Source organism: Pongo pygmaeus, chromosome 10 (genome assembly GCF_028885625.2).
Source record: "Pongo pygmaeus isolate AG05252 chromosome 10, NHGRI_mPonPyg2-v2.0_pri, whole genome shotgun sequence".
NCBI classification, from domain to species: domain Eukaryota; kingdom Metazoa; phylum Chordata; class Mammalia; order Primates; family Hominidae; genus Pongo; species Pongo pygmaeus.
Genome location: NC_072383.2, coordinates 82,197,612 through 82,269,700, shown reverse-complemented (window position 1 = coordinate 82,269,700; position 72,089 = coordinate 82,197,612).

The following is a 72,089-nucleotide window of genomic DNA, read 5'->3' as shown; positions in this document are numbered from 1 at the left end:
GAATAAGTCTCACAAGATCTGATGGTTTTATAAAGGGGAGTTTCCTTGCACGAGCTCTCTTTTTGCCTGCTGCCATCCATTTAAGACGTGACTTGCTCCTCCTTGTCTCTGCCATTGTTGTGAGGCCTCCCCAGCCATGTGGAACTGTGAGTCCATTAAATCTCTTTCCTGTATAAATTACCCAGTCTTTGGATGTCTTTGTTAGCAGCATGAAAATGGAGTAATACAGCATATATATATATATATATATATATATATATGTATATCCTGAAAACGTTTATAGAATTTATAGAATTTCTTCCTAATTAATACAGTCTCTGCTATAGGCCCTATTTACTAGATAATCATAATCTAGCCAATTCAATGTTATTCAGAGCAACATCTTTTTGGAAATTTAATTTTTATTGTTAACTGCTCAATCAAAATTTTCCTGCCATTCCATCCTTTTTATCTTCTTTCGAAATGATATTTCAACATAGGGGTTGCCTACATAATACCAGAATAAATAGGATATGTGCGGTTTTATTTCTGCTCATTGGCCTCCAGTGATCCTATTGGATCTTCCTCCCACCACCCTTCCCCTCGTTGACTCTAGCCATATTGGCCTCATTGCTAAAGTTAGTACACCCCAGGCATACTTCTCCTATGGGGCCTTTGCACTTGCTGTTTTCATGCTTCCTACGCCAGATATAATGTAAGGTGCTCTCTCACTACCCTTAGGTTTTTTCTCATTTGGCATTGTATTAGAGAGTCCTTCCCTGGACAGACTATAGGATACAGGAGCAAATGCTCCCTCCCTCAGCCATTTTTGCCAATAAGTACTTAACAATATCTGGCAATTTATCTATTTACTTCTTTGTTTATTGTAAGTCTCCCCCCAAAGGGATAATTTCCATGAAGGCCAAGAATTTCATTCTATATTTTGCTGTATCCATAGCATCTAGAATAGCGTGCAGCACATAGTATATGTTCAGTAAATGCTCATTGAACAAATTGATAAAAAGAAAGACATAAAAAATTAAAAGGATTTGAGACAATTTTGTTTCCACTTCATCTGCTGTTTATGTCCACAGTCACACTATGTTCTGTTTATATCCTGTTCCATAACACTTGCTCTCAGCTGTGCTTCTGGCCCTTTCAGTTGCTCTTGACCTATTTCTGATGTGCTTCCATGATGTCCTAGGGAGGCAAAACTCTCCCCTGCAAATGTACAGGTTCTTGCCGGGCCAGGACTTCCATAAGGGTCTTGCAAGAATCTTTGTAAAATAAATCTTGGAAATGGATGTAAAGTAAATCTTGGAAATGGATGTAAAGTAAATCTTGGAAATGGATGTAAAATTTTCTCTGCTCTGAGGTCTTCCCTGACATATCTGCATCTTCTATCACAAATCTCATCTCACAGATACCAGCCCTGCCAATATCACCTTGACTCTTTTTGCCAGAGTTTCCAAAAAGTAGGTCAGAAAGAATTCATATCTCGTCTCTGAGTGGTAATAAAATGTAATTTGTTAGCAACCATTTTCTACTCTGTGCTTTTAATTATTTGAGTCTTTCTGTTTCTATTTGAAGCTCTGCACTTCAGACTCTGTTTCTAGTCTATTTCTACGGCTTGAGTTGCATGAGATACCTCCTGTGCCACTGTTATAAACATTTTATGTAGCTCCAAGTGATGTTTGTCACTTATAGCTGAGATAATACAGAAGTATAAGTTATTAGGAGGTAGTGTCTGTTGATTACATTAAACATAAAAATTATTTAAGCAAATTATTCTTTCTCATAGTTTAAAACATGGTAGTTTATAAAGCAAACACCAGGGTCCATTAATTACTAATTATAATTTCTATGCATGTATAATTTTGGGTAAACTATTTGTGCTTTGATTTACTCATTTGTAAAATGAGTTTTTAATGTTATTAACTTTTCAGAGTTTCTTCAAAAATTAATTAAGATATATATATAAAGCTCTTAGCCTGGTGCCTGGAGCATAATAAGCATGCAATAAATTTTTGTTACTATTTGCTAAATATACATATACACATATATGTGTGTATATAGATCATATATATGAAAAAGTTCAGATTAAAAATTCTCATGACTCTTTCCATTGTACCACTCATCACTGGGGCAATCTTTAGGGGAACACTGAGTCACAGCCCAATTTTTTCTGGCTTTCTTTTCCCACAGTAAAAACAAGCACACAGTAGTATGCATCTAAAGTCAACTTTAATAAATAGGAATTATAAGAGGCATAGTTAAACAAAACTTCTAGAGACATACATGTAATGAAAATGAAAAGTTAAAAGATAGCGATGTGTGTAAAGGTCCATATGCTTCTTTAGTTCCCCATTTTGGAGTTACCATCTTTCCACCAAACTTCGTGCTTCTCCAAATATTGGGGAATAAATTGATCATCCAGTTTAACTGTAGCTCCAGATATCTCTCTGTCTGTCTGACTGTCTCTATCTCTCTTTGTATATATATATACACATATTATATATATATATGTATGTGTACATTTTTATTGTAAGACTAAGTGGTTGGTAAAAACATAAAATATGATAACTAAAATATGTGAGGTCTCTTAAGTGGAGCAAGGTTGATTTCTTTTTTTTTCCTTATTAGACATTTTGAACATTTGGGAGATGTGTTGAGAAAGTTAATTACCCCATCCTCCTCCCACTGCACCAAGGAATCCTCTGTTAACAGCCTGTGCACATCTTTTCTTTCTTTTGTTACAATTTTGAAAAGCAATTTTCTCTTTATGTTTCTTTTTTTTAATACTTTAAGTTTTAGGGTACATGTTCACAACGTGCAGGTTAGTTACATATGTATACATGTTAAATGACGAGTTGATGGGTGCAGCACACCAACAGGGCAAGGTTGATTTCTCATCTTACCATGGTTCAGGTTTTAGAGCAGCGCATCTACAATATTATTAAGTTATCTTAATAATATAGAAATATAAATATATAGATTAGAAATATAAATATGTTAACTACTATAGAACGCCATGTATAAAAATCATTTTTGTTTATGTATTTTGGGCATAAGTGCCACTGTAGATTATCAAGAGAAAGCCTTAGTCATAATATGTTTTTAATTGGCCCTTTGTAAAGTAGAAAAGTAAGACTTCAATAAGAAACAAGTCTCAGGAAAAAAGCCCTTCAGAAATTCTTCTAATATTTCCATTTAGTGAAACATGATTGAAATCAGTTAATGGTGATGCCATCACTATGCTACAGACCTGTTTCAGAATTGCAACAGATGTGTGTATACCAGAAAGAAAGAGAGGGCATCTGTGCTGTGCAGAAATGTATATTTTCCTTTGAAATTCTGAGTGTGGTCTAATTCAAACTCTGTTATGTTTTTGTGTTGTGGCACGATGTCGACACTAGAGTACAATATTTGGAAAGCTATTGTTTCCACAGCTTGCACTGATTTATGTTTCATTCTGTTTGAAGGCCTTTGTGGTGGCTCAAACCAGAATGTCATATGTACCAATGTACTGGAGGATTGTTTCTCACTATTTTAAGCCACATGGTGTTATATCATCTAAGTTTGTTTTTTTAACTGGACTTGAATTATGATTTACAAAAGAAGTTGCAGGAGGCTCAAATAAATGAAGGGAATTCCATGTAAAGCTGCAGGCATGAATGCATCTAACCTTCCGAAGACTGTCAAAGTAATAAAGTGTGAAAAAGACCAGGAAACTTCTCTTAATAACACATTATTTGGGGCTGCCTTTAATGAGTTGCATGATTTCAAAAATTATTTTCATCCTAAAAATAAATGAACATTTCCACAATATTAGTTAATTTTCTTTTCTGTTGAAATGGAAAAGTCTTTTTTTTTTCCATACTTACAATATAAATTATGAGCAATTCTTTTGGGAAGCAAAGACAACTCATTTACTAAAAAATTTAAAGCGTCATTTTGAAGCTAAGAGGGAGGTAAGAAACCATCTAGATAGAGTTCTCAATTTCCAAAGGTCATATTTTACATAATTTACTAGTGGGAAATTCACACACTCTTGATAATCTCATGGATTCAAGTAGTTAGATCAATTAGTCATTTTACTGTGGCTATTGACTTTGCTGAAGAATCATTTCCATGAACCAGGAGTGTCAATTCATAGTTACCAATGCCTTTTACCTAAAGATGTTTATTTGACCAAGCCCTATAGTTCTACTCAGAGGATTTTGCATGCACAAAGCGAGCTTTCCATGCGATAAACCAGATAATTGCTTTTTAATTCGGCTGAATAATTAGTTGTCAGTTTTAGGTTTTAAAATATTTCCCTTATATGTCTGATTTATTTTTTCAATACCAAAATCTATGATTGCTTCATGATCACACATCTTTAAGTATGTACTAGGCATAAAGCATGATATTAATAAATATATGCTCTTTTAATAAAGGCGGATGAGTGTGTGGCCAGTGAATTAAGATGAAATGTTGCATTGCACACAACTTGTTACGGTTTCATGATATATCTCACAATAGTGTTACACTCAAAGTGCTACATTGAAACCAAACTGCCTTTCAATTTATTTTTATTGAATTGGAATCAATACTAATCATGAAAATAGTTGGACAAATTGTATGGATTTAAGAGAGTCGGAGGAGAATTATATGTCAATAAAAATTATATGTCAATAAACATCAGTATGTGAAATTTATTCCATGCTCTAACTTCAATTTATCAAGATATTATAAATTCAGCTTTGTTGTTATCCAGAAACTGAGCATGTTAGCATTTTAATTCATTAAAATTTTTTAAAAATGAATTGTTAACATATTCATGAGTGTATTAATATGTATGAAATAATCATATAAAAATAATCACTACAAAATATTGAAAAGTATACTAAACAATGTTAAAATTTCTAAAATTAAATGTTTAAAATGATATATCTTCATAATCATGATTCATCAGTATTAACATTTCAAAATGCTTTAAAAAATCTATAATATATATTGAACACCTCAAAACCTCAATTATTTAATATGTGCCATGTCTTTGTTCCTTCTTCCTAAACAAAGTCAGAGAGAAAAAATTGTGATTTGTGTATTAAAATGGTGAATCATAAGTCTGGGGGATTTGAACTTGGAGATTTATTGAACTAAAACAGAGGAAAGCAGCAGCCATAATACATCAGTCTTAAAACAACAATTAAAACATAATGTTTATAAGTCCCCACAAGCCTTACAAATAAATCTGTGTTAAAACATTCCTACCATAAAAGGCACTAAAGTCTTTTATGAAATGCAATGCTCAGTGAATGGGGGATCAGAAACAATAAAAGAAGTTTAAAATTGCTCTTACTTTATAACCCGTTGGTCTTAAACTTTTGTTAACGAGTTTCACCGTCCCTATAAGTTGAGTGGAGCTTGTGCCTATACTTTGGAACAACAAAACTTAATTTTTATGTTTTCTAATTTAGAGATATTAAGCCTCTATTTTTTCTGATAAATGAATCTCCCTGCGCTGTACTTTGACTGATGAATGAATTTATTTTGTATGAAATGTTTCCCCAGTGCATTATACAGAAATTTTTTTTGCAAATTATAATATATAAATAAGGGTTTGATGCATTTGAAAAAAACCAAAATGGTTTAATTATGAACTTTTAAATTTTTCTCCTCAATATTTTTGAGAGTTTTCAGATTTTCTACAATAAATGTGTATTGCTTTAATAATTAAAAGTCAACCCAATTTTAAACTGAAACTAAAAAAAAATTCTAATAGAATATGCTCTGGCTGCAATAAATGCTTCTGTGTGACTCAAGAGGAGAAGTTTACTTCTTGCCCTGACAATGATTAAACTCTCAGCTTCTGAATCCCAATTGCTTTGACTGAAAAATGTGTGGATTGTCCTAGGTGATGATCCCTTCCATTTGTAATTCTTTTTTGTAGATTATAATTCAACTGAATACTAATTATAGAACACATTTCCTGGCTGACGATTCTAATGTGAAGGTACTTAAAAAATAGTTTTTTAAAAAAATTTTCAGCCAAGTATGAATGGTAGTCCATTAGCCCAAACTGAAAATGTCCATGAATCTTATATTTTGTAGATGACTAACATTGCTATGATAATGAGGAATTTGAAAAGTGGAAAACATTAATGTCTTGAAGAATAATCCTCATGTTATTTATCATTTTTTATGTATATGTTTTTTTCACCATCTAATAATTTTTTCATTCTATTTGGTCACGTTAATACCACTGTATGTACAGACATGTAAGAATACAATTACATAAAGAAAATATATTTTATAAATTATGGATGAGACGGCAGTACGTACCACAACTTTCTAAACATGCGGTATTAAGAAGAACACAACTAGCTAACCCATGATCCTAGGAACATGATAAGAGACATATAAAACAAAGATGTCCCAAATAAGCGGCCTTGGCTTAGCCTAGCTTATATCAGGGGGCATTCAGGTGTCCAAAAATGTATTTATATTTTTAAAAATTCTAATAAGAAATTATAAAAGAAACCTATACTGTGTTGTTAAATAATAAAAGCACAGTTAATATAACCTTCTTTAGGAAAACCCCAAAAAGTTAACACCTGATTTTCCAAAGTGATATATTTAGAGATAATTATTCTATAAAAGAAATCATATAATTCATTTCTTCTACTGTATTTTATAATGCACATCAATTCATCAATTTTGTCTAAAGAGGAGATTCAATAGGACAAAATATAATCAAGTATACTTGTTTGTATATTGCAAAGTACGGCATAATCGGCTCCATAGTAAAAATGTAAACAGATCAAAGAGTGATATATATACATATTTCTCTTTGTATAGAAATATACATATTTCTCTTTGTATAGAAATATACATATTTCTCTTTGTATAGAAATATACATATTTCTCTTTGTATAGAAATATACATATTTCTCTTTGTATAGAAATATACATATTTCTCTTTGTATAGAAATATACATATTTCTCTTTGTATAGAAATATACATATTTCTCTTTGTATAGAAATATACATATTTCTCTTTGTATAGAAATATACATATTTCTCTTTGTATAGAAATATACATATTTCTCTTTGTATAGAAATATACATATTTCTTTGCTATTGTGAATAATGCTGCAATAAACATACCTGTGCATGTGTCTTTATAGCAGCATGATTTATAGTCCTTTGGGTATATACCCAGTAATGGGATGGCTGGGTCAAATGGAATTTCTAGTTCTAGATCCCTGAGGAATCGCCACACTGACTTCCACAAGGGTTGAACTAGTTTACAGTCCCACCAACAGTGTCAAAGTGTTCCTATTTCTCCACATCCTCTCCAGCACCTGTTGTTTCCTGACTTTTTAATGATTGCCATTCTAACTGGTGTGAGATGGTATCTCATTGTGGTTTTGATTTGCATTTCTCTGATGGCCAGTGATGGTGAGCATTTTTTCATGTGTTTTTTGGCTGCATAAATGTCTTCTTTTGAGAAGTGTCTGTTCATGTCCTTCGCCCCCTTTTTGATGGGGTTGTTTGTTTTTTTCTTGTAAATTTGTTGGAGTTCATTGTAGATTCTGGATATTAGCCCTTTGTCAGATGAGTAGGTTGCGAAAATTTTCTCCCATTTTGTAGGTTGCCTGTTCACTATGATGGTAGTTTCCTTTGCTGTGCAGAAGCTCTTGAGTTTAATTAGATCCCATTTGTCAATTTTGGCTTTTGTTGCCATTGCTTTTGGTGTTTTAGACATGAAGTCCTTGCCCATGCCTATCCAACAATGATAGACTGGATTAAGAAAATGTGGCACATATACACCATGGAATACTATGCAGCCATAAAAAATGATGAGTTCATGTCCTTTGTAGGGACATGGATGAAATTGGAAATCATCATTCTCAGTAAACTATCGCAAGAACAAAAAACCAAACACCGCATATTCTCACTCATAGGTGGGAATTGAACAATGAGAACACATGGACACAGGAAGGGGAACATCACACTTCGGGGACTGTTGTGGGGTGGGGGGAGGGGGGAGGGATAGCATTGGGAGATATACCTAATGCTAGATGACGAGTTGGTGGGTGCAGCGCACCAGCATGGCACATGTTTACATATGTAACTTACCTGCACGTTGCGCACATGTACCATAGAGCCTAAAGTATAATAATAATAATATTAATAATAATAAAAAATAAATAAATAAATAAAATAAAATAAGAAATATACATATTTCTATTTGTATAGAAATACACACATTATTTCTATTTGTATAGAAATACACACCTTATTTCTATTTGTATAGAAATACACACATTATTTCTATTTGTGTAGAAATACACACATTATTTCTATTTGTGTAGAAATACACACATTATTTCTATTTGTGTAGAAATACACACACTATTTCTATTTGTGTAGAAATACACACACTATTTCTATTTGTGTAGAAATACACACACTATTTCTATTTGTGTAGAAATACACACACTATTTCTATTTGTGTAGAAATACACACACTATTTCTATTTGTGTAGAAATACACACACTATTTCTATTTGTGTAGAAATACACACACTATTTCTATTTGTGTAGAAATACACACACTATTTCTATTTGTGTAGAAATACACACACTATTTCTATTTGTGTAGAAATACACACACTATTTCTATTTGTGTAGAAATACACACACTATTTCTATTTGTGTAGAAATACACACACTATTTCTATTTGTGTAGAAATACACACATTATTTCTATTTGTGTAGAAATACACACATTATTTCTATTTGTGTAGAAATACACACATTATTTCTATTTGTGTAGAAATACACACATTATTTCTATTTGTGTAGAAATACACACATTATTTCTATTTGTGTAGAAATACACACATTATTTCTATTTGTGTAGAAATACACACATTATTTCTATTTGTGTAGAAATACACACATTATTTCTATTTGTGTAGAAATACACACATTATTTCTATTTGTGTAGAAATACACACATTATTTCTATTTGTGTAGAAATACACACATTATTTCTATTTGTGTAGAAATACACACATTATTTCTATTTGTGTAGAAATACACACATTATTTCTATTTGTGTAGAAATACACACATTATTTCTATTTGTGTAGAAATACACACATTATTTCTATTTGTGTAGAAATACACACATTATTTCTATTTGTGTAGAAATACACACATTATTTCTATTTGTGTAGAAATACACACATTATTTCTATTTGTGTAGAAATACACACATTATTTCTATTTGTGTAGAAATACACACATTATTTCTATTTGTGTAGAAATACACACATTATTTCTATTTGTGTAGAAATACACACATTATTTCTATTTGTGTAGAAATACACACATTATTTCTATTTGTGTAGAAATACACACATTATTTCTATTTGTGTAGAAATACACACATTATTTCTATTTGTGTAGAAATACACACATTATTTCTATTTGTGTAGAAATACACACATTATTTCTATTTGTGTAGAAATACACACATTATTTCTATTTGTATGGAAATATACACATTATTTCTATTTGTATGGAAATATACACATTATTTCTATTTGTATGGAAATATACACATTATTTCTATTTGTATGGAAATATACACATTATTTCTATTTGTATGGAAATATACACATTTCTAATTGTATAGAAATATACACATTTCTATTTGTATAGAAATATATATATATTTCTTCATATACACTCTGTAAAATAATAGAGGTGTAAAAATAGCATAAAATGAAGCTGTAATATCCTTTGGGACTTTCATGTTAAACGCGGTGAGTTAAACACGTAAAATTATCTCTATTTCTCCTGAATCTAAATGGCATTAAAATAAATCTTTAAAGGATAAACTTACAAGAAAAATAGAATAGAAGAACGGACAAAAGTGGCTGAAATACATAACAAAGGGAAGCCAACCAGGCACAGGAAATAACCAGATAGGAATCTACTTAAATGCTTTTTAGTTCTTTTCACTTAAGTATGAAGGGCCTGGAAATCATCACTAGACGTTCAAAGGAAGCTACTCACACAAAACTGGGACAAGGCAACCAAACCAAAACTCCAAAAATAAAAAGTAAAAAAAAAAGAAAAATGTATGGAGCAGATAAAAACTTTGTGTGTGTCTCTGTGTGTGTGCGTGTGTGTGTGTGTGTGCGTGCGTGCATGGGTGCATGTATCAGGCCAGAAGATTTAATATCCAAATTCTAAGATTTTTTAAAAAAGAGAGAAAGAAAGGGGAAATTATAAAATAATAATATTTTAAAAACTATTGTCAACTGAGAAACAAGATACTCTAGACTGGGGGCCAAGAGAGATTCTTACAAAACTAATGAAAATGCAAACACTCACATATTCCAAGTACAAACATATGATTGCAAAATTTCAGAACTTCAAATGAGATGGGTGGGAAATAGATGCAAATATAATAAGTTTTCCTCATTGTAATAGAAAGTCAAATAGGTATTTTTTAGAATTAATAAATGTTGTAGTAGAAGCCAATTATTAAGATAAATGGAGATAACTAAAAGAAAGTACGAAAATCACTAAAATCGGAACTCAGGATGAGGAAATAGCAAGGTGTTGTAGAGATTGCTTATTCTTACGTACCTTTTGCGCTAAAGTCGTGCATTGCTTGACAGTGGGAATATATTCTCAGAAATGCATCCTTAGGCAATTTCATCACTGTGTGACCCTTACAGAGTAAATTTACACTAACCTAGATGTTATAACTTATTGTTCCGCGGCTACAACCTGTACAGCATGTTACTCTACTGAATAGTGTAGGCAATTATAACATAATAATAAGTAAGTGTATCTAAATATATCTAAACATTGAAAAGATACGATGACAATATAGTATAAAAATTTTTTAAAAAACACTATTCCTGTTATAGGGCACTTAACATGAATGGAGATTGCAGGACTGGAAGTTGCTCTGAGTGAGTCAGTGGGTGAGAGATTAATGTGAAGGCTTAGGGCATTTCCATACACTACTGTAGACTGTACACTTACACTTAGGCTATACTAAAGTGTAAACACTGTACACTTAGGGTATACTAAATTTGTTTTTTAAATGTTTCCTTCTTCAATAATAAGTAGATATTAGTTTACTGTAAATTTTACTTTACAAAATTTTAATTTTTTAATATTTTGACTCTTATGTAATAACATATAGTTCAAAACACAACATTGTTCAGTCATACAAAAGTAATTTATTCTTTATATACTTATTCTATAAGCAATTTTTGTTAAAAACAAAGACACTAATATGCTCATCAGCCTAAGCCTACAGAAGTTCAGGATTACCAATATCACTGTCTTTCACCTCCACATCTTGTTCTGCTGGAAGATTTTCAGGGGCAATAACAAGCATGGAGTTGTCATCTCCTATAGTAATAATGCCTTCTTCTGGAATACCCCTGGAGGATATACCTGAAGCTGTTATACAATTAATTTTTTATACGTAGGAATATAATATAACAATAAAAAGTATGCTACAGTAAATGCACAAACCCATAACATACTTATTATTATATTTGAGTATTAAGTACTGTACATAATTGTTGTATACAATGGTTTTATAGGACCGGCAGTGCTGTAGGGTTGTTTACACCAGCATAACCACAAACATGTGAGTAATGCTTTGCACTATGACCTTATGACAGCTACAATGTCATAATATCACTAGGCAATAGGAATTTTTTAGTTCCATTCTAATTTTATGAAACCACTGTAGTATATGAGATCCTTTGTAGTATATGTTGACGGAAACATCATTAGGTGGTACATGAATTTATTTGACATTAAGATTAATAAATATATCCCTTCGTTTAAAATAAAATAAAATATTTAAAACAAATATAATAAGTAGGTTGGAGCTGTTTCTCAAAAGAGCTTTAAACTCAGGGTTGCTAGTTCAGAATTGAAACTAAGGAAGGTTTTATTGTCAGTTAGGCATCAGCACCACTGGTGGAGCCATTTAATTTTTCCCCACTCTCCCCCTTTTTTATTCCAGTCATATGGACTTTATTAATATTATAATTATTTAACACAGGGTTTCACTCTGCCACCCAGCCTGGAGTGCAGTGGCACAATCTTGGCTCACTGCTACTTCTGCCTCCCAGGTTCAAGCAATTCTCATGCCTCAGCCTCCTGAGTAGCTAGGACTACAGGCATGCGCCACCACACCCAGCTTATTTTTTTATAGAGATGGGGTTTAGCCATGTTGGCCATACTGGTTTCGAACTCCTGACCTCAAGTGATTCACCCACCTCGGTCTCCCAAACTGCTGGGTAGGCATGAGCCACCCAGCCTTGGACTTCATTATTTTTAAAAAGAAAATTCAATTTTTATTTTAGATTTGGGGCTACATATGGAGGTTTGTTATATAAGTTTATTACATGAGGTTTGGACTATGATTGATCCCATCACCCAAGTAGTTTTCAGCCCTTCTCTATCTCACTCCTCTTGTTAGTAGTCCCCAGTGTCTATTGTTCGCATCTTTATGTCCATGTGTATCCAATATTAGACTCCCACTTATACATCAGAACATGCAGTATTTGGTTTTCAGTTTCTGTCTTGCTTATGATAATGGCCTCCGGCTGCATCTGTGCTGCTGCAAAGAACAGAGTTTTTTATGGCTGCATAGTATTCCATGTTGTAAATGCGCCATGTTTTCTTTTTCATGGCTGCATATATATTCCCTGTGTGTACATACCATATTTTCTTTATACAATCCACTGTTAATGGGGAGCTGGGTTAATTCCAAGTCATTGATATTGTGAACAGCACTGCAATGAACACAGAAATGCATTTGTCCTTTTCGTAAAACAATTTCTATTTTTTGAGTATATACCCAGTAATAAGATTGCTGGGTCAAATGGTAGTTCTGTTTCTGGTCCTTTGAGAAATCTCCAAACTACTTCCCACAGTGGCTGAACTAATTTACATTCTCACCAACAGTGTAAGCATTCCCTTGTCTCCACAAGCTTGATAACATCTGTTGTTTTCAACTTTTTAATAATAGCCATTCTGACTGGTATGACATCTCAGATATCTTATTGTAGTTTTTATTTTTGCATTTCTCTGATGATTAGTGATGTGGAGCATTTTTTCATTTGTTTGTTGGCCACAGGTATGTCTTCCTTAGAAAAGTGTCTGTTCATGTCCTTTACCTACATTTGAATGGAGTTATTTGTTTTTTGCTTGTTGATGCATAGTTTGCGAATATTTTCTCCCATTCTTTAGGTTGTCTGTTTACTCTGTTGAGTTCCTTTTGCTGTGCAGAAACTCTTCATTTTAATTGGGTCCCACTTGTCAATTTTTGTTTTTGTTGCAATTCCTTTTGAGGTCTTAGTAGTAAATTATTTCCCAAGGCCTATGTCCAGGATGATATTTCATAGGTTTTCTTCAAGGATTTTTATAGTTTAGGTCTTATATTTAAAGTATTTAATCCATCCTAAGTTAATTTTTGCTTATGGTGAAATGTAGTGGCTTAGTTTCATTCTTCCACATGTGGTTAGGTAGTATTTTCAGCACCATTTATTGAAAAGGGAATCTTGTTGCATATGTTTGTCGATTTTGTCATATATCAGATGGATGTAGGTGTGTGGCTTTATTTCTGGGTTCTTTATTCTGCTCCATTGAACTGTATGTCTGCTTTTGTACCATTATCATGAAGTTTTGCTTACTGTAGCCTTGTAGTATTGTTTGAAATCAAGTGATGGGATGCTTCTAGCTTTGTTCTTTTTGCTTAGGATTGCTTTGGTAATTCGGGCTCTTTGTTTGGCTCAATATGAATTTTAAAATATTTTTTTCTAATTCTGTGAAGAATGGCATTGGTAGTTTGATAGGAAGTGTGTGGAATAAGAATTGCTTTGGGTATCATGGTCATTTTAACAGAATTGATTCTTACTGCCCATGAGCATGGAATGTTTTCCATTTGTTGTGTCATCTCTGATTTCATTTACTAGTGTTTTATAGTTCTCCTTAGAGAGATTTTTTTCACCTCCTGGGTTAGACATATTCCTAGGTATTTTATTTATGTGTGTGTGGTTATTATAAATGGAATTGCATTCTTAATTTGGCTTTCAGCTTGAACGTTATTGGTGTGTAGAAATGTTGCTGCTTTTTGTGCATGGATTTTGTATCCTGAAACTTTACTGAAGTCATTTATCAGTTCTAGGAGCCTTTTGATGAAGTTTTTAGGGTTTTCTGGTTATAGAATTATATCATCAGCAAAGAGAGATAATTTGAATTATTTTCCTGTTTAGATGCTTTTGCTTTCTTTCTCTTGTCTGATTGTTATCATTAGGACTTCTAGTACTAAGTTGAATAAGAGTGGTGAGACTAGGCATTCTTAACTTTTTCCAGTTTTCAATAGAAATGCTTTAAGTTTGTGCCCACTCGTGATCTTGGATGGCAGTTTGTCATAGATTACTCTTACTATTTTGAGGTATGTTCCTTCCGTGCCTAGTTTGTTGAGAGTTTTTATCATGAAGAAATGTTGGATTTTATTGAAAGCTTTTTCTGCATCTGAGCTGGTACCAATCCTGTTGAAACTATTCTAAAAAATTGAGGAAGAGGGACTCCTGTCTAACTCATTTTATGAAGCAAGCCTTATCCTGATACCAAAATCTGCTAATGACATCACAAAAGATGAAAACTGCAGGCTGATATCCCTGATGTGTAGTGCAAACATCCTCAACAAAATACTAGCAACTCAAATCCAGGAGCACATTGGAAAGTTAATTCACCATGACCGAGTAGGCTTTATTCCTGGGATGCAAGGTTGGTTCAACACACATAAATGAATAAATGTAATTCATCAAATAAAGAGAATTATGTGCACTTTAAATTTATACTGTTGGTAAAAAGATAGAGAGGAATTAGATGAATCCAACTGAAAGAAATAATTTAAATGTATAGGCTAATACAATTCTTCTGGGACAATATTTCTTTATCCTTTACTCACATGCTTTTCAATGTTTTTGCTGAATAAAATATTCCTCTGCAATCTATTCAAAGCACATATTTAGATGGCTCACTTTTAATATGTTATAACCTCTTGTGATAAAGAGAAATAGATTAATTACTTCAAACTATAATTTACTATATATACTAGAATTTTTATACACAATAAAATTAATCTATAAAATCGTCCTTAATTCTAATCATCAGCAAGCTTCTCTTAGAAACCAGTCTAAGGTAGTTTTTTTCTCTTGTGCTAATTTTGAGTTTCATTTTTGACAAGTCAGCTCTTTAATACTGATATGAAAACACCTAATTAGACAAAAAAAGTATGAACTATCCATCCACAGCTAAGATAATATGCTGACATCTTAGAACTATGGGGCTGCTTGTACAATAATAAAAAGGAAGGAGGCAGTGGGTTTTTAAAAAATTATGAACTTTCTCATAGTTTGCATTTAAAAAATCTGATTTCATACTATTGAATAGTTGAAAGAGCAATACTAAAGTTTATAAAATCAAGAGCCAGATTCAGTGGCTCATGCCTGTAATCTTAGCACTTTAGCAGGCCAAGGTGGGAGGATCACTTTAGCCCAGGAGTTTGAGACAAGTCTGAACAACATAGCAGAATCCTGTCTGTACAAAAAAAAAAAAAAGATAGTAAATTAAAAAATTAGCTGGGCATGGTGATGCATGCCTGTAGTCACAGCTACTCAGAAGGCTGAGCTAAGAGGATCACTTGAGCCTGGGAGTTTCCAGAGGCAGCGAGCTATAATGGCACTACTGCACTCCAGCCTGGGCAACAAAGCAAGATAGGTAGGTAGATAGATAGATGGGTAGATAGGTAGGTAGGTAGGTAGGTAGATAGATAGATAGATAGATAGAGGTAGATGGCTTTCAAAATAAATAAATATAATAAAGACTGCATAACTGAATCATACAAAATGATACTTCTATGTAGATGACCATACTTTGGCATTATAACAAGATCTTAAAACATGCAGAGATAAGTCCACATCTCCTAAATGTTTATCTAAAACCTATAAAATTAGATGCTGGTATAGAAAGGAGGCATATCTCACATGGTTGGAGAAGGAGAGCGAGAGAGCACAGAGGGAGGTGCTTGCTGCACCTTTTTTTTTTTTTTTTTTTGAGAGGGAGTCTCACTCTGTCGCCCAGGCTGGAGTGCAGTGGTGCGATCTCGGCTCACTGCAAGCTCTGCCTCCTGGGTTCACATCATTCTCCTGCCTCAGTCTCCTGAGTAGCTGGGACTACAGGTGCCTGCCACAACACCCAGCTAATTTTTTTTTGTATTTTTGTAGAGACAGGATTTCACTGTGTTAACCAGGATGGTCTCAATCTCCTGACCTTGTGATCCATCCACCTCGGCCTCCCAAACTGCTGGGATTACAGGCATGAGCCACTGCCCCTGGCCTGCTGCACACTTTTAAACAACCAGACCTCATGAAAACTTACTCACTATCATAGGAACAGAGAGGGGGAATCTACCCCCATGATTCAATCATCGCCCACCAGGCCACTCCTTCAACATTGGGGATTACAATTTGATATGAGATTAGGGTGGAGACACAAATCTAAACTATATCATTCTGCCCCAGCCCCTCCCAAATCTCATGTCCTTCTCATATTACAAAATAAAATAATCCCTTCTCAACAATACCCCAAGTCTCAACTCATTTCAGCATTAACTTAAAAGTCCACAGTCCAAAGTCTCATCTGCGATAAGGCAAGTCCCTTCACTTATGAGCCTGTAAAATCAAAAACAAGTTAGTTTCTTCCAAGATACGATGGGGATACAGGCATTGCATAAATACACCTGTTTCAGAAGGGAGAAATCAGCCAAAACCAAAGAGCTACAGGCCCCATGCAAGTCTGAAACCCAGCAGGGCAGTCAATAATTCTTAAAGCTCTGAAAAGCATCTCCTTTTACTCCATGTCTCACATCCAGGCCACATTGATGAGAGGAGGGGCCTCCTAGGGCCTTGGGCCTCTCAGCTTCTGTGGCTCTGGACGAAAATCTCTCTTGACTGCTTTCACTGGCTGGCATTGAGTTCCTGTGGCTTTTCAAGGTGCACGGTGCAAGCTGTTGGTCAATCTACCATTCTGGGGTGTGGAGGATGGTGGCCCTTTTCTCAAAGCTCCACAAGGCAGTGCCCTATTGGGCACTCTGTGTTGGTGCCAACCCCACATTTCTTCTCCATAGTTCACTAGTAGAGGTTCTCCATGAGAACTGTGCTCCTGCAATAGAAATCTGCCTGGACATCTAGGCATTTCCATACATCCTCTGAAATCTAGGCAGAGGCTTCCAAGCCCCAACTCTATCCCTCTGTGCACGCACAGGCTTACTACCACTATGTGGAAGCCACCAAGGCTTACAGCTTGCATCCTCTGGGGCAGCAGCCTGAAACTTATCTGGGGTCCTTTTAGCCACAGCTGGAGCTGGAGTGGCTAGAATGCCAGGAGCAGTGTTCTAAGGTTGCACAGGGCAGCAGGGCCTTGGGCCCAGCCCACTAAACCATTCTTTCCTCCTAGTCCTCTGGGCCTGTTGTGGAAGTAGCAACCACAAAGTTCTCTGAAATACATTTGTCATGTCCCGCCTTGTCTTGGCTATGCACATTTGGTTCCTCCTATGCAAATTTCTGCAGCAAGCTTTAATTTCTCACCAGAAAGTGGGCTTTTCTTTTCTACCACATGGTCAGGCTACAAATTTTCTAAATGTTTATGCTCTGCTTCCCTTTAAACATAAGTTCCAGTTTCAAATAATCTCTTTGCTCATATATATGAGCATACATTGTTAGAAGCAGAAAGTCCACCGCTTGAACACTTTACTGCTTAGAAATTTCTTCCACCAGATACCCTAAATCATCACTCTCAAGTACAAAGTTTTGTAGATCCTAGAGCAGGGGAACAATGCTGCAAGTCTCTTTGCTAAAACACAGAAAGAATGACCTTCACTACAGTTCCCAATAAGTTTCCTATTTCCATCTGAGACCACCACAGCCTGAACTTCATTATCCATATACTTATCAGCACTTTGATCACAACAATTTAACAAATCTCTAGGAAGTTCCAAACTTTCCCATATCTTCCTGGTCTCTGGGACCTCCAAACTCTCCCAACCTCTCTGCCTATTACCCAGTTCCAAAGTCACTTCCATATTTCCAGCAATGCCCCACTTCTTGGTACCAATTTTGTGTATTAGTCCATTCTTGCATTGCTATAAAGAACTACCTGAGACTGGGTAATTTGTAAAAAAAAAAAAAAGAGGTTTAATTGACTCATCATTCCACAGGCTGAACAGAAAGCATGGCTTTTAGGCCTCAGGAAACACAATCATGGTGCAAGGTGAAGAAGAAGGCGGCACATCTTACATCGCCAAAGGAAGAGGAAGAGAGAGCAAAGAGGGAGGTGCTACACACTTTTAAACAATCAGATCTTGTGAGAGCTCACTCACTGTCATGAGAACAGCAAAGGGGAAATCTATCTCCATGATTGAATCGCCTCCAAGCAGGCCCCTCTGTTTAACACTGGAGATTACAATTCGACCTTAGATTTAGGTGGGGACACAAATCCAAACCATATTAAATATCATGGAGCAAGTTAGTCTAGATGATATCACATTTGCATAAAGCCATGATATAGTGGCTTTATTTTCATTTTTTTATTAAAAAACAAAAGTATAATTTCAGCAAATGTTTGAATTTATTTAAGAGGTATATTAAAAGTATATGCCAAAATAAAAACATGCTCAAAAGGTTGAAATAGCTTTTGTAAAATATATTTACTATGGCAAAGAGATTTATACAAATTTTAGTAAAAGGAAAAACATATTTCATTCCTAGAAGACTTCTCAAAATTTTTAGTATGGGAGACAGTATTGTGAGTCTGCATGTGGAAATACAATATACACCATTTCCCAAGATTAGTTAAACATGAAATCGTATCTGTGTGTGTGTGTGTCCATGTGTGAAATGGTGCACACACTCCATTTCAAAGGACATTGGATGTGCAAAAGCTTTTAAGAACCTCTAGGGGACTGTTTTTAATATTTTTTTGTTTCAATAGCTTTGGAGGCACAAGTGTTTTTTGGTAGTGTGGTTGAATCGAACAGTGGTGAAATCAGATTTTATTGTACCTGTCACTTGAGTAGTGTACATTCTGTCTGATGCATAATTTTTTAAAAAAATTCTTCACCCTCCTCTCATTCATTCTCCTGCCTTCTGGGTCTCCAATGTTCAGTATACCACTCTGTGCCTTTGCATACCCATAGCTTAACTCCCACTTACAAGTGAGAACATGTGGGATTTGGCTTTGCATTCCTGAGCTAGTTCACTTAGGATTATGACCTTCAATTCCATCCAAGTCTTTGCAAAAGACATTATTTCATTCTTTTTTATGGCTGAGTAGTATTCCATGGCAAGTATCTATATATAGAAATATAAAAAATATGTATGTATATTTTTCTTTATCCATTCATTTGTTGATGGGCACTAGGTTGGTTAAAGGAATATAAATCATTCTGTTATAAAGACACATGCACACGTATGTCTATTGCAGAAGTATTTACAATAGTAAAGACATGGAACCAACCCAAATGCCCATTAATGGTGGACTGGATAAAGAAAATGCAGTACATATACACCATGGAATACTATGCAGCCATGAGATAATGTCCTTGGCAGGGACATGGATGAAACTGGAAGCCATCATCCTCAGCAAACTAACACAGGAACAGAAAACCAAACACCACATGTTCTCACTCATAAGTGGGAGTGGAACAATGAAAACACATGGAAACAGGGAATGGAAAAACACACACCAGAGCCTGTTGGGGGGTGGGAGGCAAGGGGTGGGAACCTAGATGACGGGTTAATAGGTGCAGCAAATCAGCATGTCACATGTATACCTATGTAACAAACCTGCACCGTTCTGCACATGTATTCTGGAACTTGAAGTAAATTTTTTTAAAAAAGAAAGTACTCTAAAGGTATAAATTATGTACCTTCCAAGCTTTAACTATAGTATGAACAGTGGTAGTTTGTATTAAATGTAATACAAAATACATATTTAGTGTAGAAATATATAATTTAGTGTAGAAATTATCTAGATGACAGTGGAAAATGTAAGATAGAGTTCAAAACTTATCATTTTAACTTTAAGATATGTAAGGTAGACAACACAGCAAGACTCTTTTCAGGCCCTAAATTGTTTAATTCTAGGAAAAATATGTAGATAAAGCAATTTAATGCTGTTATTTTAAATAAATCAGTGATAGTGTGATTTATTTTGTTTTCTACTTTATTGATTCTTAAAAAAACAAATAAATACTGTAACAGAGAATGCTGTAATACATTAAAATGAGAAAATTCTTTTAAAAATGAATCATTTTTCTTCTTATCCTCCCATTTCCATTTCTACTACTCAACCAAGTAATCCCTGTTTATTCCTTAATATATATCTTTGAAACCATTTTTCTCTGCTCAAGCAAACACACACATACACACATGCCTACATATTACATAAAAATAGAAACACTCTATACATATTACACTTTTCTTTTAATTTTACTGACAGGAATACATAATACATTCCTCCCAAGTGACAGATAAACACAGAGATAGATGATGATGATTTAGATTGGTGCAAAAGTTTTCCAGGTTTGGCAATTAAAAGTAATGGCGAAAACCACAATTACTTTTGCACCAACTTGTAGATATATAGATCTTATTTTTTAAATAGTTGGACAATATACTCGGGATTTTTAGTATGCAGCACAGTATAATGGTTAAGAGCTCCATATTTAGAGATATGTTTCTTGCGATTTCATCTATATTCTACCATTTCCTATAGCTGTACATACAGGAAGAAATCACAAAATTAGGCAAAAATTCTATTAAAAATAAAATGAAGACACATAAGTTAAAAATGTAAATATAACTCTTTAATCACCATATGATAAATCTAGAAATTAATAAAAAATTTAAAGCCCTTTCATTGGAAATTTTAAAATATTTATTTAAAGCTTTAAAGTAAACATTCAAAAAAAAATACAGACTTTTTAATATAGGAACCTCACATGTTATACAAAAATCAACTCAAAATGGATCATGGATTTAAATATAAAGCATAAAACTACAAAACTTCTAGACAATAACATAGAAGGAAATCATCAGGATCCAGGACTAGGAGAAGAGTTTTTAGATTTGACACCCAAAGCATAAAACATAAACACAGATATTAATAAATTGGATCTTACTGAAATTAAAAAAAACCTTTGTCTCTGAAAAAGATTTTAAGAGGATTGAAAGACAAGCTACAGAGTGAGCAGCAATATTTTCAAACCACATATTAGACAAAGAAATAGAAGATATGTTACAAAAATACTTCTCCAAATCAATGATTTTTTAAAAAAGCAAGCAATTCAATTAAAAATTGGGGGAAAAAACCGTAAAGCAAATTTCACCAAAGAGCTTATATTGGTCACAAATAAGCCCATGAAAATATATTTACTGTCATTATCTATCGGGGAAAGGTAAATTAAAGCCACGAAGAGATATCACTATACACTTACCAGAATGACTACAATTTTTAAATGGCAAAAGCATGAAATGTTGATAATAATTTGGAGATATTGAATCATTCATCTTTTTCTGATGGAAAGGTAAATTTGTACAGCTACTCTGAAAAAGAACATTATAATTTCTTACAAAAGTAAATATGTACTTACCTTAAGCCCCAGCAACTACACTCTTGGAAATATATCCCAGGTTAATGGTAACTCACATTCAAACAAAAACCTGTACATGTATGTTCAGAGCAGCTTTATTCATAATAGCCAAAAACTGGAAACAACTGAAATGTCCTTCAGCAGATTAATGATTAAACAAACTGTAGTACATCCATACCATGGAAAAAATTACTAAGACACACAACCTGGATTGATTACAAATGAGCTAAGCTATAATGATTATAAAAAAGAACAATTTCAAAAGTCTACATATTTTATAATTCCATTTATATAGCAATCTAGAAATGACAAAATTATAGAGATGGAGAAAAGATTAGTGGTTGACAAGGTTTGGGGAAGAACAGGGAGAAGGTGATTATGGCTATGAAACAGTAGCATAAGGGCTTTTGTGAGAGAACTTTCTGTATCTTAACTGTAGAGGTGGATAGAAGACACTACACATGGAATAAAATGCATGCAACTAAGTTATACGCACATAATAAAATAAGTGCATATTAAACTAGTGAAATCTGAATAAGTTTGGTAGATTTTATCAATGTCAATTTCCTGACTTTTTATTATTGTGCAAGTTATTACAGGTACCACTAGGGAAATTGAGCATATGGCATATGGGTACTATGTGTATTATTTATTATAATTACATTTGAATCTACAATTATCTCAATGTAACTTTTTAAAGAAATGTAAAAAAAAAACACTACATATCTTCAAAATTCACATAACCTAAGGAAAGGAGGCGTGTTGATTTAATTACATTTTCATTCTGTCTTATATTGATGTCCTCTTGTGGCACACTGTATTTCTCAGGTATCAAGCTTACTCCTAACTCATGTTATTAAACTATTTTATGGCATTAAAAAATAGAAAATCCAGAAATATCGATAACATTTTTTATTATACACTAAGCTAAAATGATTGAATAAACACTTGCTAAGAAAAAATACACACACACACAGAAACGCACACACATTATATATGTATATATATAAAATTTGAATTTTGTTAATCAAGATTTAGTGAACTCATAGCCAAGTCTACCAAATTTTATTAAGAAAAACTAATTATGTTTAAACCCAATGTAAAAGTTATTGACGGTCTTTGCTCTTCTTTTTAATATTCTTCTAAAATCAATCCTAAGTTTCAAATGAAAAACTTCATAAAGTTTAACTAGCTATATCTAATCTCTTTTTTCTATATCTAATCTCTTTTTTCTATTATTTGCCATCAGTTGGGATATTTTCTATGCTATAAATCTAGTTCACTGCTACTAACTAAATGCTAATATTTTATAAATGAACACTGAAGTGGTATAATATCCCCCAAAAAGATTAAATTACAAGCTTTGAATAAATCACACAGATTGAAATAGTGTCATGAACCATGCTGGAATGATTTTAATATACCTGAAATAGTCTTTATGCTTTTCTCATTATGCTGTGTCATAAACCCTAATATAAAATTTCCTAGAGCTATGACACAGTCATGCTCCCTGAAACTCAAGGTTCTTTTAAGGCAGAGCAAGTCTAAGGTATGGCTTAGAAAATAAAATTTGATCCTTTATTGATTGTACATGTTATGATAAAAATAACAAAGTTATTTTGTTATATTAATATTGTCCTATGTGTCTTAAAGGAGTTAATAGTGTTAAAACTATATCTGTGCTCTCAAAATAATATGAGTCCATTTTCTCTATTTTACAGAAATAACTCAAGATTAATGCTTAGTTTTATACTCATGGCCATACAATTTAATATGTATGATATCCCCTGGGGTTTAGGCACAAGTTCATAGTTTTAAGAGGAAGGTATGAGAATTCATAAGACAAAGAGAGGACAAAGTGAAAAGAATGACCAAAAATGGTAAACATATATCTGGAATAAGACTCATATACATTTCTTAGGCAAGTGAGGCCAATTTTTATAGGGACGTCTAGTCACAATGTATACTATGGAGGCTTCAGAACTAAGACATTACATTCTCTGCAATGATTAGGACAAGGAGAATAATCAAAGTATGAGGCTTCCCAGATTTTGCTGATCTCTTATCCATGCAGCAGGGAAAAGTGCTTTTTCAGTTCAAGCTTTTTGATGTGTGGGTTTTTCTTTTAAGTAGCTGTTCTGGACCAGAGGTAGCCTAACAGGGAGGATATACAACCACAAAATTTACTGTTTATATTGACCTAACAAAAATGAAGGAGAAGTAGTATGTGGGAGCCCCTAGTATCTCAGACACAAGTAAGCTCAGGTGATATTTTAATACTGCATTTTGGTGGCATACACATGACAGGGCAAAGGAAAAAAAATCACTATTTTCTCTCAGGTCTCTTAGTTTAGGTTATCAAGAATACAAGAGGTTAAGGCAAAAACTTAAATAGTATCACTTGTGGAGATGGGTAGCAAAACTGAAGAGATGTGAAGGGAACAAGGAATGGAGATTCCAAAAAATGGAGAGCAAGTACAAAGGACTGCACTTCTTGGCTGGCCACCGCATCACAAAGAACATACTTATTAGTCCTGTCAGAGCTACAACTATAGCTCAAATAGCCTGCGGTATGGAGAAGGAGAAAAGTTACGAAATTTAAACTACCAACTCTTCCCCATCTCTGTCTTTCCTTGAGCAAAATCTTCCCTTATGTGGCATCAATTCCTATGCATTTCAAGTTTGTATGCAGTCTTTCCTGACAAGCCATGTGGAAGACACAGTTCTACAGGTCCAATGCCCATATGCCAGCAGGGAAGTTTCTTATTAATTGGGGCTTTGTGTGGGGACTTTTTCTGTTTTGTTTTGGTGGCAATGGAAGCAGCCTAGATTGTTCATAGGAGACTTCCTGTTCTAGGATTTAGTTTCATTCCTGTTCATAGGAGGATTCCTGTCCTAGGATTAGGCTGTCCCATTCAGCTAGAAAAATAAGCTGTCTTGGACAGACAAGTAGGGAGTTTGTGGAGAAAGGAGAGAATGTGGCATTGCTGAGCAGATCTGGGTTGGGGCCAAAAACCGAATTCAATACATTAGATTGGCTCCAAAGTGGATAGAAATAAGCCACACATGCCTATGTATCTAATTATCATTTATTTAATTTGATGTTTATTCTTATGTGTGTTTGGATAACAGTATCTTAAATGGGAGGATCCATTTCCAGATAAACCTAAAGTGGATATGTGCATTTGCCTCCATTGATATTCATTTTTTTCTTAATAATTCCTTAACTTTGCTTTTGGTATTATATTTTCATATAGATTTCTTCCTTAACTTCTTCCCATTCTTAGCATCCTTTGATGGATTCATTTCTTCTGTCTGATCTTAATAAATCATGTATTGTTCTAGGGCTCAAAACTAAGATCTATCATCTTCCCTGGGCTTACTTATTTCCTATCCTTCTTTTTAAATCTGGTTTCAAATACCACTGGGGATCAATCCCAACCCCAACTTCTTTTCTGAACTCTAAACTCATATATTAACTGATGATGCTACGTTTTCACCCTGATGTCTACAATTAAATGCTTGCAGTGTTTTTGTTTTGTTTTGTTATTGTTAAATACCTTCCAAACTTTCTTCTTTCCTAATGATTTGCATCTCAGAAAATAGTAGTGCCATTCACTCAGTTGCTCAGTCCAAGAGACGTTGATATCATTAGTGACCTGTATTTTCATACACTGCATTTTATTGACCAAAAATCTTATTGCCTTTATTACAAGAAGATATGCTAACATTACACTTGTTACAACATCAACTATTTCTTGCTAAGTCCAGATTCATTTTAACTCTGTGATAGTCTTATAAATCTGGCCTGATCTCAGAATATACTCCCTATACTGCAGCCAGATTTCAGTTTCAAACATAAATTTGATCATGCCACTTCCTTGCTCTCACCTCTTCAGTGGTTTGCTAATCATTAGAGAATGAACCGTAACGTCTTCATTAGGCTTGTTGAAATGACCATGTGTCCTGATTTTCTCTCACCTGATTTTCCAACACTCTGTCTCAATGTCAGAGCTGTTCTGGCCAGATTGGATTCTGTTTTCCTTCAAATATCCCAAGTTATTTCATAACTTAATACCATTGATTGGCTTTTCTCTCTGACTGGAATGCTCTCCAAGTCAAAATTCCAGAATAATTCCTTATTTTCATCTGAGCTGTGCCTTAACTCTCACCCCCTCAGTAAGTTATCCATATACTCCAGCTGGGGTTATTCCTACTTTGTGGATATTGTATCAGAATCTTGGAAAAAGCAATATTGGATGGATTTTAAAAATAGATTTTGTGAGGTACAGTTGACACGTGAACACATAAAATCAATGTTTCTATTTATTTCACTTAGCACTATTACTTTGAGATTCATCCTTGATGTTGTATATGGAAATAGTTTATTCACTTTTATTCCTGGATAATGTTCCACGTATGGAATTGCCAAAGATTTTGTTCATCCCACTGCCGACAGAAATTTTAAATGGCCCCAATTTTGCCTGTTAAACAGATCAAAATGTTTTGAATATTCATGTACAACTTTTGTATGAACGGATGTTTACATTTCTCTTCCAATATTTCTACGCTTCTCTGAGAGCTGGACAGGTGGGTCATATAATGGGTCTGCATTTAAATTTCTAAGAAACTGACAAACTGTTTTCCAACATAGTTGTACCATTTCACATTTTCGCCAACAGTCTATGAGAGTTTCATTGCTCTACTTTTGACAATGTTTAGTATAATCAATCAGTTTAATTTTCGTTATTTCAATAAGTATATAGTGATAACTTATTTTGGTTTAAAGTTTTATTTACCTAATAAGTAATGATGTTGAACATGTTTTCATTTGCTATATATGTATGTGATACATATGTTCAAAAATAATTTGATATATATGTTCAAAAATAATTTGAGTATCTGTTCAAATGATTTGCTAAAATGTTTCAAATGTGTCATTTCCTAATTTTTGAGGTTTTAGTTTTAGAGTTCTTTATATATGCTCAGTATAATCTTTTTCCAAATATTTGGCTTGTAAATATTTTCTTTCAATTTATGCCTTGTCTTTTTTTTCTCTTAAGAGTTACTTTGGGAGAGTAGAAAATTTTAATTTTGGAGTAGCCTAAGATTAATTATTTTTGATAATATGATATAATCTTGTTATTATGTCTAAGAAGTCTTTGCCTAACTCAATTTCACAAAAAAATTATTATATGCTTTCTTCTAGGAGTTTCATAGATGTAGGTTTTCCATTAAATTATTAATTTTGATTTGATTTTTATGTGGTATAAAGTATAAATAGATTTTATATTGAATATGAGTAAGCGATTTTCCTAGCAACAGTTTTTGAAGACTACTATTTCTTTAATGAATTGCCTTTACACTGTTTAGAAAACCATTTGGGACTATTTTTAAACTCCTTATTCTGTCCCATTCATCTGTCTGTTTTTCTTGATGCCAATACCACATAGACTGGGTTACTGCAGCTTTATAATGAGTCTTGAAATGAAGTAGTATATGGCCTCCAACTTTATCCTTCTTTTTTAACAACTGAGTTTATGGGTACTTTGAATTTCCATGTGCATTTTACATCAGTTTAAATTTCAGAAAAAAAATGCCTTCAGGGATTTTGATTGTTTTTGTCTTGAATCTAGAGATCAAATTTGAGAGAAACGGTATCCTAACAATATTGCATCTTCTAGTTCATGATCACAGTATATTTTTCCATTACTTAGGCTTTAAAAAACCCCTTTCAACAATGTTTCTTATTTTTCAGTGTATAGGTTTTGCATGTCTTATTCAGATTTATCGCTAAGTAATTAATACTATGATGCTTTGGAAAATAGTATGGAATTTTACTTTTTTTCAGACAGGGTCTCACTCTGTTGCCCATGTTGAAGTTCAATGGCACAATCATGGCTCACAGGAGCCTTGACCTCCTGAGCTCAAGTGATTCTTCTGCCTCAGCTTCCTGAGTAGCTGGAACTACAGGCATTCACCACACTTGGCTAATTTTTAAAAATTTTTGTAGGGACAGGATCTTGTTATATTGCCCTGGCTGACCTTGAACTCCTGCACTCAAACTCCTGGCCTCAAGCAACCCTCCCATCTTGACCTCTCAAAGTGTAGAATTTTAATTTCAATTTCCAAGGGTTTATTGCAAATATAAAGAAATTTAATTGATTTTTTGTGAATTAATATTTATAGCCTGTATCCTTAATCAATGGTCCGTTTAGCCCATAAAAGTTTTCAGCAGATTCCATATGATTTTCTATATAGATGTCCATGTCTTCCATAAATAAAGATGGTTTTACACTTCCTTTTCAGTATGAAGGTTTTTATTTTTTATTTTTTATTTTTTGCCTTATTGCATTAAGTGGAATCTCTGAAGAATGTTGAATAGAAGTGATGACAATAGACCTCCCTATATTGTTCCTGATCTTAGAGAAAAAGATCTCAATATTCTGTCAATAATATGATGTTATTTCTAGGTTTCTTTTCAGATGCTATTTTTTAGGTTTGAGGAAGAACCTCTATTCTAGTATGCTGAAATTTATTAGCCTGAACAAATGTTGCATTTATCAAGTGATTTTCTGCCACAGACTGTATAAAATATTTTAAGGCACAGGTCATACAAAGTACTTTTATTCAAATATATAAAGAACCCTCAAAATTCAATAACAAGAAAACAACCCAGAAAAAATGCTAAACATTTGAAGTCACTTAAAGGACAAAAGGAGGTATATGAATATACACAAGAAGAGATGTTTGATATCATTTGTCATTAGAAAAATGTCAACTCAAATTGCATGACATGCCATTACACATCTATTTGAATGACTAAAATTGAAAATATTGAACTTAAATTTAATTGTGTATATAGAGGAATTTGAACTGCTGATTGAAATATTCACTTTTGCATATGGTTTGGCAGCTTCTTAAAAAGTTCAAACATGCAGTTACCATTTGATCCACCCATTGTATTCTTAGGTATTCACCCAAACAAAAGGAATACATATGTTCATACAAAGATCTGTAGACAATTGCTCATAGAAGATTTATTTGCAATAGTAAAAAGTAAAAGCAAGCTGTATGCTCATCAATGGGTGAATCATCAGCAAACTATGATATAGCCATGCAATGGAATACTACTTGGCTATAATAAGGAATGATATATGCTACAACAAGATTTAATCTCAAAATAATTATGTTGAGTGAAAGAAGCCAGTCACAAAAGAGAGTACATTATCTGTTCAAACCTCCACAGACGTAAACGAATATTTACTGACAGAAAACAGATCAGTGTCTGCTAGGAAAGGGGAAGGGTGTGGCTGGTGAGATAAAGAGAGTGCAAGGGAAGCATTACTAAAGGGCTAAAGAAACTCTGGAGTTTTGCATATGCTTTTTGTCTTGGTTGTGCTAATTGCATTTCAGATGCACAGTCATACCAATATCCTCATCATCACTCTTTGGATACCTGATAATGATGACTCAGACAAGTGTTACCTCTTTAAAATGGCTAGAACTTTTGAGCAGCTGATGACTTTCAAGAATATATATGGCTAAACATTTTATAGCTGAGGCTCCAAATGTAATGTATCTAAAAGTGTAATATATTAAATTATGTCATGAAAAAAATCTGTGGAAGGTGTCACAGGAGATGCATATAAGATGAAAAAAATTATTGTCTTAAAAAATCAGAATTAAATAAATTATTGAAATTATTTTAAAACTTCAAAATCCAGTACTAACAGAAATTAATCATTTTTCTAATCAAACTTAAATTCGTTAAATTATTTTAATCCATTTAGAAGCTGCAAGCTAGACTTAATAGTTGTATGTGTAAATAATAACAGTGGGGACATAATCTCTCAGAAAACAATTTCATTTTAGGTCACACTTATTGTAAATAACTAATTAATAAATCGAGGAAATATCTGATACTGAAAAAAATCTGTAGAATAAGAAAGTGGAGAAAGGCTAGAAGGAACTGGCAGATGTGAAAAAAGATATAGCTTTATAGCACATTTATGACAAATAACCTATTCTTTATCACATGTGTACCATCTTTTTAAAATGTATTGTTGTCCTCAAAGGCCTATATATTTCTAGCCTCTACAAATCTAGGTAGCTGTTGTAAACTGCTCTAGTTTATGGGTTTACACGAAACAACACTTTATTTACAGCAGGCAAATAGGTGGTTTTCATTTTCTTCAATTCATTTATTCTCATAGTAAGTTCACTGATATAACCATGCCTAAAGCATAATTTTCTTTTAGTGAGTATAAATATAAAATTATCTAATCAGCTTTTTAAAAAGTATTCCTTTTACCAAACTAGAAAATAATGCCTATACATTTTAATACGTATACTTATGCATTAACAGCCCTTAAATCATGTGTATTTCTTTCTTCTGTCTTACATTTAATACTAAACTCCAGACTGTAGATAATAGTAAAATAATAGTACAAATGCAAACCTTAAATGTTAAAGAATAGTCATTGAGATTTCATGACATGTGAGTTAATCTTAAACAGTTGCAATTGAGTTGTTATAGAGGAGAGAATTCTAACTCAATATGGGCTACTAGGTGGTTTTAAATGGAATGTTTAAGTAATTCCAAAAATGCTTTACAATCTAAAATTAAAGCTTATGTTTGTCACATGTGCAATCTTTGAAAGGATTTCTGAACCTCCTGTGCCCAGAATTAAAGGATTAAGGACACTTAAAAATCATTTTATAAAATATAAAAATAAAAGTGGAGAATATTAATAGGATAAATCACAAACTGGAATAGCAACTGAACTCTTCCTACTCACCTACAATGTCCTCAATGAATCATTGCAAAGTCGACTGGTCTATTAATTTATGTTTAAATAAGGAAATGTTATGGTTTAAAAATTATGTAGCATAATATCAAACAAGTTTCTCTACTTTTAACACCTAATTTCCAGATATAAAAAACAAAAACTGTAGTGTATAAATTGCTGAATCAAGATTACTTTAAATGCCTGGATTTTCAGAAAATTATTCAAGGACTTTCAAAAAATAGTGCCTATTTAGCCAATTCCAAAGGGTTAATTAAAATGCAAGGTTGCAAAGTATAACAGAAGAAATGATGAGAGCTCTGTTTTATTTACACTTGGCGTGATATCTTTCCATTATGCTATATTATGTAGTGTTTGCCTTGATATTTCTAGAGATGTGTATGCAGGTTATTTCTATTAGTAGTTTGAAGTATGACACAGAGGTTAAGCATATGCACTCTGACTCACACAGCCTGGGTTCAGTTCTTTTTGTTCCACATTCTGTATCTATGATGTTAAGTTAAATTAACCTAATACTTCCCACTTTCTCACATGAAAATAAGGCAAAATAATGGTACTTACCCCATTGCTTAGTTTCGATTATTAAATTATGTAATCTAAGTAATGTCCTTGATATGCTTCATGAAACAATTTTAACATATAATAAATAATACTGTAGTTTAAATAATGTAAATAAAAAGAAAGACATAGATTTTTGGTAAATATCTTTATGTTTAGCTGGAGAAAAAAATAGTTGAAATAGAAATAGTTGCAAGTAGAATAAACTAACCAAATCCCATAAACTGGCTCAATAATAATCTAGTAAAATTAACATTGTTAGTGTACTATATTATAGACAGAGTACATGAAATCTCACACAGTGAAAAAAGGTATCAGGTACTTAACACACAAATAATTAATTAATTTTATATTGAACTAGTTGATAGGTCAACTCACAATTTTTCTTCTGCAGGTTTCCCTTCTATCTTACTTGAGATCACCAACTATCACTCCCTGTCTGAGCTAAAAAAAATTAAAAAATAGCATATGTTTTACTTCTCTTTTTTCTTTTCATTTATATACATCATTTCTTCTTTCTTTCTTCCCCTGCACCTATAATGTCTAAAAAATCAAGAAACGTGACCTAGATTGTTAACTCTCCCGCAAAGATCACCAGAAAATATTTTTATCGAGTTGAGTTTTATTAAACTTATTGCAACAAGGAAGAATGCCATCTTAAAAGAATTTCCATAATGTCTCAGAAGTTAGGGAAAGACAGGTATAGAGTCTGGGGTCTAGGCTCAAGTGGGGTTAGGTGGCTTCTTCAGATGCTCCCTGATGTATGATGGGGTTATACATCAATAAACCCATTGTAAGTTGAAAATATTGTCAAAGCCGGTTACCATATTTTAAATATATGATAGGTACATCCTCATGTAATTTGATTGTATATTAAGGAGCCTACTGAATATGTATTCCTTTTGCACCAGCATAAGGAAAAAAGATTGTAAGTAAATGCATCTTAAGTCAGGGGCCGACTGAATTGTGAAAGGGCAAAATGCACGTAGTAGGAAAGGTGTGACCTAAAGTGTAGAAATTTAATGTGGTTATAATATAATCCTTTATAAAATGAGGGATTTTGTGTGTGTGTGTCTGTGGTGTGCCTTGAACTTTTCTCCCTGCCATCTCGCATTTAGCATATAGCACCTGTAACATATAGCATAGTGGAAAGATATTATGCCAAGTGTAAATAAAACAGAACTCTCATCTTTTCTACTGTTATACTTTGCAAACTTGCATTTTAATTAATCCTTCTGGAACCGGCTAAATATGCACTATTTTTTGAAAGTTCTTAAACTGGTTGAAATTGGGCAAAATTCAGTTTATATTTTAAGATCAGGGGACTTCATGGGGCAATAATAAAGCAAGATGTTTGCCAATGTAAGAAAGATGTTATCTAAATGGAAGAGGGGTTTGCCCACATTAGAAAACTGATCAAATACATTTGTTTGTAAGGATTTCCTGATGCAAAGAGGCAAATGGTTAAAGTAATTATTGGTTTAGAGCATTACTTTCCTTGTAAAGAATTTCCTGGAATAAATGGTTAAGTCATGCTGGTACAGGTGGTCTCAATTCTCAGTAAATTGTACCTCCTTCTTTGAAATCTTCCTTTTCTGCTTTCTAGTTATCATTTATATTATTTCTCCCTTTCACCTGGATGCTTAAAATTATTTTTACATATGGTTTTCTAACCTTCCATTAAAACCTACCTTTATAGTATTTTCTCTAATTTGCTAGAAAAAAATTTAAAATGGCACCTTGTTCTGCAATTTTCATAGTCAAATCTTGGAATGTCTCCAGTTTTCAAGTTACCAACAAGGATAAAATCCAGGCTATGACAATAGTCCTCATTATTTGGCCTTGGTTTGTTTCTCCAATATCTTCCTTAGTCAAATATCTACATATAATTTTTGCCCTAGTCATACCAAACTTAGAACTTCCTCAAACTCCATATTAATTTCAGGAAGCTCTGCTTTTTGGATATTGCTAGTTTTCCCTAAGATAATGACTTTTTCCCCAACTGTTAACTACAAACCTTTCAATCCTGAATAACTGCTAATCTTTCATAATTAGCAGGTCTCTAAAACACATTTGGCAGTAGTTACAAGATACTGAGATATCTTTAAATGCATTCTAAATTCTGGAGATTAAAGTGATAAAATCTATCCCTTATATTCACTCCTCAAGTCTATATTGGTATATTTAAATATTAATTTTGTATTAAAATAAACTGCAAAATGGGTGTTTCAATGTTACATAACACATCAACCTGTTCAAAAAATAAAAATAAAAATTTGCCCTGGTGAAAGGAAGTTCTAGCCTTTTTAGTGGCTGCATAGTATTCAATGGTTTATAAGTACCATATTTTCTTTATTCAGTCTACCGTTGATAAACATTAGGTTCATCCCATGTTTTTACTATTGTGAATAGTGCTGAAATGAACATATGGATGCATGTGTCTTTATGGTAGAACAATTTATATTACTTTGAGTGCATATCCAAGAATGGGATTGCTGTGTCAAATGGTAGTTCTGTTTTAAGTTCTTTGAGAAATTGACAAACTGCTTTCCACAGTGGCTAAACTAATTTACATTTCTACCAGCAGTGTATAAGTATTCCCTTTTCTCTGCAACCTTTCCAGCATCTGTTATTTTTTGACTTTTTAATAAAAGCCATTCTCATTGGTGTGAGATGGTATCTCAATGTCATTTCGATTTGCATTTCTCTAATGATGAGTGATACTGGCCATTTTTTCACATGCTTGTTGGCTGCATGTATGTTTTCTTTTGAAGAGTGTCTATGCATGTCCTTTGCCTACATTTTAATGGAGTTATTTGTTTTTTGCTTGTTGATACATAGACTGTGAACATTATTGACATTCTTATCTAGAGTCTCAGGAATTTTAAGTCATTCCTTAATTATTAGTAGAATCATGCTTATTTTTTAGATGCACCACCTTTTCAGTAGGTCTTCAAAACCAAAATTGTAGAAGTTAATAATACTAATACTGCTAAAAATAACAATATATCTATTCTGAGGTGATACATAATTAATTTCTGAAGTAATAATATAGAGAATCAGTGCTATCAGTTTAGGAAAGGAAAACATTAAAAAAAACCCAAAATACAAAAACATCAGTGCACTGATAAAGGTATAGGTTTCTGTGATTTTTGAGTTGGATGAAATATTCCATCATACTTTTCAAATTCATGAATGTTTGTTATTTATTTGTGTATGAAACTTAAATGGAATGTTAATTTAATTCTTTAATTGTAATAGAATGGAATGGGTATATCATTAAATCAGACTTAGTTAAAACTTATACCACAAATACAAAGATTTAGTACAGATAAAAAATTTGTACAACAATATTTAAAACAGGCTTTCACACAAACACCCCCATTCACGAATTTTTACTTTTATCATAGGCTCAGACAGTAAACACAGTCCACATGTCTTCTGCTTCTCCACACTTGTTGCACACCAACCACTATTTGATATTTAAGAAGCACTTTTTGTGATGAACGCGATGTGTGCATTAGTCTTCATTCATTTCTGAGAAATAGATTCCATTTCTCAAAGGTTTTTGCAAAGCTCACATCCTGTTAGGCATATGGAGAGAGTGACTCACAGAGCAACTGAAGTATACGATAAAAGTATTACCAAACACTGTGTCTCATTGGGGTCCAAATTTTTTTTGAATCTAAACAGTACATATCAAACAGATGGAGTATAAAAACAAATCTTTGCCGTGGGTGGCCTTATCATTACTGTCAAAACAATCCACATATATGGATGAGAGATATGTATCCAATAATTCTTCTGTAACAACAAAAATGATATTCCAAGGATATTTCCCGAAATAATTGTCCAATTTCTTTACGATGTCTCATTCATTTTCAAAATAATTTGATTTATGTAATATTATTATTTTTTGAAAACAAATGACTTATTAAAAAATCCAGCATTAGTCATATTATTAAAAACACACTGTCATCTGAGTATCCTAGAATAAGGGAATAGTTAAGAAATTTACATTTCATCAAACTGATAGATTCTTGTTCAGCCATCTATCATAATTATTCTATTAAAACCATATAGAAAAATGCAAAAGTGTTTATCATGTAACATTTGGTGGAAATAAACAAATACACAATTCTATGAATACTTTGATTATAACTGAAAAATGTGCATGGAATTGTATAAAGATTAGAATGCATTATAAAAAAATGAAAGAATGTATGCTTTGTTGTTTGGAGCAACATAATCTTTTTTCTTCAAAAACAGTTTATGTTGCTATAGTCTTCTCTGTATTATAATCAAAAGTGTAATGAAATTTTATTTAGTAGATGACATCTGCTTGGAACTTTACATCAGCCTTATAATTAAAAAATTATGAGATCTTCTATTTCCAATAACTGCTTTTTTGCCAGTTACAATGGGATTTTTTGAGGCATTAAATATTTTTAATTGTTTGTAACAATCAGTCTTTGTAAACCACTCTGATGAATGCTATTGCAATTTGCAAAAGGCATTTATTAGAAATAGCAGATCTCATAAATTTTTAATTATAAGGCTGATGTAAAGTTCCAAGCAGATGTCATGCACTATATTGTTGGCTTTGAAATGCATTACTTATTTGATGGCCTTCAGATGTGGCAATTTATTAATTTATTTAGTTAATGTTTGCAAAATCCTGTGATTGGCATTAGTTAGAATGTGCAATAATAACATCTTAAGTTTTTTATGAATTTGGTATTGTACACCATTAATAAATCAGGCCACACTTTTTTGTTTTTCAAAAAGTATGAAAGAAATAATGCTTGGAGTGTTTATTTTTCTCACATAAAAGGATTAGTATGTAATTAAGCCCAGTCGAGAATCCAAATTAGTGAACTTTTCATTCTAGCATGTTCATGCTTCCTCTTAAAAAATATTACGTTACGGTGGTTGTCCCTATGACCTTTGGCACGTGGTGTTACTCCCATAAATATGTTATGCTACATCACAAAGAGACTTTGAAAATGTAATTAAGATTACAATCTAATTAAGATTACATAAATTAGGGAGATTATTATGGATTATTCAATGTCCGTAATGTAATCACATAATCCCTTAAAAGTGTCACAAGATCCTTCAGGTGTTGCTTCACCAGCCAGAAACCTCTGTGGCCAGCGGCACCTTCTGCCTGAGTATTGGTCGGCCTGCGTATTGCTCATGCCCCTGGGCTCATTATGCCCAGTCAGCCCTGCAGGCTACACTAGGGTCGTGCTACGGCCTGGATCCCACACCTGCCAAGTGTGAGCCAAGGGCAGAGTGGCGAGCCGCTCCAAACAGGTCACTGCTGCCATCAAAAGTATAGCTCTTTCTCTGACTAGTAGCAGAAGTGAAATGAGAGATTAAAAGCATGATAAGACTCAACCCACAGACCCACCATTGCTGACTTGATGGTAAAGAGGACCACGTGGGGAACGCATAAGGGAACAGAAGCTGCATGCACCCACGTGTGGACAAGGAGAATGCAGTGGCGCCTGGAAGCTTGGAGACACCAGGAACCACAGAGCCTCAAAGAGGGTGTCACAGCCCTGGTGCAGGAAGTCCCTAGGTCTGGGCTCCCCAAAGGGCCATAGCTCTTCTCTCCTTCTCATCACTGCAGCTTGGTCGAGTGGAGGGGGTCGGTGAGGGGGGTGGGTTCAGACCTGTTTGTGTTACAGCTCTTTTAGTTTTGCCTTTCATCAAATCCGAGTTCTTGTTCCGTGTCCAGGAAGAATGAGGTACACAGAAAACTGGAGGGTGAGCAAGGTGGAGAGGAGCTTCATTGGGAGCCAGAAGAGTTCTCAGGAGACCTGGAGTGGGTAGATCCTGTCAGCAGGCAGGTGGTCTCATCATCTGCCAGTCTGTCTAAGTCTGGGGTTTTTATGGGCTTCAGAGGGAAAGAAGTGCCTGCTGATTGGTCCATGGGTGGCCATGGGCTGTCCTGGAAAAAGCCACAAGTTCTCACTCGGGGCAGTGGAACTGGCAGCTCAGCCTCCAGGCTTCTGACACTCACTAGCTTGAAGGTGGGGCTTAACTGGGGACACACCCCTTTCTACCCAGGAGCCTGTCTGCTTCCTGCTGCCATCAACCTACCCTCCATGGTGCCCATATTTCCCAGGCTGTTCCTGCTGAGGGGTGCCTGCAGGCCCATGCTGAGCTGCCCTCAGCCCCCACCTCAGCTCCCTCTCATGCTCATTGGTGTCCCAAATCCTAGAACGGGCCAAGGCGGCAGGGGGACTGGTGTGTCAGCGCTGGCTCTAGTGCGTGCACACCCAGTAGGATCGTGACAGCACTCGGGCTCAGCCTCAACTTTGCTCCAAAATCGGAGTGGACACCGGGAGCCCGGAGAGGCCAGGTAGTAGGAGCAGGCACTTCAGAGCCTGCAGGGGAAAGGGGCTTCCCGGGCCCCCTAGCGCAGGGATGTCCAGGTCTGTAGCTGAGACTAGTTGGCTGCAGCTGGGAGGGCTGGCCTCCCGACCCTCCAATTCAGAAAAGGGCGGGGCTCCCTCCTGTTCCCGGCTGCAGGTGGCTCTATGGAGCCCCTGAGCGCCTCCCCCACTGCAGCCTGCGTCATGGCAGCAGCTGCTCTAGATAGGCCACAGCTGCCATCAAAAGCATAGCGCTTTCTCTGGCTGGTAGCGAAGGAAAAAGAGATTAAAAGCATGAGAAAGACTCAACCCACTGACCCACCATTGCTGGCTTGATGGTAAAGAGGACAATGTGGGGAAAGCATTAGAAGAAAATCACTTCTGCCAACAATCAGTGAGTTTGGAGGTGGACCCTAAGACTCAGCTGACAACCCCAGCAGATATAATACGCTGATTCAAGTTTAATGAGACCCTGAGAAGAGAATCCAGTCAAGGTGCTTTAGACTTCAGACCTGCAGAAGTTCAGACCTTCAGAACTGTGAGATTATAAACAGGTATTGTTTTAAAATACTTATGTTTTGTAAATTGTGGTAATGGCAGCAATACAAACTAATATAATACTTGTCCTCTTGACTTTGCATAAGGAAAATGGAAAGGTGGGTAAAGTTTGACTTAACTGATTTCTGCATTTCTTTTCTCTATGTTTCTGCCTCTTCTTGTTTCCTTTCTTTCTGAAGCCATCCCAGGACAACTATCTATGATAGACCTCTACCAAAGATAGCTTTTTCAAGATGAGTGCACCTGTTCGAAATCATGTCAAGCAAAATTTCCTTTTTTTTTAAGTCTGGCTGCTACTAAAGATTCTCTAGGTTGGAATTGCTTCCTAAACTTCCCCACTGGCATTTCCATTTCAAATTTGTGTACAAGAATAGACAGATGAAAAGTAATAAATCTGAAGTGGTGAAAATTCCATCATTCTGGTAAACAGATGGAAAAGACACTATAGGATGGGTGGATAATTTCCAGTATGTCTTAAATTACTCAAAGTGTGGTTTATGGACCAGCAACATCAGCAGCATCTGGAAACATGTTAGAAATGCCAAATCCCAGTCTCTTAACTCAGAACAACTGAGTCAGAATCTTGTATTTCAATAAAATTTTCAGGTGCTGCATACACAATAAAGTTTAAAAAGTGCTGCTTAAATTCCATTATATGGGTGGTGAACTATTTCTTTACAGTTTAGAATAATCCTGCTAAAAACGTCCTCTCACTTAAGCAAGAGCATGCAGAGAATTATGATGTCTTCTAAGGTACAATTTCAGAATCATTATACTAAGGATTGGAATCCAGGCAGGCTGAGATCTAACTATTTGAATAACCAGTCAGCCACTATACCATGATTGCTTTTATAAAGCTCTAAAGTAGTTTCTAAATTGTCAAACTATCACATGTATCAAAACGTAGAATTCTATCTCCCAATTACTATTCTATATCATCTGAAGAACCAAACAAAAACAATTTTTTTCAAATAGTTCCAGACCTTTTCCATATATTACTTATATATGAAGTATTTTTTTAAGATTTTATTGTTTCATATAAATAGCCCTGTTGTCCTGTTTGAATGAACTTTTGGATGTTTTCACATTTCATCTGATTGAGAAGTCACATATTCCATGAAACAATATAAAATTTTAATTGAACCACTTATTACAGTAAGAAAATTTTGTTATATTTAAGATGATTGATCATCTGTATTAATCATTTTCATGTTCCAGATTTTTTTTTTTTTGAGACAGAGTCTTGCTTTGTCACCCAAGCTGGAGTGCAATGGCATGATCTCAGCTGACTGCAACCTCCACCTCCCAGATTTAAGTGATGCTTCTGCGGCTTCTGCCTCAGCCTCCTGAGTAGCTGAGACTATAGGCACGCACCACCATGCTCGGCTAATTTTTGTATTTTTAGTAGAGAAAGGGTTTTGCCATGTTGGCCAGGCTGGTCTTGAACTCCTGACCTCAGGTGATCTGCCTGCCTCAGCCTCCCAAAGTGCTAGGATCCAGATATTTTTCTAAGAACTGCATATGCATGAAATCTGAATTATTTCTATACACTGATGAGTTATGAACTATTATTGACCTTGTTTTACTGTTAAGTAAACTGAGGCTTAGAAAGTTGAAATTATATTTTAAAGAAAATAGTACAGCTAGAAATGGAAGTCAGACCATTTATGTAACAGCACATATTCAATATTTGATAACAAAATGCTTTTAATCAAATAGAGGCTCCAACTCTTAAAACCTCAGTTAAAAAATAAACATTAAAAAAATTCTTATGGAACTTCAGGAAGTACTAATTATTTTATCAGATTAGGGTAAAATACTTTAAAAGGTAAACAAAATAAATGGAAGGAATAAAATAAAAGGAGATATTAATAAACCTCACCTCAGAGGTTGATTATGAGGAAAAATAATTAATGCATGTAAAATATTTGGAAAAGCATCTGAAAAAAATGTAAGCCTTAAATACATTGTCATAATTCTTGCTATTTCAATTATTATTACCACTGCACCAATCTCACTGTATATGTACTATACCAATCTCATTAAATAGTATGTTCAACATCTCTCCCTGTTACATAGTAGATATTCTAAATTTGATTTCTTTCTCCTCTCCTAAAAGAAAATTGTAATATTTTAAGATACACAATAAAGTTAGTGTTTAAAAATAAAATAAATCATATTACATTTAAATTTATTCCTTAATATTTATACTATTATAATTTTTATCTTTTAGTCACTTTTTCACATATACATGTGATGTTTTAGTCAAACAATTATAACTTATAAATAAGAGTGTACATATAATATCACTGATTATTGCTTGAATCTAATATGAACAAAGTAGAAGCTTTTTAAGATTTATTTTCAAAAATAATATTAAATGTTAAGAAATATTAATACACACAATTCTAAGATGTTTGTGATGTCTTTTATCATAAGCATTCAATTCTTCCATGAAATGGAAAATCCAAAAATACAATCATCAGAATGAAATAGATATTAAGTTAATGTGAGTTTCTAAGTGATTTTGGTTTTGTGTGTAATGGCAAGAGAATGGAGAAAAAGGAAAGCTTTAGTGTATTGTAATTCAGCAGCCCTGTGGAAAAATATTTATATGACAAAATGCAATATATTCACATCCAGATCCACCACAGATAACAATAGCTCCCTGAGAGAATGTTACTCTCTCTTTCATGTTAATACTTGGAGTTACCGAGGTAGCTCTTTTTTTCCCTGTCATTTTAAATTACTAAATGGAAACTTAATGGGTTTTTATTGCCTTTGCTAACTGAATAATACCAAAATTCATTTGTGTAGCTCAAAATTTAAGTAAATATTCAAAATTTAAAAGTGAGTTAATTTAATTAAAGATAAAAATAGTATTGGTGATATATGCATATTTAGAATATGCTATGCAATACTAAAACTTATAAAAATGCTAAATTTTGACAGGGCTTTTTTCTTTTTTTTTTTTTTTGAGATGGAGTCTCGCTCTGTCGCCCAGGCTGGAGTGCAGTGGTGCAATCTTGGCTCACTGCAAGCTCCGCCTCCCGGGTTCACGCCATTCTCCTGCCTCAGCCTCCGGAGTAGCTGGGACTACAGGCGCCCATCACCACGCCCGGCTAATTTTTTGTATTTTTAGTAAAGACGGGGTTTCACCATGTTACCCAGGATGGTCTCGATCTCCTGACCTCGTGATCCGCCCGCCTCGGCCTACTAAAGTGCTGGGATTACAGGCGTGAGTCACCACGCCCGGCCAACAGGGCTTATTTTTAAGTATATGAAACCATCCATTTTTGATGACTGAATGTGGATGAAGGGGGAATTTGAAAGTGTTTAGTGTTTCTATGGTTCCAGCAAAAAGATCTGGAAAAATCACCCTTAATTTTTTACAACCAAAATCCCTATTAAATACCATTCTAGTAATGAATATCAGCACAGTTTTAGAGAAATAAAAACACATTTACATTACAAATGGACAATATGAGTCATTGTCAATTGAAAGGCATTTAAACAACCCTCAGATAAACCAAATTCCAGTCAGTCTATTACATCTCCAACACTGTGCTAAACATTATAAACTAATTCAACATGAATTTTAAAAGCAAGCATAAATGTAGGGAATATTTAGGAACAAATAATATAACACGTTGTTTTGTAAAAAGTATAATGGCAAACTTGATCATCCAAAATATTATGCGGAAACTCAATTACCAAAACTGAGTTTAAAAATAGGAGAAAAGAGAGAGACAGACAGACAAACAGATAAATGCTTGGGCTGAAGTGACAGTGAGGAATTTGGAGCTAACTCAAAAACATCATTTAACTTTTGGGAACGTTACCCCAAATTTCTTCTATATGTGCCCTGTGGTAGACACACCAAAAACATAAGGGCAAGCAGAATACCATTTGAATTCCACTGGAGAAGAAATCTATTCTAGAAATGAGAAACTAAATAATTAAGGGTCCCTACTGTAGAGAAAGTACAAAACATGATAAAGAAGAACAGAGTCTGTTTTGGTGGATAATTTAAGTAGGAAATTATTTCACTCAATAATACAGAACAGTATTGTAAAGGTCATTAAAAGCCATCAGGAGATTTTATGCAGTTGGCAAAGGACAAGCTTTGCAAATCTTGGGTAGAAAGTAACATAAGACAAGAAGTGCTTTGTTCCTTGACTTCACAGTTTTTGATCCCTCAGGTCAACTCAGGAAGATTTTCCTCATTTTCCAAGTTATAGACCTAGAACTGTCAATGACCTACCTGTTAATTTTCTAAATATTGTTAGTTCAAATTATTTTTAAAATATTAATTATACACACAGTTAAATCACATTGCATATTTTACATGTTCCATGAGAGACTGTACAGAAAATTATAATGACATGGTGAAAAATATATCTTACCATGAGAAATACACCATGGTGGGGAATACATAATTCATATAATTAAAACATTATCTTTTTTATTGTGGGCATTTTAATTAAACAAAAATTCAATATGTTACTGATCTTAATATTATGCTTCAAATTTATTTCTTGCCAAATAGTGGTATTTACAGTTATGTATTTTATAGTATTTAACCTTACTTATAACTATATTTAAGAACAAAAGCATATGAAAACTGGTGGGCTAATGTTAAATCCTGAAGGTAAAAAGCAGCCTTCACTTCTGGCTGGGTGATAGGATGCTGGCATGTATATGGCAGCTTACCTACTGGGTTGAACCAATGCCCTTTAGGCATTTCCTGTGGAGAAAAATTGATTTACCCCCCTTTATAAATAATTCCTGGTATTTCCTAGGCTAAGAAATTGATGACACCTAATTTAAGTTTTATTTTGTGTATTTTCTCCATGGTTTCATAACATTTCAAAAGAAAAATAAATATTTTAAGCAGAAAAGGAAAATTGTTTACATAAATGAGTTTGGCTAATTTCCTTTGTTTCCAAATCAAACCAATAAGCTATTTCTTTTACAAATGATTAAAATGAATTTAATCTAGCTCTCTAATTTTTACAATGGCTTAAAAATGAATTGATTCTATGATATAGGCCCTGCTTATAGTTAAAAAATCATCTTTAAAATAAGCAACGTGGATGTTTTCTCAAGTGTAAAAGAACATATGTAGAGGGAGGCTAGCATGAGTGAATGAACATGGATGGTTGACATATACCAGTTATATCAAATGATTCGCCTCCTTTATTTCTAATAGCATCCCACACTTAAATCAATTCTAGAAAAACATTAATTCAAGATTGACTTTCTCCCAAGCCTAAAACTGAAATGGTTTATAAAGAAAACATTGGATAAATTGATGGGTAGTTGAAAATGATAAACTAATCTTAAATAATAAGGTCAAAATAAATCAATAACAAGTGGAAAAAAGGCCCAAAATAATATTTATAAAATATTTTGGTATTTTTTGGTGGACCACTGTAGTTAACAAAAAGGGAGGCCGAATTTAGATAGCTTTGGAATTTTCTTTTTTTATTATTATTATACTTTAAGTTCTAGGGTACATGTGCACATCGTGCAGGTTTGGTATATATGTATACATGTGCCATGTTGGTGTGCTGCACCCATTAACTCGTCATTTACATTGGGTATATCTCCTAACGCTTTCCCTTCCCGCTCCCCCCACCCCACAGCAGGCCCCAGTGTGTGATGTTCCCCTTCCTGTGTCCAAGTGTTCTCATTGTTCAATTCCCACCTATGAGTGAGAACATGCGGTGTCTGGTTTTTTGTTCTTGTGATAGTTTGCTGAGAATGATGGTTTCCAGCTTCATCCATGTCCCTACAAAGGACATGAACTCATCCTTTTTTATGGCTGCATCGTATTCCATGGTGTATATGTGCCACATTTTCTTCATCCAGTCTATCATTGTTGGACATTTGGGTTGGTTCCAAGTCTTTCCTATTGTGAATAGTGCCGCAATAAACATACGTGTGCATGTGCCTTTATAGCAGCATGATTTATAATCCTTTGGGTATATACCCAGTAATGGGATGGCTGGGTCAAATGGTATTTCTAGTTCTAGATCCTTGAGGAATCACCACACCGTCTTCCACAGTGGTTGGACTAGTTTAAAACTTTATGACAGCAAAAGTGCTCAGATATTGAGTTTGGACATTTGTATTAATATTTCCATTTAAACATGTGATTTATTACACTCCTTTTGATAGTGCAAGTAAAAAAGTAATGAAATTCATACAAAATGGCTGTTTTATCTTTAAGACTACTATTCTAAAACTTTAAATATAATTAAATAAATTATAACTTTTTGTAAAAATACATTAACTGAAAGACAGTAGCCTACATTAATTTTTCAATGTGTTTTAATATTGTATACATATTTCCATTATGGAAGTAGGTGATTCTGGAGATCATAGTTTGATAACTCTGACCACTAAATCATCCAAAATAATCTCCTACATCCCAATTTCATGTTGATTAAAATCTACATCTAAATGTAAGTTTTCTTCCCTTGTAGTTACTTTCTTATGAAACGGAGATTGTCAGTTCAGTAAGTGATATGATGTTCAGTTCACCTAAAATTTCTTGGCGAAAATCAACAACTCGACACACTTTTATATAACCATCTGACTTCCATTGAAATGTAACAATAGTGAAGTCCTTTTATAAACATAGAGTTTGCTGCCATCATTGAAAACACTTCTCTTTTATTAAAATAAAATAGTAGGCAATTTTTCTTGTGCATTTTTTTCAAATTTGTAGTGTAATGCTTATAATAATTAATGTAATTTTCCCACTTGTATTTCTTTATATAAACTAAACTTTAGGTTAGCAATACACTAAAAATGCTGGGTTGATAATACATTAATCAAAAAATGATCTTTTAAAATTCTCTAACATTTATAATCAATAACATTTATTGAGCACTTATACCAGACTCACTAGTCTGGATTTTGATGATAAAGCTGTAAACTGAAAAGGAAAACACTGTGATCTCATGAAACTTAAATTTTATTAGCGGAATATTGACAATAAACCATAAGTTTTAAAAACACATCTAGAATATATTAATAATTATGTGTATATAAACACAAGCATATGTACATATCAAACATATCTGCACAACAAATATGCCAATTGATAATAAAACAAAAAGAGTAATTCAGGAAAATGGATATAGATTAATGATTATGATGCCTTGGACATGCATGATATTTGTAAAGTTACAATTCTATGTATACATTCTGGCAGATTGTGGCAAGGTTTTCTAATGGATAAGATAAGGTTTATAAGAAAAAAGGGGTATTAAGGATTACACTCAGTGTTTTGATCTGAAAAACTGGTAAAATGAAATGAGCATTTACTCAGGCAGGCGAATCTGCAAATAGAGCAGGGAGAGAAAAAAACCATGCTGTTAGTTTTGGATCTGTTAAGTTTGAGATATTAATTAGATATGCAAGTAAAGATGAAGAGTGGGCAATGGTCATAGGCCTGATGTTTGTGGGAAAAGTAAGAAATAGTGGTAAAATGTGTAAGTTGTGAAAATATAAATGACATCTAAACCCATGAGGCTAAATTAAATTGCCTAATATGTAAGGATAACAAAAGAAAAGAAGAAAGTTTTGAGGACTATGTCCTTGAATATTCAAGTGTTTAGAGATCTAAACAATGAGAAATAATTGAGAAAGATACTAAGATATTTGAGGGGCACCATGGAGTATTAATCCAAAGCTTAACTGAAAGATGTTTGAAGAAGAAGGCTGACTCAACCATGCTAATATTCTAGTATGTAGACTGGCAACATAGTATGAAAAGAGCATATTAGACATCGTTGTTGGGGAAAGATGATTGGAAAGGCTTTAAAAAAATAATAGAGAGTATTTAGATACAATTCACTCAGCTAAGTCTTTGGGCAAGTATTGTTTTTCCGTAAATAGAAATTAACTGTATTAGCCAGAAGAGAATCTGGGGTCACATAATTATTTCTTTTTCTGATATGGAACAATACTGCCATTGTAGAAACTCAATACCACCGTGGTAGGAGTTGTTTCATCTTGATTGCATAAACCCAGTATGAAGGATGGAGCACCTGATGGATATTCGTACTTATGCTTTATTTCATTTCCTCTTGTTTGGTTTTCTGGTCGTCTCTACCTATGTAGAGAATGTGTGTTGCTTCCACTAGTACTTTCCCACAGCTAGTTCTGCTTCTTTGGCGTATTATATTCACTGTCATCACGTTTTCTGGGCACTACTACTGCCTCACTTAGTTCACAATACTATTGGATCATTCACTGTCTTCTTAGGGTATAGCTATGTTTGCCGGACATTGATGACTTTTCTGCTAAAGATTACTGTTTTTACCATGCAGATATAAATAATTCAGTCCTTCCAAATTCAATGATACAGTGTGTATTATTATTATGCTATATTAGGATAAATGTTTGACAAGTTAATTAATTTATTATCTTTTTATCTTTTTGCTGCCACTGCTCACGTCTTCCTTCACTGCAAAGTAGTGTGTGTGTTCACAATCAAGTACTCTCAAAATCAAGTCCCACAGATAATCCTCTGGTTCAATGTCAGTACATGCTAACTATTCTTACAGCTCCTTTAATTGCAATCTCTCTCTTTTTTTTTTTTTTTTTCTGGTGAAGAATACCTCCAGCCATGTTTTGCTGGGATTTAATCCTAGTTATCAACCTAACATTCAGGAAAAGAGGTTAAAGGAAATCTTGAGGGGACATTTATTGGCTTGTAGGGGAACGGCCTCGGTATTATCTTCCTGTACTAGGGAAGGGAAGTCTAGGTCTGCAGATTCTGAGGTTTTAGGGGAGTCTGCAGAGCCACAAAATTTGGGGTCCATCTTGACATATACTCACATTTCACATTTCTAAGGTCTCAGGTTTTACGAACCAAAGACCTGACTTTAGCATAGCAGACTTGCTTGGTTGAACATTCAATAATATTTGAAGTTCCATGAGCTTAACTATCAAATCTTGAGTTTATTCCTCAGCTGGGTGTGCTCTCTCCCTGCAGGAATTAAGGACCTCTTTGTAAGCTACCAGTGAGACCCTCAAGCTTTCAGACTTTGTTTATTTACCATGATGAGTTTCTTGATATATCTGTTAGGTTTAATGCAGTTTTGCAATAACCAGACCACTTCGGCTTTCTGACATGTACTGTGTTACTCATATCTTTTAAATGCCTCAGTCATTGCACCTGTCAGATCATTCCTTTTACAGGGAGGTTTTCACAAACTTGTATTTATGAAATTTTTAGCAATTGATCTTCCAGTTTGTACCATGTACTATCAGTTTCTCACTTGTCATTTGGAATATGTGCTTTATTGTCAGCTGGGTGCTGAGTGATCCAGTCCCCAAATCTCATCTTAGCACCTCTACTTGGAATGTCTCCTAATACCAACTGTATCACTTTGGATCTTTAGGCAATCAGGGATCAAAAGAGAGATAAAAGTCAAGAAATTTATTTGAAGAAGTCCCTATGAAAAGTAAATGAAAGAGGGAGCAGAGGAAGTCTGAGAAACTTCCACACCATAATGGCAGTCTGACACCTGTGAAAGAAGAGTAGGTAGAAAAGAATATCATTAGGCAAGAAAAGTCGCAGACTGTGGTGCATCTCTGATAGCAACTTGGCCAGCCCAAAATAGATATGGTTCACAGATGATCTATGGAAGTGTCCTTTTTTAGGCAGCAACGTCCAGGCATTATCTCTGCTGTGCTAAGTCATGGCTAAGAATTGCCATGAGAGAATGTGGCCTTGGCTTGAATACAGTGGTGGATCTCAAAGGTACTGCAGGATATCAGTGAACTGTATTCTTTGAATAGCTTATTTCTGGAAGGGAGATCCAAATAGTACCTATCTGTGGTTGCCAACATTTGTTTCTTAAAAATAATAATAAACCTTCTCTAATGACAAACCTTTCCTAATGACAAAATAATTAAAAAGCAAAGCTATGAGATGAAAAACATTTCAATATATGCCATAAAAATTTATCCATATATAAATAAATAAGAACTCCCACCTCCAAATGAATTAACTAAAATAAGGAACACATAAACACAGGCAGTAATTACATACAGTTGTCTGACATTTTGCTTACTGTTATCCGTAAAAAAAACACAGGTTTATTTATTTTTTCAAATTTTGTTCTCATGATGGTATATTTATCAAGGTATGAGTACAAAATATTTACAGTTTTTTTTAACAATTTATATCATTTAAGTGTTAATGTTTATCTATGGCCTTCTCATTTTCCCTCCGCCTCAGGCTCCCCAAAAGTCAGATGGTGTCAGTTTGGCTGAGCTTGGTGGTAGAATGGGTGGGGAATGGTGGGGAGGAGACACAAAAATGATTTCTCTATTTTTACACATACAACAAAAGCATAGCTTTCCATTCACTTGAAAGAAAATATGAGAGAGTCAAATTGTTATGTTTGTTTTTGTTGGTAGTGAGTGAGGGTGGATCCTCTGTTGTATTGGAATCATCTAAGTACACAGTTACTACGCAAGTCTGGCACTCATAAGAATGAATGACCTGTATTAGTAAAGAAAAGTATGACTTGCTTTTTAATTACTATCTGTGTGTCAAAGTCATCTTTTCGCATTGTGTTCTCAAATATTTTTCAGAGTATGTTTATGGAAAAAGGGATTGGGACAAAAAGTACACATTTTACTTTCTCTAAGATGTATTTGTTCCTGTAAGCCTTGGAGAGAGAGAGAGACAGAGTGTGTGTGTGTGTGTGTGTGTGTGTGTGTGAGAGAGAGAGAGAGAGAGAGAGAGAGAGAGAGAGAGAGTTTTACTGCCAAAAGATTCAGTTAAAAATTGAAAGCATTCGATTATATTATTCTATCTAGGTCAATTTCCAACTCTTCCATGAGGTCTATATGAACATTTCAATCACCATTTCCTTTTTTTTAACTTTATTTCTTGCGTTATAATTATCATCCCTTTTTGTCACTTGTATGTAGAGAGTGCCATTTGTGCTTAATTATTTACTTAGTATATGAAGTGTCCTCAAATAGACCATACATCTATGGAAGGCAACAATAATATTTTAGATTTTATTTGTACCCTTTTTATCACTTAGGATAGACATATAAATAGCAGAAACTAAAACACTAATCATGGCCAAATAACTAACAAAGCAGTAAACATTTCTCTTTTACAAGTACTCTTCAATGATATTGTATCATAATTATTTCTACCAATACTTTGTGGTGCTTATCTGTAAGTGCCAGGCACTGTAGGCAATACATATGTCTTCTTTAATCCTCACAACAATAGCAAAGTGCAGATAATGGAATTATCCTCGTTCTACAAATAAGAAAACAGTGGCTTAGAGTTAACAAATGCCTTTTCTAAGGATATACAGATGCTAGCTGTTAGAGAACGTGTTTAAATTCAGGATCAGGATTACATGCCTAGACCACATTGCTATTTTGCCTTCTTGAGAAGCAATTATATATAAAATCCTCTCTCTCTCTCTTTCTCACTCTCTCTCTATATATACATATAATTTTCATCCATAATTGCTTGAAATGATTTTGACATTATTTTGTAAGCATATAAATATACATATATATGTGTACATACACATATACTCTCTTTCACACACACATACATATATATAAAATATGTGTGTGTATATATATATACATATATATACATATATAGTGTATATATGTATATATATTGTATATATATACATTATATATATACACTATATATATACACTATGTATATACACAATATATATACACTATATTGTATATAGTGTATATATATTGCTTGCAATGCAGGCAAGAGAAAATCCATCTCAAACAGACCAAACAAGGAGTTTAGTTAACCCTATAGAAGGTAAGCCTTCAGGTCAGTTCAGTTGGATCTATGTTTAATTTTCTACAATTCTCTGTTATAAATGTTCTACATATAGTTTTTCCCAGGTTTTTCTGCCTCAGGCTTGAAAGTAGATATTAAATATTGGAGAGTAGATTTCTTTTCATTCAAATTCATGGAGAGGGAACATATTTTTCATCCGCCACTATCTAACAAATGCCCTGAGAATTGGACTGATGGACCACGCCCAAACAAATCTACTGGTTTGGGAAATGTGCAGCATTGCTTAAGTTAAGTTCATGGCACTGTCTATTCCCTATCTCTGTGGGTGTGGGGTGTGGAAAGATTACTGCTATAGGCCCATCCCCTGAGCTATCGGTGTGACCAATAGATGAAACACCATGGGGGAAGTATTAGTAAGACAACAATCTAGTTCACCACCCTTACCAGTCTCCTGGGTAAAATTGAGAAATTTGGTCAATTATGGGACTCCTGAACTTACTATCATTCATACTTAAATTTTTTTTATGTTTTGCTCAATTTGCTTTTTTAAATCGTAAATTCTTAAATTATTAATGAAAATATTGAATCTATAATATGAATCAAAACTCCGAGCTTTCTTTATAGTCAAATGTTCTCCCTTTGTGTAGCTTGGGCCTGCTTTTGGTTAGAAACTCACTATAGAAAAAGGGATATGTGGTTGATTTCTTCTGTAATTAATCTATAGGAACAGGAGCAGCCTTATTTAAATTAGTGCTATTTTAAGATGGAGTTATAACCCTGTGGAGCTGATAAGTACTGCAAGATGATTTTCTTGTGGAGTATTTTCAGTTGGTCTTCAGAAGGTCTCTCCTATGTCTCTCTATTCTTAAATTCTTTTACATCTGGCATGCTTTTATATATTTTTTCCTGGTACTCATTTTGACTAATTTTTTAGGCTCAAAGAGGTCACATCTAGGATTTTTCTAGTGGTGGACCTTCACCCTTGCAGGCAGCACTGAAGGATCCATGACCATCCACAGAATCACACAGGACTAATTTCTCTGCCATGAGAAATAGTCATGCATACTTGTTTGCTACCAGTTCTGGGAGTTCAGGCCATTTGATCCCAGCAAAGTAGCCCTCCACAGGCTCCAAACTAAAGCAATTCTTCACACAGTGTCTAGTCACCTTAAAATTCTTTCGCAGGAGTGAAATCTTCAGTGCAGTACATTTACATATATATATGCACACCCACATATACACACACCCACATACACATACACACACACATATATATGTGTGTGTGTATATATATATATATATATGTATATATATATATATATATATATATTTTTTTTTTTTTTTTTCCAGAGGGAGGGTCTAGCTTTGTTGTCCAGACTGGAGTATGGTGATGCAATCAAAGTTCGGTGTAGCCTTCAATTCCTGGGCTCAATCAACCCTCTTGCCTCAAGCTCTTGAGTACCTAGAACTACAGGCTCATGCCGCCACACCCAGCTAATTTTTGTATTTTTTTGTTAGAGGCAGGCTCTCACTATGTTGCCCAGTCTGGTCTGAAACTCCTGGCCTTGAGCAGTCCTCTCATCTTGGCCTCCCAAAGTGCTGGGATTACAAGCATGAGCCACTACACCTGGCCCAGTGCAACACATCTGCAATCTACATGGGTCTCACAGTAAATATTCCAAGACTTTAATAGAATTCCCATCGTCACAATCTTTGAAGGGTAGGTACTATCCCAATTGAAGTGAAAGGAAAAAGAGGCAGTCCTTAAAGACATCCTATCCATAAAAATCTATTCTCCTCTGTCATCCTTTTTGTATTTTCAAAATGGGTAGTTGTAGAGAAGGGCATGTTTTAGGATGCTGAAGCCACGGAACAAGTACCAGTTCTACAAATCTGAACATTGCAATTTACACATAGCATCATATGTCAAAGCTATTGTGCCTAGCTTGAATTTCTACTTTTTTGTCTTATTACATTTGCAATGATTAAATTCAATAGTTTTCCCCTTTATTCAGTATATTGTAGAATATACTGATATTTGCTTAAAATTATGAAAAACATTTCAAAATAATAATCATCAGATGTTTTAAAAGACATTTTTCATAGTTTTAAAACATTTCATGAAATATAGGCAAGTCTTTCATTGGCAATTTAAATGGTTCATTATGAAGGTAATTTTTGTTCACAGACTCATGATTTTCTGTTTTGTTTTGTTTTTTTGTCTTGCTGTTTTTGAGATGAGGTCTCACTGTATTACCCAGGCTGGTCTCCAACTCATGGCTTTTCAGGGATCCTCACACTTCAGCTTCCTGAATAGCTGGGATTACAAGTGCACACTGTCATACTCAGCTATTTTATGTTAATATAAAAATAGGTTTGTATTAAATTTTCTGGAACATATTGGCTATATTAACACTGTATTTATTTAGAGCATTAAAGTTGTTAACACTTTTTGATTTACATATGCCTTTGGGAAGAATGAGACTAGTGGTGAAAAAAGTCATGAACTAACACTGATTTAGTTATCTTTCTTTTCTCCTATTTGTGGCACAGAGTAGGTGCCAATAAATGCTTTTGAATGAAATGAATGAAAAGAATATTTTGAAGACATAACACAAATTTCTGGCTCAACTTATTCAACCCATTCTTTTTTCCTTTCATTTTACTTCTTCTGCCTTTTAAAAACAAATAAAGGGGAGGAGCCAAGATGGCCGAATAGGAACAGCTCTGGTCTACAGCTCCCAGCGCGAGCGACGCAGAAGACGGGTGATTTCTGCATTTCCATCTGAGGTACCGTGTTCATCTCACTAGGGAGTGCCAGACAGTGGGCGCAGGTCAGTGGGTGAGCGCACCGTGCGCCAGCCGAAGCAGGGGCGAGGCATTGCCTCACTCGGGAAGCACAAGGGGTCAGGGAGTTCCCCTTCCAGGGGTGACAGACGGCACCTGGAAAATCGGGCCACTCCCACCCGAATACTGTGCTTTTCCGACGGGCTTAGGAAACGGTGCCCCAGGAGAGTATAGCCTGCACCTGGCTCAGAGGGTCCTACGCCCACGGAGTCTCGCTGATTGCTAGCACAGCAGTCTGAGATCAAACAGCAAGTCAGCAGCGAGGCTGGGGGAGGGGCGCCCGCCATTGCCCAGGCTCGCTTAGGTAAACAAAGCAGCCTGGAAGCTTGAACTGGGTGGAGCCCACCACAGCTCAAGGAGGCCTGCCTGCCTCTGTAGGCTCCACCTCTGGGGGCAGGACACAGACAAACAAAAAGACAGCAGTAACCTCTGCAGACTTAAATGTCCCTGTCTGACAGCTGTGAGGAGAGCAGTGGTTCTCCCAGCACGCAGCTGGAGATCTGAGAACGGGCTGACTGCCTCCTCAAGTGGGTCCCTGACCCCTGACCCCCGAGCAGCCTAACTGGGAGGCACCCCCCAGCAGGGGCAGACTGACACCTCACACGGCCGGCCAGGTACTCCAACAGACCTGCAGCTGAGGGTTCTGTCTGTTAGAAGGAAAACTAACAGAAAGGACATCCACACCAAAAACCCATCTGTACATCACCATCATCAAAGACCAAAAGTAGATAAAACCACAAAGATGGGGAAAAAACAGAGCAGAAAAACTGGAAACTCTAAAAACCAGAGTACCTCTCCTCCTCCAAAGGAACGCAGTTCCTCACCAGCAACGGAACAAAGCTGGACGGAGAATGACTTTGACGAGCTGAGAGAAGAAGGCTTCAGACGATCAAATTACTCCGAGCTACGGGAGGATATTCAAACCAAAGGCAAAGAAGTTGAAAACTTTGAAAAAAATTTAGAAGAATGTATAACTAGAATAACCAATACAGAGAAGTGCTTAAAGGAGCTGATGGAGCTGAAAACCAAGGCTCGAGAACTACGTGAAGAATGCAGAAGCCTCAGGAGCCGATGCGATCAAATGGAAGAAAGGGTATCAGCCCTGGAAGATGAAATGAATGAAATGAAGCGAGAAGGGAAGTTTAGAGAAAAAAGAATAAAAAGAAACGAGCAAAGCCTCCAAGAAATGTGGGACTATGTGAAAAGACCAAATCTACGTCTGATTGGTGTACCTGAAAGTGACGGGGAGAATGGAAACAAGTTGGAAAACACTCTGCAGGATATTATCCAGGAGAACTTCCCCAATCTAGCAAGGCAGGCCAACATTCAGATTCAGGAAATACAGAGAACGCCACAAAGATACTCCTCGAGAAGAGCAACTCCAAGACACATAATTGTCAGATTCACCAAAGTTGAAATGAAGGAAAAAATATTAAGGGCAGCCAGAGAGAAAGGTCGGGTTACCATCAAAGGGAAGCCCATCAGACTAACAGCGGATCTCTCGGCAGAAACCCTACAAGCCAGAAGAGAGTGGGGGCCAATATTCAACATTCTTAAAGAAAAGAATTTTCAACCCAGAATTTCATATCCTGCCAAACTAAGCTTCATAAGTGAAGGAGAAATAAAATACTTTACAGACAAGCAAATGCTGAGAGATTTTGTCACCACCAGGCCTGTCCTAAAAGAGCTCCTGAAGGAAGCGCTAAACATGGAAAGGCACAACCGGTACCAGCCACTGCAAAATCATACCGAAATGTAAAGAACATCGAGACTAGGAAGAGACTGCATCAACTAACGAGCAAAATATCCAGCTAACATCATAATGACAGGATCAAATTCACACATAACAATATTAACTTTAAATGTAAATGGACTAAATGCTCCAATTAAAAGACACAGACTGGCAAACTGGATAAAGACTCAAGACCCATCAGTGTGCTGTATTCAGGAAACCCATCTCACGTGCAGAGACACACATAGGCTCAAAATAAAAGGATGGAGGAAGATCTACCAAGCAAATGGAAAACAAAAAAAGGCAGGGGTTGCAATCCTAGTCTCTGATAAAACAGACTTTAAACCAACAAAGATCAAAAGAGACAAAGAAGGCCATTACATAATGGTAAAGGGATTAATTCAACAAGAAGAGCTAACTATCCTAAATATATATGCACCCAATACAGGAGCACCCAGATTCATAAAGCAAGTCCTGAGTGACCTACAAAGAGACTTAGACTCCCACACAATAATAATGGGAGACTTTAACACCCCACTATCAACATTAGACAGATCAACGAGACAGAAAGTCAACAAGGATACCCAGGAATTGAACTCAGCTCTGCACCAAGCGGACCTAATAGACCTCTACAGAACTCTCCACCCCAAATCAACAGAATATACATTTTTTTCAGCACCACACCACACCTATTCCAAAATTGACCATATACTTGGAAGTAAAGCTCTCCTCAATAAATGTAAAAGAACAGAAATTGTAACAAACTGTCTCTCAGATCACAGTGCAATCAAGCTAGAACTCAGGATTAAGAATCTCACTCAAAACCGCTCAACTACGTGGAAACTGAACAACCTGCTCCTGAATGACTACTGGGTACATAACGAAATGAAGGCAGAAATAAAGATGTTCTTTGAAACCAACGAGAACCAAGACACAACATACCAGAATCTCTGGGATGCATTCAAAGCAGTGTGTAGAGGGAAATTTATAGCACTAAATGCCCACAAGAGAAAGCAGGAAAGATCCAAAATTGACACCCTAACATCACAATTAAAAGAACTAGAAAAGCAAGAGCAAACACATTCAAAAGCTAGCAGAAGGCAAGAAATAACTAAAATCAGAGCAGAACTGAAGGAAATAGAGACACAAAAAACCCTTCAAAAAATAAATGAATCCAGGAGCTGGTTTTTTGAAAGGATCAACAAAATTGATAGACCGCTAGCAAGATTAATAAAGAAAAAAAGAGAGAAGAATCAAATAGATGCAATAAAAAATGATAAAGGGGATATCACCACCGATCCCACAGAAATACAAACTACCATCAGAGAATATTACAAACACCTCTATGCAAATAAACTAGAAAATCTAGAAGAAATGGATAAATTCCTCAACACATACACCCTCCCAAGACTAAACCAGGAAGAAGTTGAATCTCTGAATAGACCAATAACAGGATCTGAAATTGTGGCAATAATCAATAGCTTACCAACCAAAAAAAGTCCAGGACCAGATGGATTCACAGCCGAATTCTACCAGAGGTACAAGGAGGAGCTGGTACCATTCCTTCTGAAACTATTCCAATCAATAGAAAAAGAGGGAATCCTCCCTAACTCATTTTATGAGGCCAGCATCATCCTGATACCAAAGCCTGGCAGAGACACAACAAAAAAAGAGAATTTTAGACCAATATCCTTGATGAACATTGATGCAAAAATCCTCAATAAAATACTGGCAAACAGAATCCAGCAGTACATCAAAAAGCTTATCCACCATGATCAAGTGGGCTTCATCCCTGGGATGCAAGGCTGGTTCAATATACGCAAATCAATAAATGTAATCCAGCATATAAACAGAACGAAAGACAAAAACCACATGATTATCTCAATAGATGCAGAAAAGGCCTTTGACAAAATTCAACAACCCTTCATGCTAAAAACTCTCAATAAATTAGGAATTGATGGGACGTATCTCAAAATAATAAGAGCTATTTATGACAAACCCACAGCCAATATCATACTGAATGGGCAAAAACTGGAAGCATTCCCTTTGAAAACTGGCACAAGACAGGGATGCCCTCTCTCACCACTTCTATTCAACATAGTGTTGGAAGTTCTGGCCAGGGCAATTAGGCAGGAGAAGGAAATCAAGGGTATTCAATTAGGAAAAGAGGAAGTCAAATTGTCCCTGTTTGCAGATGACATGATAGTATATCTAGAAAACCCCATTGTCTCAGCCCAAAATCTCCTTAAGCTGATAAGCAACTTCAGCAAAGTCTCAGGATACAAAATCAATGTGCAAAAATCACAAGCATTCTTATACATCAATAACAGACAAACAGAGAGCCAAATCATGAGTGAACTCCCATTCACAATTGCTTCAAAGAGAATAAAATACCTAGGAATCCAACTTACAAGGGATGTGAAAGACCTCTTCAAGGAGAACTACAAACCACTGCTCAGGGAAATAAAAGAGGATACAAACAAATGGAAGAACATTCCATGCTCATGGGTAGGAAGAATCAATATCATGAAAATGGCCATCCTTCCCAAGGTAATTTACAGATTCAATGCCATCCCCATCAAGCTACCAATGACTTTCTTCACAGAATTGGAAAAAACTACTCTAAAGTTCATATGGAACCAAAAAAGAGCCCGCATCGCCAAGTCAATCCTAAGCCAAAAGAACAAAGCTGGAGGCATCACACTACCTGACTTCAAACTATACTACAAGGCTACAGTAACCAAAACAGCATGGTACTGGTACCAAAACAGAGATATAGATCAATGGAACAGAACAGAGCCGTCAGAAATAATGCCACATATCTACAAGTATCTGATCTTTGACAAACCTGACAAAAACAAGAAATGGGGAAAGGATTCCCTATTTAATAAATGGTGCTGGGAAAACTGGCTAGCCATATGTAGAAAGCTGAAACTGGATCCCTTCCTTACACCTTATACAAAAATCAATTCAAGATGGATTAAAGACTTAAATGTTAGACCTAAAACCATAAAAACCCTAGAAGAAAACCTAGGCAATACCATTCAGGACATAGGCATGGGCAAGGACTTCATGTCTAAAACACCAAAAGCAATGGCAACAAAAGCCAAAATTGACAAATGGGATCTAATTAAACTAAAGAGCTTCTGCACAGCAAAAGAAACTACCATCAGAGTGAACAGGCAACCTACAAAATGGGAGAAAATTTTCGCAACCTACTCATCTGACAAAGGGCTAATATCCAGAATCTACAATGAACTCCAACAAATTTACAAGAAAAAAACAAACAACCCCATCAAAAAGTGGGCGAAGGACATGAACAGACACTTCTCAAAAGAAGACATTTATGCAGCCAAAAAACACATGAAAAAATGCTCACCATCACTGGCCATCAGAGAAATGCAAATCAAAACCACAATGAGATACCATCTCACACCAGTTAGAATGGCAATCATTAAAAAGTCAGGAAACAACAGGTGCTGGAGAGGATGTGGAGAAATAGGAACACTTTGACACTGTTGGTGGGACTGTAAACTAGTTCAACCCTTGTGGAAGTCAGTGTGGCGATTCCTCAGGGATCTAGAACTAGAAATTCCATTCGACCCAGCCATCCCATTACTGGGTATATACCCAAAGGACTATAAATCATGCTGCTATAAAGACACATGCACACATATGTTTATTGCCGCATTATTCACAATAGCAAAGACTTGGAACCAACCCAAATGTCCAACAATGATAGACTGGATTAAGAAAAAGTGGCACATATACACCATGGAATACTATGCAGCCATAAAAAATGATGAGTTCACGTCCTTTGTAGGGACATGGATGAAATTGGAAATCATCATTCTCAGTAAACTATCGCAAGAACAAAAAACCAAACACCGCATATTCTCACTCATAGGTGGGAATTAAACAATGAGAACACATGGACACAGGAAGGGGAACATCACACTCTGGGGACTGTTGTGGGGTGGGGGGAGGGGGGAGGGATAGCACTGGGAGATATACCTAATGCTAGATGACGAGTTGGTGGGTGCAGCGCACCAGCATGGCACGTGTATACATATGTAACTTACCTGCACATTGTGCACGTGTACCATAAAACCTAAAGTATAATAATAATAATAATAAAAGAAAAAAAATAAAAAATAAAAAAAAAAAATAAAAAATAAAAAAATAAAAAGACAAAAGAGAATATCGTCAAAAAATAAAAAAAAAAAAAAAAAAATAAAAACAAATAAAATTTTCAGGCCTATAGTTTGCTAAAATAAGAAAAACATTAAATTGCTCACAACAGTTTGCTTAATATATCGAACCCAATTTAAACTAGTGCTAGCCAAATTTATTTCAAATATAAATTTTATGGGGCTACAATTAAGAAAAGACTGGAAATTCTTTGCATTAAAATGCTGAATATTCCAATGTAGTGTACTAAGACTTGCTTTCAGATGAAGATAAGTAAGAAAGACACTTTTAAACAGGTTGGAACTCAATACACATTTCCAGAACTTTTATTTGAAATGTAATTTGCTTTATAGCCAACTTCACCCCTGGCAGCTTCTCTATCAGTTCTTACAGCACATTCAATGTAGTCAATAAGCTAGTTCCAAAGTTATTTCAGGAACCTAGTTTGTGCTTAGGGGAAGCATTTTAGTAATTAAAACTGCTATTCTTCACAAGTGGAACTTATTAGGAAGAGTACTTTAAGTGGCTTAAGCAGGTAGAACGATTTGTACTTATTTTCTGAGCTGCCAATACCTATGCTAATCCAGTATCTGGTGGGGAGGTAGGAAGGATAGCTCTCTCTGCTCTGCCTCCAAACTTATCTTTATTTTTGCTTTTGTTGTGGAACTTACTGATTTTTTGCACACATATAAAACATGTGCAACTTGAGATAATATGCACTTCCATTTTGGCCACCACCATGCATATTTATGCAAGGCCTTGCACATGGTCTTGCACACATTTTATTTTATTTTATTTTATTTTATTTTATTTTATTTTTTTTTGTATTTAATCAATGTGTAGATTTAATGTTGCAAAATTTCACTAAGCTCTAAATATGGCACACAATCAAGTGATGTTAATAAAGAAAAGCTTAACTTGAACATTATTGCATTTTTAGGTGACAAAACAACAGGCCACTTCATCATGAAGATTTCTAGAAAGAGCAGTTATTTCATACATTGCTAAGCAAAAAGAATAAGAGATTCAAACACATATTTTTAACCTGCAGTTGCACCCATGGCATTTAACATCAGTTTAAAATTTGAATACAAACAAATATAAAGTATTGCCTTTACAGAAGTAATGGAATTTGACAAGTTATTATCATGAAGGATTAATTAGTACCCTGTGAGAACAAAACTGAGTCACAGGTAGTAAGTCTGTTTACAAAAACATAAGAAGGGATGGATTGTCATGTTATTGTTTTTCATCTCAAATATGTAGAGAGATAGTCACCTTAAATAGCTTGCCTGGGAAATTACAGAATGTCTATTTTGTCCTATTTAAGATTTTTTTTTTTTTTTTTTTTTTTATTATTATTATTATTATTATTATACTTTAGGTTTTATGGTACACGTGCGCAATGTGCAGGTAAGTTACATATGTATACATGTGCCATGCTGGTGCGCTGCACCCACCAACTCGTCATCTCGCATTAGGTATATCTCCCAATGCTATCCCTCCCCCCTCCCCCCACCCCACAACAGTCCCCAGAGTGTGATGTTCCCCTTCCTGTGTCCATGTGTTCTCATTGTTCAATTCCCACCTATGAGTGAGAATATGCGGTGTTTGGTTTTTTGTTCTTGCGATAGTTTACTGAGAATGATGATTTCCAATTTCATCCATGTCCCTACAAAGGACGTGAACTCATCATTTTTTATGGCTGCATAGTATTCCATGGTGTATATGTGCCACATTTTCTTAATCCAGTCTATCATTGTTGGACATTTGGGTTGGTTCCAAGTCTTTGCTATTGTAAATAATGCCGCAATAAACATACGTGTGCATGTGTCTTTATAGCAGCATGATTTATAGTCCCTTGGGTATATACCCAGTAATGGGATGGCTGGGTCGAATGGAATTTGTAGTTCTAGATCCCCGAGGAATCGCCACACTGACCTCCACAAGGGTTGAACTAGTTTACAGTCCCACCAACAGTGTCAAAGTGTTCCTATTTCTCCACATCCTCTCCAGCACCTGTTGTTTCCTGACTTTTTAATGATTGCCATTCTAACTGGTGTGAGATGGTATCTCATTGTGGTTTTGATTTGCATTTCTCTGATGGCCAGTGATGGTGAGCATTTTTTCATGTGATTTTTGGCTGCATAAATGTCTTCTTTTGAGAAGTGTCTGTTCATGTCCTTCGCCCACTTTTTGATGGGGTTGTTTGTTTTTTTCTTGTAAATTTGTTTGAGTTCATTGTAGATTCTGGATATTAGCCCTTTGTCAGATGAGTAGGTTGCAAAAATTTTCTCCCATTTTGTAGGTTGCCTGTTCACTCTGATGGTAGTTTCTTTTGCTGTGCAGAAGCTCTTGAGTTTAATTAGATCCCATTTGTCAATTTTGGCTTTTGTTGCCATTGCTTTTGGTGTTTTAGACATGAAGTCCTTGCCCATGCCTATGTCCTGAATGGTAATGCCTAGGTTTTCTTCTAGGGTTTTTATGGTTTTAGGTCTAACATTTAAGTCTTTAATCCATCTTGAATTGATTTTTGTATAAGGTGTAAGGAAGGGATCCAGTTTCAGCTTTCTACATATGGCTAGCCAGTTTTCCCAGCACCATTTATTAAATAGGGAATCCTTTCCCCATTTCTTGTTTTTGTCAGGTTTGTCAAAGATCAGATACTTGTAGATATGTGGCATTATTTCTGACGGCTCTGTTCTGTTCCATTGATCTATATCTCTGTTTTGGTACCAGTACCATGCTGTTTTGGTTACTGTAGCCTTGTAGTATAGTTTGAAGTCAGGTAGTGTGATGCCTCCAGCTTTGTTCTTTTGGCTTAGGATTGACTTGGCGATGCGGGCTCTTTTTTGGTTCCATATGAACTTTAGAGTAGTTTTTTCCAATTCTGTGAAGAAAGTCATTGGTAGCTTGATGGGGATGGCATTGAATCTGTAAATTACCTTGGGAAGGATGGCCATTTTCATGATATTGATTCTTCCTACCCATGAGCATGGAATGTTCTTCCATTTGTTTGTATCCTCTTTTATTTCCTTGAGCAGTGGTTTGTAGTTCTCCTTGAAGAGGTCTTTCACATCCCTTGTAAGTTGGATTCCTAGGTATTTTATTCTCTTTGAAGCAATTGTGAATGGGAGTTCACTCATGATTTGGCTCTCTGTTTGTCTGTTATTGATGTATAAGAATGCTTGTGATTTTTGCACATTGATTTTGTATCCTGAGACTTTGCTGAAGTTGCTTATCAGCTTAAGGAGATTTTGGGCTGAGACAATGGGGTTTTCTAGATATACTATCATGTCATCTGCAAACAGGGACAATTTGACTTCCTCTTTTCCTAATTGAATACCCTTGATTTCCTTCTCCTTCCTAATTGCCCTGGCCAGAACTTCCAACACTATGTTGAATAGAAGTGGTGAGAGAGGGCATCCCTGTCTTGTGCCAGTTTTCAAAGGGAATGCTTCCAGTTTTTGCCCATTCAGTATGATATTGGCTGTGGGTTTGTCATAAATAGCTCTTATTATTTTGAGATACGTCCCATCAATTCCTAATTTATTGAGAGTTTTTAGCATGAAGGGTTGTTGAATTTTGTCAAAGGCCTTTTCTGCATCTATTGAGATAATCATGTGGTTTTTGTCTTTCGTTCTGTTTATATGCTGGATTACATTTATTGATTTGCGTATATTGAACCAGCCTTGCATCCCAGGGATGAAGCCCACTTGATCATGGTGGATAAGCTTTTTGATGTGCTGCTGGATTCTGTTTGCCAGTATTTTATTGAGGATTTTTGCATCAATGTTCATCAAGGATATTGGTCTAAAATTCTCTTTTTTTGTTGTGTCTCTGCCAGGCTTTGGTATCAGGATGATGCTGGCCTCATAAAATGAGTTAGGGAGGATTCCCTCTTTTTCTATTGATTGGAATAGTTTCAGAAGGAATGGTACCAGCTCCTCCTTGTACCTCTGGTAGAATTCGGCTGTGAACCCATCTGGACCTGGACTTTTTTTGGTTGGTAAGCTATTGATTATTGCCACAATTTCAGCTCCTGTTATTGGTCTATTCAGAGATTCGACTTCTTCCTGGTTTAGTCTTGGGAGGGTGTATGTGTTGAGGAATTTATCCATTTCTTCCAGATTTTCTAGTTTATTTGCATAGAGGTGTTTGTAATATTCTCTGATGGTAGTTTGTATTTCTGTGGGATCGGTGGTGATATCCCCTTTATCATTTTTTATTGCATCTATTTGATTCTTCTCTCTCTTTTTCTTTATTAATCTTGCTAGCGGTCTATCAATTTTGTTGATCCTTTCAAAAAACCAGCTCCTGGATTCATTTATTTTTTGAAGGGTTTTTTGTGTCTCTATTTCCTTCAGTTCTGCTCTGATTTTAGTTATTTCTTGCCTTCTGCTAGCTTTTGAATGTGTTTGCTCTTGCTTTTCCAGTTCTTTTAATTGTGATGTTAGGGTGTCAATTTTGGATCTTTCCTGCTTTCTCTTGTGGGCATTTAGTGCTATAAATTTCCCTCTACACACTGCTTTGAATGCATCCCAGAGATTCTGGTATGTTGTGTCTTGGTTCTCGTTGGTTTCAAAGAACATCTTTATTTCTGCCTTCATTTCGTTATGTACCCAGTAGTCATTCAGGAGCAGGTTGTTCAGTTTCCACGTAGTTGAGCGGTTTTGAGTGAGATTCTTAATCCTGAGTTCTAGCTTGATTGCACTGTGATCTGAGAGACAGTTTGTTACAATTTCTGTTCTTTTACATTTATTGAGGAGAGCTTTACTTCCAAGTATATGGTCAATTTTGGAATAGGTGTGGTGTGGTGCTGAAAAAAATGTATATTCTGTTGATTTGGGGTGGAGAGTTCTGTAGATGTCTATTAGGTCTGCTTGGTGCAGAGCTGAGTTCAATTCCTGTGTATCCTTGTTGACTTTCTGTCTCATTGATCTGTCTAATGTTGATAGTGGGGTGTTAAAGTCTCCCATTATTAATGTGTGGGAGTCTAAGTCTCTTTGTAGGTCACTCAGGACTTGCTTTATGAATCTGGGTGCTCCTGTATTGGGTGCATATATATTTAGGATAGTTAGCTCTTCTTGTTGAATTAATCCCTTTACCATTATGTAATGGCCTTCTTTGTCTCTTTTGATCTTTGTTGGTTTAAAGTCTGTTTTATCAGAGACTAGGATTGCAACCCCTGCCTTTTTTTGTTTTCCATTTGCTTGGTAGATCTTCCTCCATCCTTTTACTTTGAGCCTATGTGTGTCTCTGCACGTGAGATGGGTTTCCTGAATACAGCACACTGATGGGTCTTGAGTCTTTATCCAGTTTGCCAGTCTGTGTCTTTTAATTGGAGCATTTAGTCCATTTACATTTAAGGTTAATATTGTTATGTGTGAATTTGATCCTGTCATTATGATGTTAGCTGGATATTTTGCTCGTTAGTTGATGCATTCTCTTCCTAGTCTCGATGTTCTTTACATTTCGGTATGATTTTGCAGTGGCTGGTACCGGTTGTGCCTTTCCATGTTTAGCGCTTCCTTCAGGAGCTCTTTTAGGGCAGGCCTGGTGGTGACAAAATCTCTCAGCATTTGCTTGTCTGTAAAGTATTTTATTTCTCCTTCACTTATGAAGCTTAGTTTGGCAGGATATGAAATTCTGGGTTGAAAATTCTTTTCTTTAAGAATGTTGAATATTGGCCCCCACTCTCTTCTGGCTTGTAGGGTTTCTGCTGAGAGATCCGCTGTTAGTCTGATGGGCTTCCCTTTGATGGTAACCCGACCTTTCTCTCTGGCTGCCCTTAACATTTTTTCCTTCATTTCAACTTTGGTGAATCTGACAATTATGTGTCTTGGAGTTGCTCTTCTCGAGGAGTATCTTTGTGGCGTTCTCTGTATTTCCTGAATCTGAATGTTGGCCTGCCTTGCTAGATTGGGGAAGTTCTCCTGGATAATATCCTGCAGAGTGTTTTCCAACTTGTTTCCATTCTCCCCGTCACTTTCAGGTACACCAATCAGACGTAGATTTGGTCTTTTCACATAGTCCCACATTTCTTGGAGGCTTTGCTCATTTCTTTTTATTCTTTTTTCTCTAAACTTCCCTTCTCGCTTCATTTCATTCATTTCATCTTCCAGGGCTGATACCCTTTCTTCCATTTGATCGCATCGGCTCCTGAGGAAAATGCTTATAGAATTGAATTAGATTTCTGAATTTTATACCATAAAAATTAATAGAGAAATGTTAAGTTTATTATTCTATAATTGCAAAAATACAATCAATAACTATAATAATAGATAATATTTTATACTTAACATGCACCGGCCACTCTTTTAAGCACTTTTTAGGTATTAACTAAGTTAATCCTCATAACATATCAGGTTGGTTATTTTTTCTTGTTTACACAATTAGAAATGGATATGACATGAGATTAAATTAATTTTCCTTCATCAGGTGTACAGTAATGGGTAAATTCAAGGTTCAAAATCAGACATTCTAACTTCAGATAATTTGTGTACAAAAACAAACAAGTCGTAAAATATGAGGCATTTCTGCTTCTGGCGACGATGAAATAATTTACAGCAAATCAATGGTCACATAGCCACCAATGTAAAAGCCAAGTAAAGCGAATCATTGAGAGCATTAAGAAAGCTGCAGAATCACGAAGGACTAGATGGGATAAGATTTTCAAAAAGAAAAAACTGAAGGCAAAAGGTGATTATCTGCAGCCGCTTTTTATTCTGAAGTACTTGCTGATTCAGGGCATTGGCCAGAGACCAAGAATACAGGTTATGCCTGGACAGAGGGCTGTGTGTTCAGGTTATACAAACCAGGGAACTTTCATTAATTAGGCAGGGCTATGGCAATATGGCTGAAACTCAAGAAACCTAACACATGTGGGTAGTTTCCACTGGAGATATTTGACAAATTCTGATGTGTATGCAGTAGGGTGCTAAAAATCTAAGTCTGAATTATAGAACAATTTTTTCTTTTTTTTATTATTATACTTTAAGTTCTGGGGTACATGTGCAGAACGTGCAGGTTTGTTACATAGATATACACGTGCCATGGTGGTTTGCTGCACCCATCAACCTGTCATCATATTAAGTATTTCTCCTAATGCTATCACTCCCTTAGCCCCCCACCTCAGTGTGTGATGTTCCCCTCCCTGTGTCCATGTGTTCTCATTGTTCTACTCCCACTTATGAGTGAGAACATGTGGTGTTTGATCTTCTGTTCTTGTGTTAGTTTGCTAAGAATGATTGTTTCCAGCATCATCCATGTACCTGCAAAGGACATAAAGTCATCCTTTTTTATGGCTGCATAGTATTCCACAGTGTATATGTGCCACATTTTCTTTATCCAGTCTATCATTGATGGACATTTGGGTTTTTTCCAAGTCTTTGGTATTGAGAACAGTGCCACAATAAACATACGTGTGCAAGTCTTTATAGTAGAATAATTTATAATCCTTTGGGTATATACCCAGTAATGCGATTGCTGGGCCAAATGGTATTTCTAGTTGTAGATCCTTGAGGAATTGCCACACTGTCTTCTACAATGGTTGAACTAATTTACACTCCCACCAACAGTGTAAAAGCGTTCATCTTTCTCCACATCCTGTCCAGCATCTGTTTACTGACTTTTTAATGACGGCCATTGAAACTGGCATGAGATGGTATCTCATTATTGTTTTGACTTGCATATCTCTAATAATCAGTGATAATGAGCTTTTTTTCATATGTTTCTTGGCTGCATAAATGTCTTCTTTTGAGAAGTATCTGTTCATATCCTTCGCCCACTTTTTGATGGTTGTTTTTTCTTGTAAATTTGTTTAAGTTCTTTGTAGATTCTGGATATTAGCCTCTTGTCAGATAGATAGATTGCAAAGATTTTCTCCAATTCTGTAGGTTGCCTGTTCCCTCTGATGATAGTTTCTTATGCTGTGCAGAAGCTCTTTAGTTTAATTAGATCCCATTTGTCAATTTTGGCTTTTGTTGCCAATGCTTTTGGTGTTTTAGTCATGAAGTCTTTGCCCATATCTATGTCCAGAATGGTATTGCCTAGGTTTTCTTCTAGAGTTTTTATGGTGTTAGGTATTACATTTAAGTCTTTAATCCATCTTGAGTTAATTTTTGTATAAGGTGTAAGGAAGGGGTCCAGTTTCAGTTTTCTGCATATGGCTAGCCAGTTTTTCCAACACCATTTATTAAATAGGGAATCCTTTCCCCAATGCTTGTTTCTGTCAGGTTTGCCCAAGATCAGATGGCTGTATCTACATCTGATATGTTATTAACACCATCTGTGGTGTTATTTCTAAGGCCTCTGTTCCTTTCCATTTATCTGTATATCTGTTTTGGTAAAAGTACTATGCTGTTTTGGTTACGGTATCCTTGTAGTATAGTTTGAAATCAGGTAGTGTGATGCCTACAGTGTTGTTCTTTTTGCTTAGGATTGTCTTGGCTATGTGGACTCTTTTTTGATTCCATATGAAATTTAAAGTAGTTTTTTCTAATTCTGTGAAGAAAATCAATGGTAGCTTGATGGGGATAGCATTAAATGTATAAATTACTTTGGGCAGTATGGCCATTTTCACAATATTGATTCTTCCTATCCATGAGCATGGAATGTTTTTCCATTTGTTTGTGTCCTCTCTTATTTCCTTGAGCAGTGGTTTGTAGTTGCCCTTGAAGAAGTCCTTCACATCCCTTGTAAGTTGTATTCCTAGGTGTTTTATTCTCTTTGTAGTAATTGTGAATGAGAGTTCACTCATGATTTGGCTCTCTGTTTGTCTGCTATGGTTGTGTAGGAATGCTTGTGATTTTTGCACATTGATTTTTTGTCCTCAGGATTTGCTGAAGTTGCTTATCAGCTTAAGAAGATTTTGGGCTGAGATGATGGGATTTTCTAAACATACAATCATGTCATCTGCAAACAGAGACAATTTGAATTCCTCTATTCCTATTTGAATACACTTTATTTCTTTCTCTTGCCCAATTGCCCTGGCCAGAACTTTCAATACTATGTTGAAGAGGATTGGTGAAAGAGGGCATCCTTGTCTTGTGCCAGTTTTCAATGGGAATGCTTCCGGGTTTTGCCAATTAACTATGATATTGGCTGTGGGTTTATCATAAATAGCTCTTCTTATTTTGAGATGATCTCCACAGATACCTAGTTCATTGAGAGTTTTTAGCATAAAGTGCTGTTGATTTTTGTCCAAGGCCTTTTCTGAATTTATTGAGATAATCTTGTTTTATCATTGATTCTGTTTATGTGATGGATTGTGTTTATTGATTTATGTATGTAGAGCCAGCCTTGCATCCCAGGGATAAAGCCCACTTGATCATAGTGGATAAGCTTTTTGATGTGCTGCTGGATTCAGTTTGCCAGTATTTTACTGAGGATTTTCGCATTGACGTTCATCAGGTATATTGGCCTAAATTTTCTTTTTGTTGTGTCTCTGTCAGGTGTTGCAGGGAGACAGGGACCCCAAATGGAGGGACCGGCTGAAGCCATGGCAGAAGAACGTAGATTGTGAAGATTTCATGGACATTTATTAGTTCCCCAAATTAATACTTTTGTAATTTCTTATGCCTGTCTTTACTGCAATCTCTAAACATAAATTGTGAAGATTTCAGGGACACTTATCACTTCCCCAATCAATACCCTTGTGATTTCCTATGCCTGTCTTTACTTTAATCTCTTAATCCTGTCAGCTGAGGAGGATGTATGTCACCTCAGGACCCTGTAATAATTGCATTAACTGCACAAATTGTACAGCATGTGTGTTTGAGCAATATGAAATCTGGGCACCTTGAAAAAAGAACAGGATAACAGCAATTGTTCAGGGAATAAGAGAGATAACCTTAGACTCTGACCACTGGTGAGCCAGGTGGAACAGAGCCATATTTCTCTTCTTTCAAAAGCAAATGGGAGAAATATCACTGAATTCCTTTTCTCAGCAAGGAACATCCTTGGGAAAGAGAATACGCGCCTGGGGGTGGGTCTCTGAACTGGCCCCCATGGGCATGGCCGTCTCTTATGGTCGAGGCTGTAGGGGTGAAATAGACCCCAGTCTCCCATAGCATTCCCAGACTTATTAGGAAGAGGAAATTCTCGCCTAATAAATTTTGGTCAGACCGGTTGATCTCAAAACCCTGTCTCCTGATAAGATGTTATCAATGACACTCGTGCCCGAAACTTCATTAGCAATTTTAATTTTGCCTCGGTTCTGTGGTCCTGTGATCCCGCCCTGCCTCCACTTGCCTTGTGATATTCTATTACCTTGTAAAGTACTTGATGTCTATGACCCACACCTATTCGCACACTCCCTCCCCTTTTGAAAATTCCTAATAAAAACTTGCTGGTTTTTGTGGCTTGTGGGGCATCACGGAACCTACCGACATGTGATGTCTCCCCCGGATGCCCAGTTTTAAAATTTCTCTCTTTTGTACTCTGTACCTTTATTTCTCAAGCTGGCCAATGCTTAAGGAAAATAGAAAAGAACCTACTTGAATATCTGGGCAGATTCCCCGATATCTGGCACCCACGTGGTCTTTCTTTTTTCCTAAGTGCATGAGGGAACCCGATTCCCTTTGGTAGGTGCAGTGAAACATCATCAGCTTGGTCCACAGATACGCATGTTCAACTCTCTGATGAGTGGTGAGTAGTCTGTGTAAGGTCTGGGTTAACTATGGGTCATGCGGAGTCTAAGCATCATGCTTATCTCTGCTATATTAAACTCCTGTTAAAACAGGGCGGTGTTCGAGTGCCTATGGAAAATATGATCACTCTATTCAGGACAGTAGAAAAATACTGTCCTTGGTTTCCTGAAAAAGGAACCTTGGATGTAGAACTATTGGGATCATGTTGGTACAACATTCAGGGAACTGGTCTCCACAGGGAATTATGTTCCCATCACTGTTTGGGGTGACTGGGCCTTGGTACGTGCTGTCCTGATGACATACTGATCCCATGACCCCCTACAGTTACCACAATTTTCTGAATCTGATGATCCTCCACCTTTTCCTCAACCTTCCTCTCCTGCACGGGCTTCGTTATATGATCAGCCTCTCCCTCCGGCTACTCCTCCCCTACCTGACAATGTAGACAATTCAATGTCTAACTCCAGTGACTTTGACTTATGGTCACCCTTGATGATCTTATTTCTTTTCATGAAGAACCTGTATGTGTAACTCCTGCGGCCCCGACTCACACAGGCCAGGATCCTATATATGCTAATTCTTCTCTTCTCAAACCTCAGGAATCACCTAGTGGCTCTGGGACCAAACTATACTTTACCTATAATTCTGCTGGCCCTCCCCCACCCACTTCAGCCCCTCACCCTACTGTCATTTTGGTTCCTCAACCGGTCACTTTACCATCTACTCAGCCTGCTTCTCTGTACTCTTCTTCACACATGAACACCAGTAATCACCAGTATACTTCTGCTCCTTCTGCTCCCCCAATGCCTCTTTCTCAAACTCTCATCCCAGTCTGACCCTCTCACCTTCAGTTTCCCTTATCTACATATGCTTTTCCTGTCACTTCTATGCTGACTCCGACTCAGATGCCTACTCTTGAAACTTCAATGCAACGCTTATTACACCAAAACAAAGAAACAAGTGGATTAGGTGCATGGACTTATCTGGTCGCCCTAGACCCACCTAACTTCCAAGGGTTGCAAATGCATCATTATATACCTCTTAATCTTACCTTTTTAAAAGAATTTAAGGATGCTTGTACTCAGTGTGGTCCTACTTCTCCTTATGTTAAGATGGTTTTACAAACTTTTTGTACTGAGGTCACTTTACTTCCTTTAGATTGGGACCTTTTGGCAAAAGCTGTTCTAACCCCATCTCAGCATTTACAATTCCATACCTGGTGGTCAGAGGAGGCCCATTTGCAGGCTCAGCTAAATAGCAGTAATGGCATTCAAATTACTCAAGCTCAGCTCACAGGCCCCGATAATTTCTCTGATGCTTATGCCCAATTAAACTTTGATGCCCTTACCACAGAACAAGTAACAAAGTTGTGCATGAGAGCTTGGGATAAATTACGTGCTCCAGGCCAAGCTCCTGTTTCTTTTACCATGGATAAACAAGGTCACCCTGAATTATACCCTGATTTTTTGGCTAAATTACAAGATGCTGTTAAAAAAATCTGTCTCTGATGAGCACGCTCAAGGCATTCTCTTTCCTATGTTAGCTTTTGAAAATGCAAACCATGAATGTAAAATGGCCACGCATCTGTCCAACGACAAAATTTACCTGATCATGAGGTGTTGCCTGCATATATTAAAGCTTGTGAAGGCATTGGATCAGATGCCCACAAAACTATTCTGTGGGCATGGGCCATGAAGGACACCAACCACACTGGTCCCATTAATTCTTCTCTTGGAGCCTGCTATGATTGCGGCCAACTTGGTCATATTAAAAAAAATTGCACATTAAAAACTTACAAGCAGCCAAGCCGGTTCAACAAACACAGCCAAATGCTGCTCCTACTGCTTGCTCACGTTGTTGCAAAGGTAAACACTGAGAAAATATTTGCCACTCTAAGTATGATATAGACGGAAACCCCCTGCCACAACGCCAGGGAAACGGGGAACGGGGCCAGTCCCAGGCCCCGACATCAAATAGGACACTTCAAACTCAGACCAACGTTGTGTTTCTGCTTCAGGCGGTCCTAACGCAACCCCCCGCACAAACAAATATACCTACAGCCAAACCAAATGGGTCCCAGCCTCTCCTTTTGTCTCAGTACAATGCTTGTCCACCTCCACAGTAGGAGGCGGGGCGGTTGATCTCTGTAGTACTATTCCTCTAAATTTTCTTCCTGAGTCTTTGCCTTTGATTATCCCCACAGGGGTCACTGGCCCTTTACCTCAAGGTTCAGTGGGCCTGGTGTTAGGTAGGGCATCCACCTCTGCTAAAGGAATCACCATTCATACTGGTCTCATTAATTCTGATTCTGTTGATGAGACTAAATTAATTGTGTCTGCCAAGGTTCCTGTTTCCATTCCGGCCAGTGAGTCAATTGCTCAATTGCTTTTACTACCTAATATTGTTTTAAACATAGTAGGTAAGACACGTGGCCCTGGGATGGTCTCCGGTGGTGAAAAGGCTGCTTATTGGATTAATATAATTTCTAAACAATGGCCCACCTGCACCATACACATTCAAGGAAGAAAGTTTGAGGGCCTAGTAGATACTGGTGCTGATGTTTCTGTTATTTCCTCTAGTTTATGGCCTTCCTCTTGGCTTAAACATCTGGCTAACATGGGACTAGTAGGTGTTGGAAAGGCCGAGGAAGTTTATGAGAGCACATTTATCTTGCCTTGCACTGGCCCTGATGGTCAAAAGGGTACAATTCAGCCCTATATCACACCAATTCCCATTAATCTTTGGGGTGTAGGTTTACTGGCACAGTGGGG